Here is a 72,089-nt window from a genome sequence, read left to right as displayed (position 1 = left end):
ATATATTATAACTTAGAAGAGGGATGCCGTAATCTAGGCTAAAACATATTTGAAGGTAGGTGAATGACGATTCACCAATTTCCACCATGAAAAACGAAATATATAAGTATTAGGTTTTATTTGTTTTTTTTAGAAACTCCTAGATTCTTTTGAGATTCATTGAACTTTTCAATGGTATGTTTCAATCTCGAGTGTGCCCTTCATGTTTTGTGACTGGGATACCGAGGATCACAAAACAAGGTGTGAAGTAACCACACAAATTACTTGGTACCCATAATGTTTTTCACTTAATCGATGTGCCGGTTAACCAGACGCGCTCCACCGACCAATGAAAAACCTTAAGTCACCCTTTGCCTACCTTGTTAAGTCCAAGTTAGTATGCCGGTTAGCCACACATGCTCCACCAACGACTTAATCAAAGTGCAAAGTGTAATTTCATGGATTAGCACCTTATTCATTATACTTTTAATGAGAATTTTTAAGTCATTGTCCTACCCATTCGGCTAAATACCTTCCACCAGTCAAGGAAGCGGTGGGTGAGAGTGGACACCCATTAAGCTGCCATTTTATAGGCAACAACCTTATACCCCCTTATAAACCGGCTTCGTGAATGAGGTCTACTAACGGTAAAATGACTTGATCTTATACATATATATATATATATATATATATATATATATATATATATATATATTATTAACTTATAATATTATAAAATATAAGGGTTGAATTTTAACTTTTAAAATTCTAGGGGTTGGAACTAACGTTTACTAGATAACTTTACATGTTCCAAAACTTGAGGGCAAGTTTTGTAACTTTACAAAACCTTTCAATTCATAACTTATGAGTTATTAAACTGAAAAGTCTTCATTTTTGTAACTTATGTGTTCTTTTAATGGAATTAATACAAAGTGACTTTTGGTTATCCATAACTTGAGGACAAGTTATGGACTCCATTAAAACACAAAAAGATCATGAATTAAGCATTAAACAAGTAATTCCTATGATCTATCAAGAACTCATAAGAACATGAATAGTCATATCAAAATTTCAAGAACATATGAACACATATAATCATGTAATTTTGATATTAGCCATTGTAAATGGATTAGCACAAACATTACACCATCTGAAATAAGTTTTAAAACACCAAAACAGTTTAGGGTAATGTTTCTAGTCCATTTCCAGCATCAAAACTCGAAAAACTGCACTCACGGGCTCTTACTCGTCGAGTGCAAGAACCTACTCGACGAGTAGGATCAGTTTACTCATGGACTCGGCGAGTTCATGCTTCAGAGTGTTGAATCATGAAAAGTGACCCTCTTGAACTTCAGCTACCGCAGCCAACAAGCTGCCACAGTCAAACTCCCTCATCAGCAACCGCATCCGAAGTCATCTAGTCAACCGCAGTCATTCTTACTTCACTTAGTCTATTTTGTCTTTCTGTAATATTCTCTATTGTCCAGTATGCCTTGCATGGCTACTCTTAGAGAGTGATTCAAATGTAACTTCTTGAGTCTCTATAAATAGAGCTCATTCTCACGTATCAAATAGGAGTATCAATCAATGAATCTGAATACACATCTCTGAAGTTATCTTCTCTATTTCTCTCTCTACGCATCACTTCTTACTCTTAAATCTTACTAGAATATAACTGATTATAACCTCTCTTCGGAGCAAGTCCTTTGTGACTTAATCACTAATTTTGATCTTCCTTATTAACTTGGTTTGAGTGCATTCCTTGTTATGAATCAACTTATGTGTATTCTTGATATAACAATTGTTGTCATTTCCATTTCTTTACATTTCCGCAACTAACTCTCTAACTATCTAACTCTAACTTATTAATATTATTGTTGAGCTTTTAGATCCTTCGAGATTAACTATTCTGCAATATACTTGTTCTAACGTTTATTCAAGTGTGTCTCAATGTTTTTCTCTCAACAATTGGTATCAGAGCCATAGTGGTTGCTTTTTGAAAAACAGAACTCTGATTTTCAAAGGGCCTTCTATACCACTGAAGCTCATTTCTTAAAAACAAAAAACTTGAAAAATATGGCACAATCGTTATCTCTGAATGTTTCCAACAATGTTGGTGGTTCTAATCGAGCCCAATACTGGTAGCAAATGAATATCATCACTGGTCCCAAAGAATGGAAAGATACTTAAGGAGACTTGGTAGAGATGTTTGGTGATCCGTAGAAGAAGGACCACATGTCCCAGTTCTTACACCAGTCCAAACTGACGGCGCTACAACCAGACTAGGAGGAGGTCAACCAGTCATGAACCGTCCCACCAAGGATGATCTCGATAAAATTGAAAATGATGATGTTGCTTTTTATGAAATTTCTTGTGGAGTTGCTCCTGACAACTTCGATATTATCATAATATGCAAATCAGCAAAAGAGATCTGGGAAGTTCTCAAGAATTTGTACGAAGGCTCAGAACAAGCACAAGACAAGAAGCTTACAACTGCACTCAATGAGTTCAACAACTTCAAAGCTCACACTGGCGAAAGTTTGGAAGACTCCTTCAAAAGGTTCAACCTGATAGTCACTAAATTATCCAATGCGGGCACCGTCCGCAGTAACCATGAAACAAATCTTCAGTTTCTTAATGGCTTCGGAAGACATTGGACTACGGCCAAGATGATAGTCCAAGGCGATAGAAAGATTCATTCTTTGTCACTCTACAAGCTCTATGGAGAACTGTAAGCACAAGAATCCACCGTACTCAAAGACTGTGCTGACTTCGGAGGACCACTTGCTCTCATAACACAAGCTCCACATAATCAATCTTACTCTCCCTCGTATGACACTCCACCACAGTCATATGAAGCCGATTTAGAGTATGATGATGAAGAAGAATTTCAGAAGGCTATTGCTCTTGTTAGCCAAGAGTTCAATCGACTACCACCTTCTTCCTTTCGCAAGAATCAACAGTTCAACAAACCTCCTTTCAACCGTAGCTTCAACCCACAGAATAATCATTCTCGTTATCCCAAAAGTTCTCATCCAACACCGCAATCTCAAAATACTCAACCAAAGGAGGCACCGCAGTCTACTCAAAACACTGACTCTGGTACCCCCTCAGAAGACAAGACTAATGTTGTGGTTTGCCACAAATGTAACAAAGAAAATCATTTTGCAAGAGATTGTAAGGCCAATGTAGTAAAAGACAGAGCATTCTACCTTAGAATGGCTCAAGAATTGGAAGATAAAGAAAAGGCAAGGGCATACGTAGCCCATGTCAAAAGAGACCATCAAGTCTGGTCATCCGGAGATGAAGATGAAGCCATCAGCAGTGTCAAAGGAAAAGGAAAAATCTGCATGCTGGCTACTGCGGATGATGATGGGTCTACAAAGCTGGAAAAAAACTACTGCTACATGGCAAAGGATGGAACTCTAAGCATCGTCGAACAGGTAAAACTCATGATCCAAACTCTAAACTATAGCATGCATGACTGTCAATCCTACATAGATGATCTTAATGACACTTGTGCTGCCGTCCTTACAGACTATAACAAAGCTTTAGATAAGAAGAACATTGCGTCCCAAGAGATGTTCCATGTGAGAGGACGACTGGATAACAAAAGACTCAAAATGGCTATGTTAGAAAAGGACCTAGAGTTAGAGAAAGATGCAAGAATGTTGAGTGAAACACAATTAGAGATAGCTTTGAACCAGAGAGATTTAGCTCAGAGTGAAATTGTACGCTTAAATCTCTTAATCGAAAAATTGTTCAATGAAAGTGAAGCTATTGAAAATTTGGTAAATAATGGAACCGTGGACAATACATACAATTGGGGTTGGTCAAATGGATATCCTACAGCAATGGATTCCTCACCCCAGTTCAACAAAGACAGACTGTATGTCCCTCCAGACCGAGAATTTCATTTCCCAGTCAATGACAAGACCTTTGCCGAAGATATCAAAACTCACTTCGGTAGACTCCATAATCTAAGCAATAATTGTGTCATTGAGGAAATTGTGCCTGAGGTTTCGGGTCACACAAGTGATCAAATTCATATATGTGGCACCATTTACCCAAATTCTCAAACCTCATCTGTAGTTAATGAAGAAATTGTCATAGAGGGCCCCGAAGTTTCGAAAGACTTTCCACCTTTGTCCTCAGACCGCAGTGTCTCACACTGTAGTCAAAAGTCCCACAAAATTCCCACTGCAGTCCCGACTCAGACTTACTCTGCAGTAGTCAAATCATCACTACCGCAGTCCTCAGTAAAAGGAACTGTGACTCTTCAGCCAATTCATCATGAACTACCCATAGAGAACTTTGAAGTGGGTCAATGCTCTCAGAACCCTGAATCTTCAAGTTCGGATGACTCAAGCCCACGTTTTCAAAATCTCTCTAAGAATTCTAGGCAACCGCAGTTGAACAACAAAGACTGCGGTTCACCAAAATCCTTAGCCAAAAAGGCTTTCAAAGAGGAAATTAGATCCCGAGGCACAAATAGACAAATTTTGTTCGAAAAATAATAAGTATGTCAGAATTCCAAAGTCCAAGAGTCCAGAAAAATTTGTTTTCTCACACTACTTTTCGAAAAACTCTCCCGTCAATAAAACATACAAAAAGGAATGTCCAGCTTCAAAAGTCATTCCTATTTCATCTGACATAACACAAAGGAGTGTAAAGTCTTTTCGAAACAATGGTTTTCAGGTCTATTCCTCAAATGATCCAAAATGGAAGGGTATCTTACCCACTCCAACACTTTTAAAGTCACGTCAAAGTTTCAACAAGTGGCAGGGTATTCTACCAAATCCACCAAAATGGACTCAAAGATCTACACGTGCTAAACTTTTTCAAAAACAAACTTTTTCAAAACCCAACAACACTCATGTCATATTTTACCAACCTCGGACCGGTCACAAGCCCAACTCATCCTTTAGACCGTTGACCAAATCAGGTGTCAGAACAAAAGATAAAATCTCAACCTGTCAATGTCAATGTAGTTGTCAAAAGGAATCATCCTATGTCAAATCTTTTCGGAGTCAGAAACCTCGTAACTTTTCAAAAATATACAACACTCCAAAATTGCACAAACATCCAGGACTAGGATTGAAAGTTGACAAGAAACCCGTCCCTGCAACCTCGGTCCATGCATCATTCAGAAACTCATCTATTGTCCCAGGCTCCAAACTAGTTTGGATGCCTAAATTAACCGTGTAATTCTTAGGCTTTGTGCAAGGAGGAACAAGAAGAAGAATGGTTAATTGACAGTGCCTGCTCCTTGCACATGACCGGAAGGTTAGAATACATTCGGGATTTTAGGCCAATTTGCAACGGTGGAAAGGTTACATTCGGCAACAATGCGAATGGGATCATCCGAGGTTATGGTGTTCTCACTACGGGGAACTTCTCTATTCAAAAGGTTGCTTATGTAGAAAGCCTTAAACACAATCTCATCAGTGTTGGCCAACTATGTAAGGCAGGCCATCAAGTTGAATTTGATGATCAATTTTGCTATGTAATGACAAGTGATAGGAACACATGCTTGATCAAGTCACGATCCGAAGGAACTATGTATCCTTTGGATGTCTCTCTGATCATAGGCAAACCGCAGTTATGTATCCTATCCAAAGCAGTATCCGAAGTCAGCTGGCTATGGCGCCGCAAGCTAGCTCATCTCAACTTCAGATACATCAACAATTTGGTCACTGGAGAACTAGTCAGAGGACTCCCTATTCTCAAGTTCAGCAATGATACTCTCTGTCCGACTTGTGAATGCGGAAAGCAATCCAAAGCAAGTCACCCCATGGTGATTGACTCTTCAATTTCTGAACCAGTAGAGCTCCTTCACATTGATCTCTGCGGTCCATCAACCGTAGTTAGTCTCCATCACAAGAAGTACATATTGGTTATAGTAGATGACTTCACACGCTTCACATGGGTTTTATTCCTCAGACTCAAGTCAGAAACACCGCAGATCCTCATCAATTGCATCAAGGAAATAGAACTTCAGATCAAGCTGCCAGTACGCCGCATCCGCAGTGATAATGGAACCGAGTTTACTAATCATCTTCTCAACAGTTTCTTGGTATCCAAGGGGATCACTCACAACTTCTCACCTCCCTACACACCACAACAAAATGGGGTAGTAGAGAGAAGGAACCGCACTCTAGTAGAAGCAGCCAGATCCATGCTCAACTTCGCACACCTTCCTCTCTACTTCTGGGCTGAAGCAGTAGCAACCGCATGTTTTGTACAAAACTGAAGCATTGTGTGCAAACGCCTCAATAAGACACCATATGAGGGCCTTAACAACTGCAAGCAAAATGTTCGCTTCTTTCATATCTTTGGGTGTAGATGCTTTGTGATCAACAACAGAGATCATCTTAACAAGTTTGCACCGAAGTCTGATGAAGGCATCTTCCTTGGCTATTCCACTAACAAAGTTGCTTACCGAGTTCTCATCAGACGTACCATGCTAATCATTGAAAGCTTCGATGTGAAATTTGATGACTCTCACATCCGCAACGCCCCTCCATCCACTGAAACCACAACAATCATGGAAAGCGATATTCCTGCCTCTTCAGGTCGTTTAAATCTTGTTGAAGTCAATTATGATGATCTTTTCGACCCTGTTGAAACGGCAAAATTATCCGAAGTTCTTGTGTCTCCGGAAGCTCAACAGCAGCACGCTGATGTATCTGGTCCTTCACTATCCGAAGTAGCATCTCTCAATACTTCCACCTCTCCGGTTGAGGGGGAAAGCTCTACTCCGGATCAAGCAACAACCGTCGAGGTTCCAGTACTTGATGTAGCTCAAGTTCCCATCCGCAGAGAATCGTTACCCTCAAACGTCTCTTCGGACTCGGATGATGAAAACATAGAGAACATTGACACAAGAACAGACTCTAGGATTATCACTATTCCATCCGAAGTCCAAGGGGAACCTTCTCAGGTTCCAGAGGAACTCCCATCAGCAATCCAGGGGGAACCTCTTCCAACTGCTCAAGAAAATTCCATTCTCGTTCCAACAAACCGAGATGATTCCGCAGGATGTTCTCAAATATAGGGGGAACTTCCATCTCCAACCGCAGAATCTTATGATATTGAAGACATTCCCTCTACCGCATCTACTGATCATCTGCAACCCCGTCTACACGCATGGACAAAGGACCACCCACCAGGTCAAATCATTGGCAACCCATCCGTAGGTATCCAGACTCGTCTTCCAAGGACTTATCTGATCATTATCACTACGCAGCATTTATGTCCTCAGTCGAGCCCCGAATGATCAAAGAAGCATTACTAGAACCTGATTGGATATCCGCAATGCAAGAAGAGCTAGAAGAATTCAAAAGAAACAAAGTGTGGCAGCTCATCCCGAAGCCACATGGTCACACCATTGTTGGTACTAGATGGGTATTCAAAAACAAGCTGGATGAATCTGGTGCGGTAGTCAGAAACAAGGCAAGGTTAGTTGAAAAGGGATATAGTCAACTTGAAGGTATTGACTATGATGAAACGTATGCTCCGGTGGCACAAATGGAAGCCATCCGAATCTTCTTAGCATACGCAGCCCACAAAAACATCAAGGTACACCAAATGGACGTAAAGAGTGCATTTCTCAATGGGGAATTAAAAGAAGAGGTTTATCTTCAGCAACCTCCAGGTTTTGAAAGTATTGAATTCCCAGACTACTGCTTCAAACTTGAAAAGGCAGTCTATGGTCTGAAGCAAGCCCCAAGAGCGTGGTATGAGACTCTCTCTGAATTTCTTGTCTCATCCGGATACAAAAGAGGAGTGATTGATCCCACTTTATTTAGAAAAGCAAATGGTGATCACCTCATGCTTGTACAAATATATGTGGATGATATCATCTTCGGATCAACTGATCAAGGAATGGTGGATGAATTTGCTAAGCTCATGACCAACAAGTTCCAAATGAGCATGAATATAGAGATTAACTTCTTTCTCGGACTTCAAGTGAAACAAGTTCCGCAAGGGATATTCATTCATCAGGAGAAATACACCACTGAACTGTTAAAGAAATATTCTATGGACAACTGTTCTTCGGCTAAGGTCCCCATAGCCTTCGGATATAAGATCTCTGCTGATCCCTCAGGCGAATCTGTGGATCACAAGACTTATAGAGGTATCATAGGCTCTTTGATGTACCTCACCGCAAGCAGGACATACATTGTCTTTGCTACAGGTGTATGTGCAAGGTATCAGGCTGACCCAAAAGTGTCACATATGACCGCAACCGAACAAATTCTACGATACCTGAAAGGAAGCAAGTCTCTTGGATTATGGTACCCCGCAGGCAATGACTTCAGTCTTCAAGCATTCACAGATGCGGATCACGCAGGATGCAGACTAGATCAAAAAAGCACCTCTGGTGGATGTCAATTTCTGGGTGGAAGACTCGTCAGCTGGTCATCAAGGAAACAGAGTTGTGTATCTCTGTCTACCGCAGAAGCTGAATATGTGGCCGCAGCCATCTGTTGTTCACAAGTACTATTGATGAAAACACAACTTATGGACTACGGATACAGAATGCTACGGATACCGATTTACTGTGACTCTGAAAGTGCCATAGCGATTTCTCACAATCCTATTCAGCACTCCAAGACCAAGCATATTGATCTACCGTATCACTTCATCAAAGACCACATCCTAAAAGGTAACATTGAACTCATCTTTGTCAATACTCATGAAGAAATTGCTGATGTGTTCACAAAGGCACTTGACTCTATAAAGCTCAACACTTTCCTGCAAATGTTAGGAATGATGAATCCGGACCTGCAATTCTTCTTGAATTGATAGGTACCGCAGACCATCCTTGGTCTCAGTTGCGGTCCTAACTGAAGTTACTTATGATAGATGGTTTTGGTATATCCTGTGTACCACAGTCTATGTACCGCAACCATATATCATATTTATCTTCCACTGGTCCTTATTGTTTGTTATTACTAATTTCTTGTACACGTGTTCTCCTCAGTTACTCTCTACATCCGCAATGACATCTGGTCATCCGCAATGACATCCGGTCATCCACAATAACAAAGAGTCATCCGCAATGAAACCTTCATCCGCAACCACCTTGTTATTTTCTCAACTGTTCTATTAATCTTTGAATCATGGTGTGCTATTTAATGATCCTTCATTAAATAAGAAAACAAAAAAAACATTCCTTGGAGAAACTGTCCCCTCACCTTTTGAATAAACCTTGTGTCAGACCCATTTTGGGTATGATGACAAAAAGAACGTTTTTTCCATAAACAAATCCTTAATCTGTCTTTTCCTCTTACCCAACACGTCCAATCTGTTACAACTTCTCTTTGCACAACGGATTAAATCAAACCCATCCACACGATCACCTGACGTGATGATTATACGTCTGACAGTTCATTTAATGGAAACCCCTTTTGGTAAATCTCAAAAACATTTTTAAAACGCTTCATATTATGTGGCTGAGATTTAATCTTCCAAATCAAAAGAACCCCCCCCCCAAACGTCCTTTTACCTTATTTTTTTTACCTAGGGTAAAAAACAGTTACTGTTTAAATTCATCCCTATAAAAACCTTTCTTCTTCCCCAAGATAACTTTATGCTCTCTGAACATTGAATATCTTTCTCCATTTTAGTACTCTGTTTCTTCACTTTCTCTCAAACTGTTACAATGGTGAAATCCGGTGTATCCAAGAAACAATCTAAAGCTTCTGGATCAGTGAACCCTACTGGTTCAGACTCTGCTTCAAGACATCGCACTCCCACGATAGCGTTAAGCAATTTCAGAGCCGTGTTCGAAGACCATTCATCTTACAATGCCCCGATCAAGCTGATGATCAAGTTCTTGAACAATCACCCCCTGTTTGGCCCTTTCGAATCTTTTACAGACGTTGTTCCACTTTCCACCCTATTCAAATGTGCCTTCTCAGCCTATCGACCACTCGAGAACTCACAAGAAGTGCATCTAAACCTAGTTAACGATTCTTTAGTAATTCTGTCTAAAGAAAAGTTTCTTTCTGCCATTAACCTTCTTGTTCATCCTTCCATCAAGATCTTTACTCCATCCATGGCGGACATCACTTCTGCACTTTACCAAATGGGATATCAGAAGAAAATCAAAGGCATTGGAGAATTCAAGAAAAACCAACTGCCTGCGGTCTGGCAATTCGTTTGCCATTTTGTCATCCGTAGTCTATCCGGCAGAACCAGAGGCACGGATAATATGGGACTCAAACTCCTGGAGTTAGTATGGAGTATCTTCACAGGACATGACGTAAACTACGGTCAGGTTCTATGGGATGATTTTCTACAATACATTCCCAAGGAGAGTCCAAGGGAGAACCCTACCTAGCTTAAGTTTGCAAGATTCTGGTCCCTCTACATTTCAGACCTCCATGCGGACGCAGGGATCAGCATGGGCAACGACATCAACTACTTTGTCACCAAGGATCTCAAAAGGTACAATCCCTCATCTGATCAATCTGTCTTTGGACCAATTAAAAGACTTCCAACCCACATTCTCACCACTCTTGGTCTTGAGACTGCTGATGTCTCAGATCATATTGATGCTACGGAAGGTATTGCCCCATACCTTCCTACCCCGCCTTTTCAAAACCCATCCGCAATCATTACCCCTGGAAGTACTGTAGTCCCATCTTCCACTACATTCTCAAATCTTTCTCAAAGAAGAAAGAAATTGGCCTCAACTCATCAAGGCCCCCGCAACGTCTCAAAGAAACAAAGAACCCCAAAGAAAGATGCTCCCAAACCATCCGCACCCTCAAAGAAACGCAAAACCAAACCAACCGCACCTACAGATGACAGTGAATCTGATGAGGATGCACAACCAATTGCCATCCTTAAGAAAAGAAAAACCAATCCCACTGGCCAAATGCGTGACCGGACTGATACCTCAGCCTCTCAAAAGGCTCCGGTAGTCCCTGGGGGGTCGCACACCCATTCAACTCCACAATCGAATACCACTCCGGCTCAGAAAGTGAGTCTGATTCACCGCTTCATGGAGACTCCCCCCCCCCCAGTTCAATCCCAAGAGGATAACACTGGTTCTCGCCCTAAGGTCTCCAGGGCTTCCCGACTGCATTTCTTTTCTCCCAAGGAGTTGAACTCCATCCTCTTAAATGTCACCCATACACTTCAAACACATTCCCAACCACAGGGCACTTCTTCCGCCCTTGTCGGAACTGAGCCGAGGCCAAACTTGACTACGGGTCAAGGAGACCGAGGAAGCTTAGGAAATCCTACTCTGCTTACATCTGTAACATGTGGTTTAGGCACGGTGAGCACAAATGTGCAAGGATCCGTGGACCCGAAGGACACTTCGGTGCGATACCAAGGGTTTGACGGTGACCACTCTAATGATTCATGGTTGAACTACACTCCGGTATCTGAAGCCGACATTCAGAAGTATGCCGCTTTCCGTAGGGCATTCTAGGCACGAAAAGATCAACAAATCAAGCAACATCAGCAAAAGGAACAAGAAATCCAAGCTGTGGCTAAGTATTGGGCAGATGCAATTAACAATGCCAATACCGTAGCCACCATACTGAAAGTTCAAGACTGAATGACAGAGATGGCTGAGACGATCCTTAAAGCTCAATCTACTGCTGAAGGTGCAGGCCCCTCCAAAGTCACTCCAACTCCAACTCCAACTCCAAATCCAATTCCAACTCCCACTGTTTAAGAATCACAAGACGAAGGAACCACAATCGAAGTCAGTTCTGCTCCCACCTTCGGTTTTGATGATGTTGATCTACAAGAGGTAAACAAACCCTCCCCCTCTGATGATGATCTTATGATGTTTGATGAAGAAGAAGAATCCAGTGGCTCTCATCATTCAACTTCTAAGCCCAAAGAGAAGAAGAAAAAGAAGAAGAATGCGGTATCAAGGAAAGAATTTCTAAGTCTTCAAGCAAAGGTAGATCAAATTCTCGCTGCGGTCAAGCGAACTCAACCGCAACCAGAAGACATGCCCGGACCGCCGTCATTGATCAAAAGGATAGAGAGATTGGGAACTCGTGAGAGATTGGCTGCTGAACGAAGTTCTCTCAAAGTTGAAATGGGAATCCGGTCCCTGGACAACAATCGTCAAGCAGATCACAAGGACTTCATGGCCACTGCGGAACGCCTCATCTCTGAGGTGACCGAAATCAAGAAAGATCTACAAGCAGCCATTGTGGATCAAGCCACCCAATCTCAAAAGCTAATAGCTGAGACTCACACTGCCTATGAGTCCACTATCTCCGTCCTTCAAGCTACTATCAACCGCCTGCAACGATCTCTGTCCACCAACTTCCATGGTCCTGAAATCCTTCAACTCACCAAGGAGATTCACAGGCTACTCTTCAACCCCACCATCCCCAACAATCAACAACTGGCAGATACCCTCAAAGCTCAATTTCAAGAAGTCAATGCCAAAGTTGATGGCCTTAAACAATGGCTTGAGGAAGCTCCTGGGTTGCATTCCTCAAGAGGGGGAAGTGAAGAAGAAGTCCATCACTCCATCTCACAACATCAAACTCCCCCCATCATTATAGAAAAAAAATCCTACACCGCAACCCTCACCACCACCATCTCATCAAACTCCCCCCATCATTACAGAAAGAATTCCTACACCGCAACCTTCACCGCAACCATCTCATCATACTCCACCACAAAAAGATATTACTCCTGAGAAACCAGAGACTCCCCCTCACTTCAAAAATCTGGTTGATCACATGTCCTCTCCAAGCTCAAATGACTCTCCTGCCACCACCCAAAAGAAAAAGACTGGAAAGCAGCTAAACTTACTGAGCTTATATGGAGAGAATGCGACTTTGACACTTTCATGGATGAATCCTTGATAAACTCTTGGATCAATCCCCACCGTAGACTGTTGGATGATGACTACAAGTCATATCTCACATATGCTGAACTCCCCTCGGATGGCTACTGGGATGTTCCAATCTCCCCAAACGCTAAATACTTCACAGTGTTTGAGCAGTTCGACCGCAGCCTTCCAGATCACAAAAGACTGCCAATGGAATTCGAGAGACTTAACCATTTTTATGCAAAGCATGCCTCTCCCATTGAGAAAATATGGTCTAACGATAGACCATCCGTAGTCAAAAACTACAAGCTCCGGAAATTCATGAAGGCTGACTTCATCCAATACACTCTCACTAGAAGGGAACACGACTATGTCCGCACCCAAGCTGACTTCCCCTGCATGAATCCTGAAGAAGTCTTTCTCATAGCTAAGGTGTTCCAGAACAAGTCGGAGAAGCATCCGAAGATGAAGATAACTCTTGAAAGGGCTAGTACGTTTATGAAGGAGACTGTCTGTGATTTTGCTAAAATCGATGCAGACATCTACCCCACCATTGCCAAGAAGATCAATCTACCACCGCTCGATCCTGCACCAATGCCTACCGAAGGCTATCAAGAAAGATCCTTAGGTGCAACCAACTTTCCTGAGCTCGGAGTCATTTTTAAAAGGACGACCGATAAAGTCAAATACTTTATTCCTATGACTGCCATAAATCGCCTCACCAGGAAGCAACTTGAAATCTGTCGAATCGCAGTCGAAAGATCAAAGCATACAACAGCCAAGGTCAAGTTCGAGATTTTAAAAAGGATCACTTGGTTGGAAAACATCAGGAAGTTTTGGTGGATCCTGATCAATTTTCTTAAAGTTGATAGCTGAACAAAAGTTAAAGAGGTCACTTAGGGGAAATTGTTGAATCATGAAAAGTGACCCTCTTGAACTTCAGCTACCGCAGCCAACAAGCTACCGCAATCAAACTCCCTCATCAGCAACCGCATCCGAAGTCATCTAGTCAATGTTGGATTAATGTCTAAGTCCATAACTATATTTGGTTTGTACTTGACCCGACCCGGCATGGTCCATTTGGGTTGCACTTCACCGGCACAATTTATATGGATAGTCTTTTGAGAATAGTATATTTATGATTTATATTAATATATTATATGTTCTAATATATTAATATGGAATCATATTATTTAATTAGTATTGATCAATAATTAATTTAGAATTAATTAAGTGATCAAAAAGAACTAATTAAATATGGACTCTTATATATATGGAATGAGCCAAGTTCATTTAGGTTGGGCTAAGCTTTCATGGATGGTCCAGGGAGTTTTTAACCCATGGATCCTATGTAAATGAAAGGTCATGGGTATTAGGGTTTACATGGATGTAACCCTAATCCTCCATAATATATAAAGGGGTCCTTGGCTCACAAAATTGGCACTAGTGTGTGAAAATAAGAGTGGGCCGATTTTAGTGTGCATAAATATTCTCTCAAGTTCTTCCAAGGTGTTTTGGTGATTTGTGATTCCATTTGAGGCTTCCACACTATTGGGGCTAAGCTCTTAAAGCTTGAAGACATCAAGCTACATCAAAATGTATGTCATCTAACTAGAACTTTGTAGTATAGGTGCTTCATAATATGCTAGTTAGGATGAAACCTTGGAATAGTTAATATTTGCATGTATAATAGAGAAAACATAGATCCAAGGTTTATAGGGTTGCATGTACACCATAGGAGTGTTAGAATGCTCAAAACCCAATAGTGGTATCAGAGCCATGGGTTGTTTTCTGTTATATTGATGCAAATGTTTTATTTTCAAGTTGAAAAAAAAGGAAAAAAAAACTAATTATTTGTAAAATTTGAATCATTTGCTATATGAGTTGAATTAGGTCAAATTTAGTAAAAGATAAAATGATATGATTATTTTATTAGTTTTAAAAGTTTGATCTAAATGTTTTAAGGAGTTACATATTTTGTCATAAAATTTTGGAGCTCAAAAGTTTTTTTTTTAAGTTGTGATCTTAAGGGTTTTATAAACTTCCATAAGTTATGGATATGAAAGTTTTTTTTAAAAAAAAAAAAATTTGATTCAAAGTTTTTATGGAGTTACAAAATTTGGTGTTAATGTTTTAAAGAATTCCATAACTTGTTCTTAAGTTATGGAACATGGAAAGTTTCATCATAAAACACCATTAATTCCATAAGTTATGGAATCCAAAGGTTTTCAAGAATTACAAAACTTGCCCTCAAGTTTTGGAATTTGAGAAAAGTTTTTTATGAAAAAAAGAATTGAATTCTAAAACTCTTGGGTTCATAACTTAAACAATTAATTAAATGGTTTTAATTTTGAGTTTAATAATTGGAATTATGATGTTTTGTTGAATAGTTCAAATTAACTCTTATGGACTTTATTAATAGTTAATTAAAGCGTTTAATTAAAAGAGTATTATTAATCCATAAATATATGGTTTGAGTTTAATTAAATTAAAAGTCTAGTTTAATTAATAGATTAAACCACCAAGTATTTTAAATGTCTAAAATACACCCTTATACTATTATAATATTAAAAGTTTAATATATTATATGTATAAGAGCAAGTCGTCTTACCATTAGTAGGCTTCATTCACGAAGCCGGTCTATAAGGGGGTATAAGGTTACTGCCTATAAAATGGCAGTTTAATGGGTGTCCATTCTCACTCACCGCTTCCTTGACCGGTGGAGGGTCGTTAACCGAACAGGTAGGACAAGGACTGTAATTCTCCCTTCATTATAAGTATAATGATAAATACTAAGTAACTAAACACTTATAAATTCCCAATCTTAGTTACTTAGGAAAATGTGAATAAGGTGCTAATCCATGAAATTACACTTTGCACTTTGTTTAAGCTGTTAGTGGAGCGTGTGTGGTTAACCGGCACACTAACCTGGACATAACAAGGTAGGCAAAGGGTAACTTAATGTTTATCATAGTATCGTTGGAGTGTGTGTGGTTAACCGACACATCGATTGAGGGGTAAATATTAAGGGTACCAAGTATATTTGCATGGTTACTTCACACCTTTTTTTGTGATCCTCGGCATCCCAGTCACAAAACCTGAAGGGCACACTCGAGATTGAAACATACCATTGAAAAGTTCAATGAATCTTAAAAGAATCTAGGAGTTTCAAAACCAATTAAAACCTAATAATACATTTCGTTTATCTTGGTGGAAATTGGTGAATCGTCATTCACCTACCTTCAAATATTTTATAGCTTGGATTACGGCATCCCTCTTCCAAGTTATAAAATAGTTTGTTGGGTCCTAGCCTTAATATATCATATTGGGTGTTATATTATGGACTTAAATCAACTTTACGTGAATTTCTCCCATTGTTGATGTCTGGTTTAGACAACAATGATCTTCCCAAACTAAGCTTTCCTAATGAATATGACTTCCCGAGTTTGGCTCATGGAAGTCATACTTCTCTTCCTCCACCTCCTCCAATTATTCTCCTAACCCACAAGTTCAAGGTCACTCAAGCCCTATTGGCAAGCAAGGTCTATGTGTGATCACATCTTAGAGATGAAGTCACATATTGACAAGCCGGGAGAGTTGGGTGTCAAAGTCTTGAGAAAGTTGGATGTTCAATCACTTTCTAAGTCACATAGTGAGTTCCTTTGGGACTACTATGAAACAGACTATGACATTAACCTTAATGATCATATCTATTTGCTTGGTACTACTGAATCAGCAATGATTTGGAACGATAGTAAAGCAAATTTAATTAGAAGATCAACTTCCCAAAAACTTTATGGACAGTGACAATGGTGACACTGGAAATCCAGAAAAAGCATTCTCTTCCCAATGGAAAGGGATTGGCCATAGTCAACCTGGTTGACCAAATGTTAAAGAGAAAGGCTAAGTCTGAGATAGTCCCATTACCAAAGGGTCCATATGTTTATTTTGCCAAAGGAAGGGGCGTTGATTGCAAAGCTGCCAAATTTACCTAAGGATGTTAAAGTCAATAAGTTTGACTCTACATCAGGTAGAGCCCATTATCTAACTCTGTTAAGTTCTATTCTGAGATCCTCATTACATGATGTGACTGGGTCACATGTTGATGTTTTAAGAATCAAAGAATAGAGAGAAATCTTAAAGGAAGTATATGCTGATTCTGATCGCGAAGGTGGATTTCGATCGCATCAGAATTTTAAGCAGTTGCTTAAGAAGTTATGATATATTGCTAAGGAATAGATAACAACAATTTTCCATGTGGAAAGGATAAGTTTTTCCGCAAAGTTTTAAAATAAAAGAAAATTGTTTAATTTTATTTATTTGAAGTATCCTTACAATGGCATTTGTGGAAAATTGTTGCCTATATGATTCCACTGACAACAATATTGGAAAATGGATTTGATTCTTTCATTTGTGGTAGTGTCTAAATTTACCAAATCAGGAAAGCTCCTCATCACCCAAGTTTCAATTGGACCGAAACTTGGAATCATGCAAGTTGAATAGTATGATGAATGAGAACTTTCAAGCATTGGAAAATCAAGACTAATTACTTGTTCACATGGATGTGTGAGTCAAGTGAAGGACTAAAGGGATCGAGTACACATTCTTGTGCACTGGTCATGTCCACCACAAAGCTCGTTAAGACTATTTGATTTACTAAAGTTTAGTAAATATGGTTATACTTACAAGTTTAAGTATAATGCTGAAACATTGGAAAAGTCTCAATGTATGGTAGAAAGAATGGGAAGAATCGAATTAGGCAGAAAGATAAAAGTTTCTCAAATCTGAAAAGATGGGAGAGTACTTTAGTATCATGTTTGTGATCATCTTAATGATTTAGAAATCATATCACAATTAGTCCTCTAAAGTTCATCTTAGTGCATTCTTATGACTAAGAAGAGGAGTAATGAATTGTTGAAATGGTTAGATCAGGAAGATGAGTCATACTTCGTTCCAAAACAATTCTTAGAGTCATACTCCAAGATTGTAACTTGAGTGACATATCTTAAAGAAAGGTTTAAAACACTTGTCAAATGTAAGAGTAAAAGTGTCCTACTCTTTACATTTGAAATTGGTAAGTTGTGATGTTTTGGATAAAACAAAGACCAACTAAGGCCAATTGTGTGAAGTGTTTGTCTTGATAAAGAATCCGCACTATCTCTTGAATATTTGGCAAGATAGTCTTATATGTCAAGAGGATAGTGGGAGTCTTAAAGATCCTAAAAAGAATTTCAAGAACTAATCAAGAATAAAACCTGAGGTTCTTCACTAGCACACGACTTGAGGTTTATAACCTATCGTGTTGACATATTCTGTACCCATTCCAGTTAAGATTGCATAAGTTCAGTCCATATGAGTTTGGATTTGTCATTATCCTTGTCTTGTGACTATGGTTTTGACGATTCACATGGATAAGAACACATACACCATAAAATCTAAGGGTCAAAAGGTTTCTCTCCGATTCATGAAAATGATGGTGAGAAAACACTTCCACCAAGTAGATTTGAAGCAGATGGCAAAAGGTCTAAACAATTGAGACTATGATTACGGCATCCCTTTTCATAGTTCTGAAATTGTTTAGACACACATGCATGCTATCTAAGGAAAGGTGTATGATTTTGATAAAGTTTTATCAAAGCATCTCGTATCAGAAATCTGAACTTTGGTAAGAAAGTCAATAAAGTATTGATTTCTAGAAGTCCAGCTGATTTCTGAGTACATGTCAAAGCTAGTGGGAGCATAAGTGTTATGCTAATAATCATCATGTTAGTGGGAGCATGATAATTATTGTTAGTGTTGCAAGTTAGCAATGTTAATTATAGAAAACAAAAGTTTCAATTCGTGAGGCTGCAGGGATTGAAAAAGTTGTTTTGCTATAATTAAGGGAGAGGATATACTTCATTTCAGTTCTAAAGGCTTAGATTGAGACCTTAATCATCTTTAGTCAAGAATATATATATGAATTTCATGTTGGATTGGTTCAACTTAAGGAAATTCTATATATTGCGTTCTCAAAATTCGATTATGATTACGGCATCCCTCTTCATAGTCAAATTTTGAAAACATGGCAAATAAAAATATTGTAGCAAAAGACTGGTCTAGAATCATGTCTTTATGTGAGACATCATTAATCATGTACCATTTGCTTTGGGTACAGGATCGATTGCATGTGCTATAATATTTGTCATTTCTAAATTTTTCCAAATGCCCAGAGGCATTAAGAAGGGAAAAGGTCTAGAATTGGATATGACTAAAATGATTAAGCAATTGTCGAGGACAATCTGAGGTTTACCAAAGATTGGTTGCTCAGGGACAGTTGGAAGTATAGTGCTAATTTTGGAAGGATCATATTGACATATTCTGAAAAGAGGCATCTCTTATTCAGAAGTGATAGTCAAAATGAGAATATGGAGTTGTCTCCATAGGTGGAAGTTATCTGTGTAAGATTAGAAAACTTAATGCAAGAAGCATGTCTAAAGCAATGTACTTTGAATATGAGACTTAGTTTCCATGGAGTTGATCTCCATTGGAATACCTTATAATGACTGTTGACAAGTCTTTGTGACTTTGTACATATTCATTACAGGAGGGTCAGTGCATATAAATTTAAAATCTAAACAGATTTCGATAAATGATAGGAATTTGAAATTCTCACATTTTTCGATAAGGATTTGGGAGTGTGAAATTAGAATCATTGAAATTATGTTCAATTGGTTTATTTCACAAAGTAAGGATCATAGACAAACATAGAGTGCATACTTGGTGTATGGCAAAGCTATTGTTTAAGAAAAACATAGTGTACATGCTTGGAGCATGGGACAACTAGTGTTTTTAATTCAAGTATAAAGTTGATAAAACTGAAACAATGAATAATGAGTAATCAGTATGGTGATAAATAAAAGTGTTTATTTATATTCATAGGGTTTGATACCATATTTGATTCATTTATTTTTGTGTTTCACTTTGCATGTTTTGACTTCCAGAATAACTAAGTCACTCTTCATGAATGATTAAGTTATTCAAACTATCCACAGTCGGTCATATGTTGGAAGTAGATATGAATCAAGACTGTCATGGGTTGGTTTGTAGAGGTCCAAGTTGGTGGACAAAGTGGTGCTACAACACTTATGAGTGCTCATAAGTTCTGAGTATTGGATTCAACCCGCGATCATTTGAATCACTTCATGGATTTTATCACGAGTGATCATGAGACGATAATATCTAATATTCTTCAAACCTAGAGATATGACTTGTTACTATGAGTTGGTTATACATTGATTGCACGAAAACGCATTTGGTAACTCGATGTTATAAAACGTGCCTTTGTGTATGATTCAACAAGTAGTAGAACAAGCCATATGAGTCGAAGTTTATCCATACCTTTTACCTTCGGGATAAAAGCGATATCTGTGGGCCCCTCGATGATTTAGCGATGATACATGTGAGTGCTTGGCCAAGCCAGGACTGATTTGATTTGTTCAATCAGTCAGTCATCATAAATCGAAAATCGGGAAACAACAAATGGACAGAGAGAATGATTATAATCCATGCCTCAGTCCATATGATATCTATAATGGAGGAATATATGATCCCTTATCTAATGGACAAGTCATTGACAAGGTCAGAGTTCGACAGCGGCTTTAAGAGCTATGATTGCCAGTTAGGTTTTGAAGTCATACTCAATAATAGTTTTAGACTTATCCAAGTGGGAGACTGTTGGATTAATGTCTAAGTCCATAACTATATTTGGTATGTACTTGACCCGACCCGACATGGTCCATTTGGGTTGCACTTCACCGGCACAATTTATATGGATAGTCTTTTGAGAATAGTATATTTATGATTTATATTAATATATTATAAGTTCTAATATATTAATATGGAATCATATTATTTAATTAGTATTGATCAAGAATTAATTTAGAATTAATTAAGTGATCAAAAAGAACTAATTAAATATGGACTCTTATATATATGGAATGGGCCAAGTTCATTTAGGTTGGGCTAAGCTTTCATGGATGGTCCATGGAGTTTTTAACCCATGGATCCTATGTAAATGAAAGGTCATGGGTATTAGGGTTTACATGAATGTAACCCTAATCCTCCATAATATATAAAGGGGTCCTTGGCTCACAAAATTGGCACAAGTGTGTGAAAATAAGAGTGGGCCGATTTTAGTGTGCATACATATTCTCTCAAGTTCTTCCAAGGTTTTTTGGTGATTTGTGATTCCATTTGAGGCTTCCACACTATTGGGGCTAAGCTCTTAAAGCTTGAAGACATCAAGCTACATCAAAAGGTATGTCATCTAACTAGAATTTTGTAGTATAGGTGCTTCATAAAACGCTAGTTAGGATGAAACCTTGGAATAGTTAATATTTGCATGTATAATAGAGAAAACATAGATCCAAGGTTTATAGGGTTGCATGTACACCATAGGAGTGTTAGAATGCTCAAAACCCAACAGTCGACCGTAGTCATTCTTACTTCACTTAGTCTATTTTGACTTTCTATAATATTCTCTATTGTCCAGTATGCCTTGCATGGCTACTCTTAGAGAGTGATTCAAATGTAACTTCTTGAGTCTCTATAAATAGAGCTCATTCTCACGTATCAAATAGGAGTATCAATCAATGAATCTGAATACACATCTCTGAAGTTATCTTCTCTATTTCTCTCTCTACGCATCACTTCTTACACTTAAATCTTACTAGAATATAACTGATTATCACCTCTCTTTGGAGCAAGTCCTTTGTGACTTAATCACTAAGTTTGATCTTCCTTATTAACTTGGTTTGAGTGCATTCCTTGTTATGAATCAACTTATGTGTATTCTTGATATAACAATTGTTGTCATTTCCATTTCTTTACATTTCCGCAACTAACTCTCTAACTATCTAACTCTAACTTATTAATATTATTGTTGAGCTTTTAGATCCTTCGAGATTAACTATTCCGCAATATACTTGTTCTAACATTTGTTCAAGTGTGTCTCAAAGTTTTTCTCTCAACACAGAGTGCATAAAAGCGAGTTTTTTCCACAATTTTGCATCAAGTATCAAACAAACAAGCCTAGGCTCTAATACCACTGATGGGGTTTTGAGCATTCTAACACTCCTAAGGTGTACATGCAACCCTAGAAACCTTGGATCTATGTTTGTCTAAAATACATGCAAAATACTTTTTCCAAGGTTCATAATCCTATCTAGCATACATGGGGAACTTTTAACATAAAAGATGGCTAGAATTACATACCCTGTAGTTGATTTGATTCCTTGAAAAAAACCTTGAGAGCCTAGCACCCCAAGTGTTTCGCACAACACCAAGTTTCGCACAACACCAAGTGCTTTGAAATGACTTTGAGAGAATGTAGAACACTTCTAAATTCGGCTTGCCCTCTCTTGCAACTTCATGTAGCCGATTTTGGTGGATGTCATGTTCTTTATATAGTGTGTTAAACTTAGGGTTACACCATGTAAAACCTAATGTAACATGGCTCTTCATTTCCATGACCCATGGGTTTGTAACTCCCATGGAGCATCCATGGAGCATCATATGGACCTTATGTTGGATAAGGTGTCTAAGTCCATAACTTATTTGGTATATACTTGACCCGACCCGGCATGGTCCATTTGGGTTGCACTTCACCCAAACTGTTTATGGATAATTTTATGAGAATTGTATACTTACGATTTATTAATATATTATAAGTTATAATATATTAATATAAAGTCATGTTATTTAATTAGTTTTAATCTTGAATTAATTATGAATTAATTTAGTGATTAAAAGGAAGACTAATTAAATCGTGGGCTATTATATTTATATGGTGTGGGCTAATACTCATTTGTTAATGGGCTAAGCTTATATGGAAGTCCATGGATGATCCATGGAGCTTTTAACCAATGGATCCTTGGAAAGGAAAAGACATGGGTTATTAGGGTTTCACCCTAACCATGCACACTATATAAACAAGCTCATGTTGCATGAAATAACACCCTAGTGTGTGTGTAAGTGTGGTGGCCAAAATCAAGAGTTAGTATACTCTCTCATACATTTTCCAAGTTTGTGGTGATTTGTGATTTCAATTTGAGGCATTCACATTATTGGTGCTTGGCTCTCAAACTCCAAGAAATCAACAATCAACAAAAGGTATGTAATTCATCTAGTCCTTTTATGTTTAAAAGTACCCCATGCCATGCTAGATAGGTTATAAACCTTGGAAATTAATATTTTGCATGTACCTTAGACAAACATAGATCCAAGGTTTATTAGGGTTGCATGTACACTTAGGAAGTGTTAGAATGCTCAAAACCCAACAGTGGTATCAGAGCCTAGCTTGTTTGTTTAATACTTGATGCAAAATAGTGATAAATAGTCGATTTTTTGCTGTCGGACTGATGAACTCGCCGAGTCCATGGCGGGACTCACCGAGTTCATGTGTAAACTCATCCTACTCGCCGAGTAGGTTCGTGCACTCGACGAGTAGAAGCCTCAGAATGCATATTTTCGACTTTTGCTGCTGGAAATGGACTAGAAACATTACCCTAAACTGTTTTGGTGTTTTAAAACTTGTTTTAGTTGGTGTAATGGTAGTTCTAATCCATTTACAATAGCTTATATCAAAATTTCATGCTTTGTATGTGTTCATATAATTCTTGAAACTTTGATGATCATGTTCATGTTCTTATGAATTTAGAAGATGATAGGAATTATTTGCTGAATTGTTTAGGATTAATTCTTGATCATTTATGTGTTTTAATGGAGTCCATAATTTGTCCTCAAGTTATGGATATCCAAAGGTCACTTCTTTTAAACACACACTTAAAACACATAAGTTACATAAAATGAAGAGTCTTCATTTTTATGAACCTTTAATTCATAAGTTATGAAATGAAAAGTTTTGGATAGTTACAAAACTTGCCCTCAAGTTTTGGAATTTGTAAAGTTTCACACACTTTAATAAACTTTAATTCCAAACCCTTAGAGTTTTAAAAGTTAAAATTCAACCCTTATACTATTTATGACATTAATGGTTAATTATTATATATATGTATAAGATCAAGTCGTTTTACCGTTAGTAGGCCTCATTCACGAAGCCGGTCTATAAGGGGGGTATAAGGTTGTTGCCTATAAAATGGCAACTTAATGGGTGTCCATTCTCACCCACCGCTTCCTTGATCGGTGGAGGGTCGTTAGACGAACGGGTAGGACAATGACTTTAAATTCTCATTAAAAGTATAATGAATATTATAAAGTAACTAAACCTTTTATAAATTCCCAATCTTAGTTACTTTAAGAAAATGTGAATATGGTGCTAACCCATGAAATTCACACTTTGTACCTTACCAAGTCGTTGGTGGAGCGTGTGTGGTTAACCGGCACACTAACTTGGACTAGTAAGGATCACGAATGGTGACTTGATGTTTATCATAGATCGGTGGAGCGTGTGTGGTTAACCGGCACATCGATTAGGTGATAATATTAAGGGTACCAAGTGAGTTTGCATGGTTATTCACACCTTGTTTTGTGATCCTCGGCATCCCAGTCACAAAACCTGAAGGGCACAATCGAGATTGAAACATGCCATTGAAAAGTTCAATGAATCTCAAAAGATCTAGGAGTTTCAAATCCAATTAAAACCTAATAAATTATTTCGTTTTTCATGGTGGAAATTGGTGAATCGTCATTCACCTACCTTCAAATATTTTATAGCTTGGATTACGGAATCCCTCTTCCAAGTTATAAAATATTGTGTTGGGTCCTAGCCTTAATATTTCATATTGGGTGTTATATTAAGGACTTGAATCAACTAACTTGATTTTCTCCCATTGTAGATGTCTGGTTCAGACAAATATGATCTTCCCAAATCGCTTGAAACAAGCTTTCCTCTTGAAGATGATGTCCCTCAACATCATGCTTCACTCCCCCCACCTCCTCCATTTATTCTCCCTGACCCACAAGCCCAAAGACTTGAAAGGTTCAAGATCACTCAAGCTCTACTAGAAATGAAACATAAAGATGGAAGACCTGTGTGCACTCATGTCTTAGGAATGAAGTCACACATAGACAGGTTGAGAATGTTGGGTGCTGTTATTTCAAGGAAGTTCGCTGTTGACTGGGTTCTTCAGTCACTTCCTGAGTCATATAGTGAGTTTATTAAAGACTATCATATAACAGATCCTGACATAAGCCTAATAGATCTTTCTTATTTGCTTGTTGCTGCTGAATCAGCAATGATTTGGCGCAATGGTCAAGCAAATATTGATGGAAAATCTATTTCTCAAACTTCCATGGACATGGACAATGGTAACATTGGAAGTCCAGAAAAGCTTTCTCGTCCCAATGGAAGGGGATCGACCTTGGTCAACCCGGTTGACCAAAAGGTAAAAGGAAAGGCTAAGTCTGTGATTGTCTCGTGTACCATTCCCAAAGAGTCTATATGTTTTTATTGTCATGAGAAGGGACATTGGAAGCGAAGCTGCCCTGAATACCTGAAATATTTGAAAGCAAGTAGAGACAAAATGTTTGACTCGGCTTCAGGTAAGTCCACTATCTAACTTTGTTAAAGTTCCTAATTGTTGATTCTTATTACATGATGTGACTAGGTTGCATCTTGATGTTTAGCAGGATCGAGCAAAAGGAAGGTTAAAAGAAGAGTGTGTTGAATCTGATCACGAAGATGGATTTCTATCGCATGGTTCGAGGATCGGATTTTTGAGCCACTACTTAAAAGTTATGATAGATTGCTAAGAAATATGTAATAGCATAGTTTTCATTTAAAGTTGCATTGTAAGGAATATTTTTCCGCATTTTAATAAAGAAATAAAAGTTTTGTTTAGTTTATTTTATATTATATCCCCTTACAATGACATTTATGGAAAATTGATGTTTGTATGTTTCTAGCAATATTGGAAATATGAGTTTGATTCTCTCATATGTGGTAGTGTCTGAATTTGCCAAATGAGGAAAGGTTCTCATCACCCAAGCTTCAGTTAGACAGAAACTTGGAATCATACAAGTTGTATTGTATGATGAATGAGAATTTTCATCTTTGTAAAATTGAGACTAATTCATTGATCACATGCATATGTGAGTCAATTGAAGGACTAAGGAATTAGGTACACTGGGTGTGTGCTGGTCAAGGTCCACCACAAAGATCAAGTCGTCATGATTTACTAAAGATTAGTAAATATGGTTATAATTATAAGGTTAAGTATAATTCTGTAACATTGGAAAAGTTTCAATGTATGGCAGAACGAATGAGAAGAATCAAATTTGGCAGAAAGATAAAAGTTTCTCAAATCTAAAAAGATGGGAGAGTACTTTAGTATCATGTTTTTATGATCATCTTAATGATTATGAAACCATATCACAAATTCATACTCTAAGGACATCTTAGTGCATTGTTATGACTAAGATGAGGGGTCATGAATTGTTGGAATGGTTAAAATCAAAAAGATGGATCATACATGTTTTTATGATCATCTTAATGATTATGAAACCATATCACAAATTCATACTCTAAGGACATCTTAGTGCATTGTTATGACTAAGATGAGGGGTCATGAATTGTTGGAATGGTTAAAATCAAGAAGATGGATCATACTTCGTTCCAAAACAACTCTTAGAGTCATAATCCAAGATTGTAACATTGAGTGACATAAAGTAAGGTTTAAAACACTTATCAAATGTAGTGTAAAATGTTTTCTACTCCTGTACATTTGAAATTGGTAAGTTGTGATGTCTTGGATAAGACAAAGACCAACTAAGACCAATTGTGTGAAGTGTTTATCTTGGTAAGAATCTGCACTATCCCTTGAATATTTGTTTTGTCAAGGAATGGTTCTTGACTAGGGAAACTTATATGTCAAGAGGACAGTGGGAGTCTTAAAGATCCTGAAAGGATTTCAAGATTTAATCAAGAGTAAAACCTGAGTTCTATCACTAGCACACGACTTAAGGTTTGAAACCTATTAAGTTGACATAATTCTTGTTTCTGTGTCTGTTCCTATTAAGTTGTCTATGCATATGAGTTCTGTTAGTTCTAAACTGTGTGCATAACAGATTGGAAGCATTGGTGGGCCTTGTGCTACCAGATGACAAGAAATTAAGATTGAACAAGTTCAATCCATGTAAGGCTGAATTTGTTACTAACCTTGTCTTGTGATTATGGTTTTGACAAATTCACATGGATAGGAACTCATACACCATAAAATCTAAGTGTCATAAGGTTTCTCTCCGATTCATGAAAATGATGGTGAGGAAATGCTTTCACTAAGAAGATTTTAAGTAGATAGCAATTGTGATGTTTGCATTCTCAAAGTCGTTAGTGGAGCGTGTGTGGTTAACCGGCACACTAACATGGACTTGTGAGAAATGGCAAAGGTCTAAACAATTAAGACTATGATTACGGCATCCCTTTTCATAGTTCTGGAAATTGTTTAGACACACATGTGAGCTATCTAAGAAAGGGTGTACGAATCTAAATTTCAGAAGTCCAGCTGATTTCTGGAAATATGTCAGAGCTAGTGGGAGCATAAGTGTTATGCTGATAATCATCATGTTAGTGGGAGCATGATTATTATGTTTAGTGTTGCAAGTTAGCAATGTTAATTATAGAAAATCAAAAGTTTCAATTCGTAAAGTTGTAGGGGTTGAAAAAGTTGTTTTGCTATAATTAAGGGATAGGAAATTATACTTCATTTCAATTCTAAAAGCTTAGATTGAGTTTTAATCATCTTTAGTCAAGGATATATATATGAATTTTATGTTGGAATGGTTCAACATAAGGAAATTCTATATATATTGTGTTCTCAAATTCAATTATGATCACGACATCTCTCTTCATAGTCGATTTTTGAAAACATGGAAAATAAAAAAATATTGTAGCAAAAGACTGATCCAGTATCAGGTCTTTATGTGAGGCATCGTGAATCGTGTCCCATATGCTTCGGGTATAGGATCGGTCACATGTGCTATAGTATTCATCCTTTCTAAATTTTCCAAATGCTCAGAGCATTAAGAAGGGAAAAGTCTAGAATTGGATAAGACTAAAATGATCAAGCAATTGTCGAGGAGTATCTAAGGCTCACCAAAGATTGGTTGCTCAGGGACAGTTGGAAGTATAGTGTTAAATTTTGGAAGGACCATATGGATATATTCTGAAAAGAGGTAGCTCTTGTTCAGATATGATAATCAAAATAGGAATATGGAAATTTTCCATATTGGGAGTTGGATATTAAGAATCTATGAGAAAGTTAGAAACTTTTATGCAAGAACGATGTTCAAAGCAATGTACTTTGAATATGAGAGTTCGTTTCCATAGAGTTGATCTCCTTTGGAATCCTCTGTAATGACTGATGACAAGGTTTTGGTGACCTTGTGCATAACCATTACGAGAGGATCAGTGCATATAAGTTTAAAATCTAACAGTTTTTTTTGGTAAATGGTAGGAATTAGGAATTCTTACATTTACAATAAGGATTTGGGATTGTGAAATGAGCATCATTGGAATCATGTTCAATTGATCTATTTCACAAAGTAAAGATCATAGACAAACATAGTGTGTATACTTGGAGTATGGCATAACTATTGTTTAGAAAAACAAAGTGTACATGCTAGGAGCATGGGACGACTGTTGTTTTTGTTCAAGTATTAAGTTGATTATTTGAAACATTATACAATGAATAATGTGTAATCAATATGTTGATAAATAAAAGGTGGTTTTATTTATATTCAAAAGGGTTCTGAGACCATATTGGATTCGATTATTATTGTGTTTCACTTTGCATGTTTTGACTTCCAGAATAGCTAGGTTATTCTTTCCGAATGACTAAGTTATTTAAACACTCCACAGTCGTTCAAATGTTGGAAGTAGGTATGAATTAAGACTGTCATGAATCGAGTTTGTAGATGGCTAAACATGTTTAGACATAGCAATGGTTGCTACAACATTCATGAGTACTCATAAGTTATGAGTATTGGAATTAACCCACGCTCACTTGTATCACTTCATGGAATTTATCTCGAGTGATCGTGAGACGGTAATATCATATAAGTCTTCAAACCTAGAGATATGAGTTGTTACCTCTGAGTTGGTTGTGCATTGATTGCACGTAAACGCATCAGTAACTTGATGTTATAAAACATGCCTTCGTGTATAATTCAACAAGTAGTAGAAACAAGTATATGAGTCGAAGTTTATCTGTTCCTTCTAGTCCTTGGAGGATTAGAAGCGATATTTGGGCCCCTCGATGATTTTGTTTTGACCTATGTACCGGGCCCGGTCAGAACCTAATTGATGTGTTCAATTTAGTTCTTTGTCAAACAAATCGGAAATCGGGAAACAAACTGCTGGACAATAAGTACGACGTTGTTCCATGTATTTGTCCGACTGATATCATGAGAACAGAGGATTATATGATCACTTATCTAAAATGGCGCTTCATAGTTCAACAGAGTTTTCGAGAGCTACGATTGCTGGTTGGTTCCTGAAGTAACATACGCAAATACAGTTAGTAGACCCATGGGTTTGTAACTCCCATGGAGCATCCATGGAGCATCATATGGACCTTATGTTGGATAAGGTGTCTAAGTCCATAACTTATTTGGTATATACTTGACCCGACCCGGCATGGTCCATTTGGGTTGCACTTCACCCAAACTGTTTATGGATAATTTTATGAGAATTGTATACTTATGATTTATTAATATATTATAAGTTATAATATATTAATATAAAGTCATGTTATTTAATTAGTTTTAATCTTGAATTAATTATGAATTAATTTAGTGATTAAAAGGAAGACTAATTAAATCATGGGCTATTATATTTATATGGTGTGGGCTAATACTCATTTGTTAATGGGCTAAGCTTATATGGAAGTCCATGGATGATCCATGGAGCTTTTAACCCATGGATCCTTGGAAAGGAAAAGACATGGGTTATTAGGGTTTCACCCTAACCATGCACACTATATAAACAAGCTCATGTTGCATGAAATAACACCCTAGTGTGTGTGTAAGTGTGGTGGCCAAAATCAAGAGTTAGTATACTCTCTCATACATTTTCCAAGTTTGTGGTGATTTGTGATTTCCATTTGAGGCATTCACATTATTGGTGCTTGGCTCTCAAACTCCAAGAAATCAACAATCAACAAAAGGTATGTAATTCATCTAGTCCTTTTATGTTTAAAAGTACCCCATGCCATGCTAGATAGGTTATAAACCTTGGAAATTAATATTTTGCATGTACCTTAGACAAACATAGATCCAAGGTTTATTAGGGTTGCATGTACACTTAGGAAGTGTTAGAATGCTCAAAACCCAACACCTTAGCCGAACTTGATAATCCATGGAGCATCTAGCCCACTATACAAGTATGGATGATTTACACAATCAACCCATATATTTAATTAGTCTCCTTTTGATCACTTAATTAATTCTAGATTAATTCTTGATCAATACTAATTAAATAATATTATTAATATATTAGAACTTATAATATATTAATAAACCATAAGTGTTATTTCTCTCATTTAGTCTATCCAAATGCATGATGCCATGGAACCCAAATGGACCATGCCGGGTCCGTTCAAGTACGTACCAGAAATAGTTATGGACTTAGACACCTTATCCAACAATTTGTATGTCATTAGTTTAAATAATGTTCAACTCATGTCTTTCGTCAGAATTCCCGTACTACTAGCGTTTTTGTGTTCTTTTCAGATAACTCGAGTGGAGCGGTAATTTGGGACCAGCTGGATGTAGGGATGTTATTCGGGCTGGAACCGGACCGAACCGACCCGAACCCGAATAATCCGAAAACCGAATAAGGATAATTGCATGAACCGAAAACCGAACCGGTTAACCACTACGGGTTCGGGTATTAATCGGTTCGGTTTGGGTGTTACCCGAATAACCCGAATAACATGTACAAGATGATTAAGGACCTAATATAACCGAAAAAAAACCGAATAAACCGTATTAGGATTCTATAACCCGAATAACTCGAATAATAGAATAACAATGTACTTTTATACATCAAAATAAAGCACTCAAAGACTAACATAACGCAATAACACATTGAAAGCATAACATTTAATAATAGATTAACATAATTAGAATTAATTTCTTACTTGAGTTTCTTGAGTTGGAGCCCAATTTTCCATGACTAGACATAGTAGGAATTTGTGAATCTTTAAAGACAATAGGAAGGATCGATTTTTGAAAGTTTGAAATAAGAGGAAGGATCGATAGAAGTGAAATCAAGTTTGGAAATAGATAAGAAGATTGGTCGATTTTGAAACAATGAGAACGAGCATAGGGTTTTTTTTCTGTTATGAACGACGAGGACAAAAGTGTGAATCGTGATTTTGATTTCTATTGATCAGAGAAAGGGGATGAGGAATGTTTATTCGGGTCGGGTATTTAGAACCGAATAAGCTCTTATTTGGGTAACCCGAACCGAATAACCCGAGAACCGAATAAGCATAATATAGATACCCGAAACCCGAATCGAATTGCTTATTCTGGCCTAATTCGGTTCAGTTCGGTTCGGGTTTTCGGGCCAAATTCTCATCCCTAGTTGGATGCATATTTGGAGCCTAAATGGATTTGGAATTAAAGAAGGATGCTGAGGAATGACATGGAATGCTTAAATTGAATAATCACGATTGAATCGTACTGAAAAGCCAAAAACGTGATCGCATTTTTTGAACATCAACGATCGCATTTGTTGATCAATGATTGTTCAGGCCAGAAAAGTCATCAGATGGAAAAATCACAAAAAGTGCGATCACATTTCCTTGATTCCGCCCTTGCATTTCCATTACACAACTCAAAAAATGTCAAAAATAACATTTTACTTCATTAACTGATAAATCAGGAGATTTTGAGAAAAAAATGTGATCGCGTTTCTATATATCTACGATCGTGGTTTTGGCTAACTTGCTCCGGAAGCTTCTGACATGCATATATATATATATATATATATATATATATATATATATATATATATATATATATATATATATATATATATATAACCCCTCTGATCAGATTGAGCCATTCCCGATTCCTGAAGCTCTAGACAACGAAAAAATGATTTCTGAGGCGATTTCTCTCTAATTTCAATGATTTGATCTAAAGACTGTAGATCGTGTTCTACGTTTAGTTTAGTACGATCTAGTAGTTTAATGTTTATTTTTACTAGTTTTTATTATATTTTTTCCATATCTGGCTAAAACTTTAGTTTTCAGTTCTGCAATGGACTAGTACTTTTCATGTGATCAGTTATCAGATTTGGTTTTCATTGTGTGTTTCTATATAGTTGTTTCAGTTTTGAGCTTAATAAATGTTTTATTTTCAATTCTTGTTAGTTTGATCACGTAGAGAGGGTTTAATTATTTCAGTTAATCAGTTAATGGAATTCATAGTTGCTCTTGTCAACTGGCAATAAGTAACAACTATCAGATTGGTTATGTGTTGGGATTTAACTTTGATATAAACTGAAAGTTCATATCTTTACGCTTCTGAGCTTGTGAGAAGTATTGGGTATTGCTGGGAATTTTACACAGATCTTAATGCAATTTTTCTGATCTTAATTAAGAGGTTGTTTAATTAGAAAGTAAAAAGTTAGGGTTAATTGAAGAGCTTGTTTTGGTTAATTTAATTAGGTAAAAGAGATTATACTAGAGCTTGTTAGTTTTTCTCAATACCAGCTTAGATAGAACATAATTTGAATAACCAAATATGGGCTGATTGCATGATTATGAAAGTCGCAGCAGAGCTGAATTTGTTTTTATTACTGATTTCATTTAGTTTATTTCACTGTAATTTTTAGTTTTAGATTATAATAATAAATCCCCTTTTTATTATTTTTTGTTAAATAACTAGTATGTGCCTTAAGCAAAGAGGCATTGACCATTAGGTTGTGTCCCTGAGGATTCGACCATGCATTCGTGTGCTATCCTTTAGTGCAACCAAGCAGCGGAAATATTATTTTCTAAAATCATGCGCGACACATTTTACATAGGAGCTTATATGAAGGAGTTATGAATTATTTAAGAAAACGGAAAAAATCCACCCGCAACCACGTGCCCAGACAGAGGGTGTGACGTGCCTCTGACATTCCACTGAAATTACGACACGTGGCACCACGCCATCGATTGACACGTCACCCTGGCCGACCAGATGCACGACGTGCAAGGTACATGGTTCGAGGTGCACATGTTGTTCCAGCCTATATATACCCCGATTTTCAGCACTTTTCTTCACATCCTTCACTCTAATTCTCTTTAGAATACTTTTTAGCCTTTTAGCCCTTTTCTCTTGAGTTCCCAACCCCTTTAGCGAATCCATACGGTGTCAGATAGTCGGTGTATAGAACCACCCAAATCGGAGTTCTACCTGCTTAATTCCCAGTTTTCACCAGAAAGCTGTGTAAGTTAAGCTATACTTATTTTATTCATGTGTAACTATTAATTATAGTCATAGTAGTTAATATGAAGCTATAATTAAGATTTATATGTAATTCCAAGTCTTTATACGGATTAATCTACTTACAAGGATATGGTTTAGGCTAGATTCAGTGAGGTGTTTAAAGTGTGATTTCTAAACAGTGTACTATGTATACCAAACGGACCCTACCTCTGATATAATCCTACCTGGTTGTTCCTTACTTGATAGATCTTGATGTAGACATTAGGATTAGTGAGGAATCTATTGGTCAAAAGGAAAATCCAAGTACCGAAACAAAGCTTTGTCCGACTTTTCAGCCATCCACTTTAACATGTGAATGCATAGTTACTTTCATCTTACACATAGGTATGAAGTATTTAGATAACTAAATGCTATGTGCGCCAATTATCTACAATTTGTGTTGGATGAACCTATATGATATGATTTTACTCGTTTTATTATAAAGGTATTTTCATATACAAATATATATATATATATATATATATATATATATATATATATATATATATATATATATAGGATAGTGATGGGTAATGAGATATTGGAGATGAGAGATGAAAAATGTTTAGGAGATGCCCTGACCCTTAGTTGAATAATTGCGATGAAGTCATCTACCAAAGTATAGATGACGACCACAAACTAATCTGAACAATCCAATGGAACACCAACAGGTTGCAGCTTGTAAGTGATGAATTTAAAAGTTTAGGCGATGTACGAATCGTGTATTCATGCGATGTACTCTACTGACAAATTACGAGTTCATGCTGTGAGAACAAGAAGATCTGATGCGCAGGGACAAGGTTTGAGAACCCAAACCTTGAGTTAATGCTTAAGATCAATGTCTGCTACTAAGGAATGTTCCAGTCAAGTCTGGCAAGATCAGTCAAGTATGAGTTAATGCATTCAACAAAGTATTCAAGATATTAATGAAGAGTGAAGATAATGATCAAAGTAAAGATAATAAATGAGGAACAAGAAGAATGTTTGAGATAATAACTTGAAAGGTGAAGTAGACTAGAATATTACTATATTTGTTTGAACAATCCGTCACTTGACTTATCATAGAAAGCTCCTTTAAATAGGAGAACATATTACATCGTACAAACCAAATACATGCATAGGACCGGATAATAGAGATGTTTCTGAACCTCTGATTATCTAGGTTTGACAAAAGAGACTAAGTCCTATGACATGTTAAATCAAGCTAAATGACAAATACAATTAATTCATATGGACGAAATTACATTCGGATAACATCATTCAAAACACCAACTCCGGAACATATACTTTGTTCCGGACACCATCTTCACTCTAGAACATTGAATGACTTTGGAACTGCATCTGACTTCGGAACAGGCTTACCACGGAACATACAAGGATAATGATTGCTAGAGGTTCACTTTCAGGTTCCAACAATCTCCCCCTAAGTGAACTTAACAATCTAGTAAGTTAGGCTTGAATCTTCCTTGATGAAAACATATTCCGTGTACAGCCATTCTCTAACTGCAATGTACCATTGAGCTGGCTTACAAACTTAGCCTTTACATGCTCTGGAGTGTCGGACTTAGATGCTCGACTGATGAACTTCTGAAGAGCCTTAGTGGGAACCAGGTGCTGGTCTTGAACTCAGAAGAAGTCCTTCTGATTTGTTCTTCTTTTAAGGTAGACAAATCCTAAAACTGGTTCATCGATGGGTCCTTCCGCAAGGATTTCAGCTTCAGGAAGTTTGAAGTCGATTTTGGCCAAATATTTATCTGTTCCGAACAGGTGGGCCAATTCATAATCGCATCGACAGAACTCTGTAACGTAGTCCTTAAGAAAACTTAAGGCTGAATGATAAGCTCCCATGTTGATATCATCTGACTGGATGCTTCGGAAGTGAGCATCAATAGTCAGGATATCATTCAGATTAAGAGCAGGGAAATCAGCATCAGTAATGGTCTTGCATGTTGGTTTGTTCTGGAAGATGTGATACCGGAATAGAATGCAGTTGAGCTCAAACTTTGTCAGAACTTTCCTTCTGAATCCGGAGATCTTAGTGATCCTTTTCTGAGACCACACTTCTTTGAGAGGAAGTGTGTTCTTGTCATAAAAGGTCTTCAGTCTTTCTCGCTCAGTTCGGATGATCATTTGAGGATCATCCTCCGGATGAAGAGGAGCAAATTTGGTGTAGAACTTGCTGAAGGGAGAGAGAGGAAGATCAAGTTGTTCCGAATAATTGTTGGGAATGTCATAGTACATGAAGGGTACTATATCGACATCCTTTAGGATTCCATCTCTGCAAAGTGGAGAGATCCCTAGCATCAGATGCGGATTGTCATCCTTAAAGGATTGAATCTGGATGCTCTCTTCAAGGGATTGAAGGATCTCTTCTTGACACCATCCTGATTTTGGCTTTGGTGGAGGTCCGGAGTAGAGAGCTTGATGGCTTTTAGTGATGGGCTTATTACCCTTGTCTTGCTTCTGAAAAGTGCAGGGAATGTGTTGCATATTTTCATTGATTGTGAACTTTAGAGGAGAGGAAGGCAGAGGCTCTTCCAGAATGTCATCAGGCTTCCAGAGTGGAGAGCCTTCGTCGATTGAAGCGATCTTTGGATCCAAAATAGGAGGCAGCATCGAGGTAGTGGCTCGGAAGGCATCAGCAGTCAGTTTTCTTTTGTCCTTAGCCATTTCGATGCTTTTGTTTAGAACTTCAACCACAGCGGATGGCCATGATACTGCGGACAATATTCGTTGTTCTTCCTCCGTAAGGACCTTGGAAGGGAACTTCCTTGCAGCTTGCAGTCCTAACACTCCTTTTGTTACAAACACATCTTCATCTTCACTGTTATCATGATCATCAACACCTAGGATACCTGAAAGGACTTGAATACTGTCATCAGAATTTTCATTTTCATCTCGGAGTTGATATTCCGAGGCATGTTTCCAGGGTTGACTTGGTCCTTCTCCCCCTCTTGCAACGGTGGGCCTGACAACCGGAGCAAGTACAAGAGACTCCTTCATGTCGATTTGAAGAGTGAGAGCATCGTAGGCTTCAACAGCGGGAGCTTGAGCTTGCAGGTAGTCAGGGCAGCTTCGTAACCAATTCCCCCTCTTTTGGCAGTAGAAACACACAGAGTCTTTGGGAACGGTACAAGGGACTATCTCAGACTTAGCATTTCTCTTGCGTAGAGAAAACTTTTATGGACTTCCAATGTCGCCATTGTCCATAGAAGGTTTGTACATTGATTTACAAGACAAATTTGCTTGACCAGTCCGCCAAATCATTTCTGATTCAGCAGCAACAAGCAAATAAGTCCAATCAATGAGGGTCACGTCTCGGTCCATCATATAGTACTCTCTAATGAACTCACTATATGAGTCAGGAAGTGATTGAAGAACCAAGTCAACAGCCAGCTTCCTAGAGACTTCGACACCCAACATTCCCAATCTGTCAATATGCAACTTCATATCCAAGACATGAGCACATACAGACTTTCCATCATCGTGTTTGTTTGCCAATAGGGCTTCAGTGACCTTGAACTTTTCAAGTCTTCGAACATGTGGGTCAGGGAGAATTATTGGAGGAGGTGGAGGAAGTGAAGTATGATTCTCATTTCCATGATCCAATCGTGGAACATCAACTTCATGTGGAAAGCTTTTTCCAACAGGTTTGGGAAGACCATAGTTAGATTTTGACATCTACAAAACGGGAGAAATTCATGTTAGTTGATAAAATCCTCAATATAGAACCCAAATGAAATATTGAGGCTAGGATCCAACACAATATTCTACGATTTGGAAGAGGGATGCCGTAATCCAAATCGCAGAACATTTGAAGGTAGGTAATGACGATTTACCAATTTCCACCATGAAAAACGAAAATAGAAAATTAGGTTTTAAATGAATTGAAACTCCTAGATCTTTTGAGATTCATTGAACTTTTCAATGGCATGTTTAATCTCGATTATGCTCTTCATGTTTGTGACTGGGATGCCGAGGATCACAAACAAGGTGTGGATAACCATGCAAATATACTTGGTGCCCCCTAATGTTAGCCACACACGCTCCATTGATCTATGACAAACATCGAGTCACCCTTTTCCCCCTTCGCTAGACTCAAATTAGTGTGTCGGTTAACCATACACACTCCACTAACATCTTGGCAAGGGTACAAAGTGTAAATTCATGGAATAGCATCAATTCCACATTCTTCCTAAAGTAACTAAGATTTGGGAATTTATAAAAGGTTTAGTTACTTGCATTACATTATACTTATAATGGAAGGTTATGTCCTATCCTACCCGTTCGGCTAACGACCCTCCACTAGTCAAGAGTGGATACCCATTCAATTGCCATTTTATAGGCAATTTCCTTAAACACCCCTTAGAGACCAGCTTCGTGAATGAGGCCTACTAACGGTAAGACTGACTCTTTACTTATACATATATAATATGTTAAACTCTTAAATGTTATATAGTATAAGGGTGTATTTTATACTTTTAAAATACTAGGTGGTTCAATTTAATAAATTAAACTTTTAATATGATTAATCTTAAACCATATATTTATGATTTATTAATTATCTCTTTTAATTAAACTCTTAATTAAATTAATAAACCATAAGGGTGTAAATTGAACTTTTCAAAACTTTAGGGTCTTGGAATTTAATATTTCAAAATTAATTCCTTTTAATCAAAATTAAATTCCAAAACTTGAGGACAAGTTTTGAAACCTTTCAAAACATTAGGTTTTAACTATTTAAATTTCAAAAACTAAAACTTTTAAGTTCAAATTTAAACTATAAACCCTATAGGGTGCAATTTGAAACTTTTCAAATTTACTAGGTCAAAATACAAAATAATTTAATTAATCAAATAATTGGTAATTATCTAAATTTGACCTAATTCAATTTTATGGCAAGATAATCCAATTAAATAATTCAAATAAATCAAGTTTAATATATAAAGCAATGATTATCTAATTAACTGACAATTATCTTCTATTTTGGCAAGGATAATCACTCCAAATCAATAAAATAACGAATTTTATCAATTAAAAACGTTTTTGGTAATTATCCCACAACAAAATAGGTCAAAATTCCAAAAAATCTGGCATCTGATACTCCGACTCGTCGAGCTAAAATTGGACTCGTCGAGTTACGAGTGAACTCGGTGAGTTCACATATAGACTCGGCGATTCCAGCCTCTAGATCCAAAAAATTTCGATTTCCAGCTTTGAATAATCATGTAAAGCATCAAATACATCAAACAAACAGTCAAGGCTCTGATACCACTGATGGGTTTTGAGCACTGCATCAATCCTATGGTGTACATGCAAACCCTAAAGCTTTGGAACTAGTTTGTCTAATGAACATGCAATAATCATCTAAATCTCATAAACTCTAGATCTAGCCTATGATAAATGATATTAACATAAGAATAGGGTTTAGATCTTACTTTGATTGTTATATAGCAATAACAATCTCAAAACCTTCTTGATCTTGACTTCTGAAAGCTTAGTGCCTCAAATGTTGCACCTCTAATGGAGTCACAAACACCACTAGCAATAAGGATGAAAAAGAAGGAGAAGGAGGATGCACAAAAATGTTCTAGGGTTCTCTCAAAGAGTTGGACACGTTTTTGGAGGCCTAAGGGGTTCTTTTATACTTAGGCTATTAGGGTTTTTAACTAGGAAACCCTAATCTGACTGCTTAGGCCCTAAGCAGCCCATGGACTCCTTTCCTTAGAGCCATGGACGAAAACTTATGGGCTTCCCCATAAATTTCGTCCACTCCAACTCCATGGAGTCCATTAGCCAATTTATGCAACTATCAATGATTTGTATAATTAGTCCCCTTCATTTAATTAATCTCTTTTAGCCACAAAATTAATTCTTAATTAATTCTTGACTAATATTAATTAAACAATATGATTTCTCTTTTAATATATTATTCTTATAATATATTAATAAATCATAATTAATCCTCTTTCTCCTTAATTCATCCTATCAGTTGCTATGGTGAAGGTTACCCAAAAGGACCATGCTCATAATCGGTTCAAGTACATACCAACATAGTTATGGGCTTAGATACCTAATCCAACACATTCAACATATCCTCATGGATCTTCAGCATCTTGGTGATAGTGTCAAGGTAGTAATCAACACTTTCATCATATTTCTTCTCAAGTTCCTCAATAGTGTGCTTGAGTCGTAAGGAAATGAGTTGATCCAGCTGGGCTTCGCATTCTGCAATGGTGGGTCCGGATGTGTTGATGGTGGACAATGAGTTCATGATGGCATTCAGTTTGGAGTCCAATCTGGAAATCTTTACATCGAGCCTGGTGTTGAGTCTGGCCACTAAAGTTTCGATTGTGTTTACCTTCTTCATGGTCTCAGAAACAGAGTCTCGGATTTCATGGAGGGCGAATGGATCAACGTGGTCTCCTGTAAAAGATCCGGTGTCCGAAGTGGAATTCTGAGACTTGCGCTTGTCAGCCTTTGGATTAGGTTGCTTTTGAGGAGAGTCAGGAGGAGTGGGAACAGTGTTGATGTTGTTGGGGGTGGACTCAGTTTCACCTTCAATAGTTTCTTGGACATGATCCTCCATATTTGTTTGTTCATTAGCAGGTTCCTAAGAGGTAAAGGAGTGTCCGAAATCCAAATCTGGCCTGGATGAGGAAGGATTTGAAGGAAATGGAAATGAGGAAAACATCTTGGGAGAAGGGATTGAGGCTCCTTCATCATCAAACATCACTTCAATATAGTGTTCTTCATTGGGATCGGAATGCATTGCATCATGAAGTGGATTTGTGGGAGTTTCTTCGGAAGCAAACTCCAAGTCAGTTGCTTCATCAGTAGGGACAACGAAGGGCATGTTGCTTTGGATTGCCCTATTCCTCATGGAGATGAGGGTTGCTTCCACTTGAGATCTAGTGAGTTCCGGATGTCTAGATTGGGCCCTGTCAACAAAGTCTTCCCAAAGTGGGTCATTAACACCTGGTCGTCCTGTACTCCTTCCGGGTATTAGACCAGCTGAGGCATCAGAAGCAGGAGGGACAGCTCCTGCTTCGGAATGCTTGGGGTACGGAACAGGGGTTTCGGGCCGTGCTTGTGTAGAAGAATGGGGGATAGCAAAAGAGACACGTGGGTTTGTTCCAGGGGGTGCAAGGAACTTTTTTCAACACCGACATCACCTTTTTCGGAAGGTGAGGGTGGATTATGAGCAGACTCCCCGTGAGTGTGTGCTTGTGTTTTTGAAACATCAAGGGGTACCTCGGATGAGTGGGCAGGAGGGGTAGACGGATGGCTAGAGTCAGCCTGAATGTCCTTGACTCCTTTCTGTTGAGAGGAGGAGACCACTTTGGATCTCTTTTTGGCCTTTGGTTTGTGGGTGAAGTCTTTCTTTTAGCGGACTTCTTTTTCTTGCCTCCGGAAGGCACTACTTTGCCCTCGTCCGAAATGGGCTCAATAGAGACATGGGTAGATTGTGTAGGGCTATACACAACCGAAGTCTCTAAATGTTGTTTCAAGTAAATGGAATCGGACGGAATAAAGGCCAATATATGTTTCTGGTAAACGTCTCACAGGTCCGAAAGACCTTTGGTCCGGAAGGCGATAGGTCTTGATAGTTTTAAAAGAGAGAAATACATCTTCCAGAATGACATTGACAGGAATGGGTTCTTGGCGTTCCTTGTAAAGCTGTTGAATAGTAAGTGCCCAAAAGCGAGGACTAGAGATCTCGTGCGGCTTACGGTTGATGGCAAACTTCCGAAAGTCTTGCCATAGCACTTCGGAAAAATCAATGGCATTCGTTCTTCCGGAGTAGATGCTGTAGACCACATACATCCAATCTTTGCTCAATGAATCTATACCGCCATGCTTTCCCGGTAAACCTCGAACGATGAAGTGCGTTAAGAAAGTCCATAACCCGGACACAACTGATTTCTTGAAGTTCTTGGCTTTGTACTCTTCATTATACCCAATGTGATTCAAAAACGACTGAAACTCTTCAGCCGTAGGTTCTTCAACAGTAAAATTTGGTGGGTTTTCTGCAACCCCAATTGCTTTCAAGGACATCGATTTGTGAATGGGCACAATTTGATCACCAGTAATGCGTGTTTCCAGAACTCCGTTTTCAACCTTGATACGATCGAAGGCTAAATGTAGTATAGAAAGAGGAATGTGAGGGTCTGGAACCCTTGAGAGAGGTACTGAAATTGGGTGATGAGCGATGAACTCGATCATCACTTGAATCGATTCATCGTAGTCATTGGGATCGAGAGAGAACAATTGGGTCGTTTCCCTGAGAAACGGTTCAGTGGACATTGTTGATGATGAACCCTTGGAGGACTTCTCCTTCGTGATGGATTTCAAGGTCTAGGTAGCAGTTTGGGATTTCTTGGTTGGAGAAGAAGACGCCATTGATGAAGGTGGGATGATAGTTTGAAGAACACAAAAACACTGAAAGATATGTGAGGGTTTAGAGGGATTTGTGCGCTTAAAGAGACAAATGAGGGTTTAAAGAGGCTTATATAGGTGATGGAAATGGGTCGGGTTAAGAAGTGTAATGATGAGATCCGGAATTGGAAATGGGTCACATTTAATGTTTTATTATTTTGGGGTGATTTGACCTGTAAAGACGAAAGTTCTTATTGGCTCCATGCAATAATTAGAAACCGTCGTTTGAGTGATGGGATGTTTGCTTTTCGGAGACGTGCAAACGTGGTGCGGATTTCGAGGATACAGGATAGGTATCGAAAAAAGTAACCGTTGGAAAACGTTTCACCTTATAACCCTTTGGACTTCACAACGTTTGATTCTGGAACAATGGTGTTTCAGAAGTTTTGAAAGAGATTCTCATAAAATGAGAAGTCCGGGATGAAAGTTTGTGAGTTGTTCCGGAATGAAGCATAAAAGCTTAAAATGGTTCGGAGTTCTTTTGAAAAATTCCGGAGACAAAAGTTTTAAAAGGATTCCGGAGCAAAAAGTTGAAAAGATTCCGGAGAGAAAAATCTGAGATGATTCTGAAATGAGGTTTGAGAAAGATGTCCGGAATGGAAATTTGAAAAAGATTTCCAGAGCAAAGTTTGAAATTCTGAAATGATTATTTAGATGTTCCGGAGTGTATTTGAAAGAATTTCCGAAGCAAGATTTTAAAAACTTCCGGAGTGAGATTTGAACAAATTCCGAAGTTTAGAATACAATACCTTTCCGGATTTGAATTCCGGGATGACTTTATGAAGTAAGTTCCGCGGTGAAAATTTGACCAATGTGACTATGTGGGTTGTGGACATTATATGATAAGATGAATTGCACAACTTAAAACACAAGTGGTGGTTAGAGATAAAGACAAGTAAAATGATCATATGTATTCCGAGAGACAATAGTTCCGAGATGAAAAATAATTTTCAATTCGGAACCAATTTTCTTTCTGATGTTTCCATCAGAGAGTGCAAGTCTCTTGAAAGAACTGAGGATCAGACATCATCATACCCATTTTATTCAGAAAACCATTGAATTTGGTTTCGTCTAATGCCTTAGTAAAGACATCAGCAATTTCATCATCAGATGGAACAAAAATGAGTTCAATGTTGCCATTTAAGACATGATCTTTTATGAAATGGTACCGTATGTCAATGTGCTTCGTCATGGAGTGTTGAATTGGATTATGCGAAATTGCAATGGCACTTTGAGAATCACAATAGATCAGAATGCGTTGAAAACAGTAACCATAATCCAAGAGTTGAGACTTCATCCAGAGAACTTGAGAGGTACAACTGGCAGCATCAATGTATTCTGCTTCGGCTGTAGAGAGTGCAATGCAGTTCTGCTTCTTGGATGACCAACTAACCAATCGACCACTTAAAAAATTGACAGCCACCAGATGTACTTTTTCTATCCAATTGAAGACCACCATCGTTTGAATCTAAATATGCTTGAAATAGGAAACTCTCATTTGCTGGGTACCAGATTCCGAGATTCTTTGTACCTTTGAGGTACCTTAATATTTGCTTAACAGCCAAAAGATGAGACATCTTCGGATTGACTTGAAATCTGGCACACAAACATGTTGAAAACATGATATCTGGACGACTTGATGTGAGATAGAGTAGGGATCCAATCATTCCTCTGTACTTCTTTTCATCAACTGCTACACCTGATGGCTCCGAAAAGATCTTGTGTCCGAAACCCATGGGTACCTTGGCTGAGGCACAAGTGTCAAATGAGTACGTCTTGAGGAGTTCTGAAATATACTTCTATTGGTGAATGAAGATTCCTCTGTTAGTTTGTTTGACTTGGAGGCCAAGAAAGAAGCTTAATTCCCGATTCATACTCATTTGAAATCTACTGACCATTAACTTAGCAAAGTCAGCAACCATTGAAGAATCGATGGATCCGAAAATTATGTCGTCAACATAAATTTGGACCAACATGAGATGATTTCCATTTGACCTTCGGAACAGAGTGGGATCTAGAATTCCTCTTTGAAAGCCTGAACTCGTAAGAAAGTCAGTGAGGGTCTCGTACTATGTGTGAGGAGCTTGCTTAAGGCCATAGACAGCTTTCCGGAGTTTGTAGCAGTAGTTCGGATATAATAAATTAACAAAACTGGGAGGTTGTTGAAGATATACTTCAGTATCAAGTTCACCATTTAGAAAAACACTTTTGACACCCATCTGGTAAACCTTTAAGCCTTTATAACCAACATAAGCAAGAAAGTTTTTGATAGCTTCAAGACGTGCAACAGGAGCAAAGGTCTCATCATAGTGAAGGCCTTCAATATGTGTAAATCCTTTAGCCACCAATCTTGCTTTGTTTCTAATGATAACTCCTGCATCATCTAATTTGTTGCGAAACACCCATCTAGTACCAAAAATGGGATGATTCTAAGAGGGAGGGACGAGAGACCAAACTTCATTTCTATCAAATTCTGCCAATTCTTCTTGCATGGCTGTAATCCAATCAACATGTTCAAGTGCTTTTTTGATGGATTTGGATTCAACCATTGAGATAAATGTCGAGAATTGACATTCATTTTGAATACTTGTGGCGGAGTGGGTTTGTACACCAGCGTTTGGGTTTCATATAACTTGGTTTGGAGGGTGAACCTTGGTCCACACATGTAACCTGGGAAGTTCTTGTGTAGCAGATGATTCAATATCAACAATGGGGTTGAGTTGCTCCCCTTGAATAGTTTGAAAGTGTGGTTGATGCTCCCCCTAAACTTCTGAACCGTGTTGGTTGACGTCATCTTCCGGTGGGAATTCAAAGAAAATTGCATCATCATCATCGATGTTGATAGGATTGGAATCGAATTCAGCAGGTGCATCTTGAAATCCATTCACATTTGATTCGAGGGTAGAGTGACCATTCTCCCCCTCAACCCGAGAAGGTTGAAATGGTTTCGAATCAAATGGTGGAAGACTAGGAGTTGGACCGGAGACATTTTGGGAGACCGGAGCTTCGTACATGGTTGGTCTTGTTCGATATTCCGAATCAAGAGCTCTTTCGGAAGGTCCGAAAAGGGTCTCAAAGTCAACTTCAAAGATGGTTTGTTGCTTCGTACATCCTGGCGATGGAGCATCGGACTCCATGATGTGAGTTGTAACGTGGGTTGGGCCAGAATTCCGAACGAAATTGTCATCAAAGGTAACATCAAAGCTTTCTTCCAGAACACGAGTTCTCCGATGAAGAACTCGATAAACCTTTGATTTAGAAGAGTATCCAAGGAAGATGGCTTCATTAGCTTTGGGTTGGAACTTGGTAAGCTGATCTGTCACACCCCAAAACCGGAACGGCAGAATCGTTCGGGGGTGGAGGACGTCATGTACAGTATCACAACAATGCATAGTAGTAAACAAGCAATAACATTATCCATTGCATTAATAATATAATTTAATACAAGTGAGTTCTGTCAAGTTTAATAGACAACAAAAATATAAATCAGAATAAAATATGAGTCTTGAATGAGCTCCATCTTCTCAAAACCTGGCACCGGTACCTGTCTGTTGGTGACCTGAGAATACAAGTTATTTTGAAAGAGTTGATCAGCTTTAAAGCTGGTGAGATCATAAGTATTTTAGTGTCTGTATATGTATGAAAGTGTTTGTAAGTACTTGATGTATAAGTTTGTAAATGTTTGAACTCTCCTAGAAAACCCTATGTTTTCTACTAAAAGTAGCCTTCTACCAAGGCATCAAATGTTTGTATGTGAGTCTCTTGTAAGAGTATGTATTTTCCAAAAATCTGACTATCATTATCCAAAAATATAGTGTTTACATTACTGTTCATTGTGTGAAGATCACAAAGTGAATGCAATGGGGAAATAAAATAGTACTAGAGTGTTGTATTAAGTAACTACTGCTGTACTAACTACCTTAAACCAATTGTTATTTAAAGTACCATGTGATATGCCTGTACCATACTACCAACTAAAAACACGACGATGAAAGACGTCGGAAGGAATGACGTTTGGCACCCGTAGACTTGCAAGTCCCACTGTAGCGACCAGCAAGGTGTAGGATAGTCAATCCAGTATAGATCTATACACAAACTCAACGCTCTCCACTTAAGGAGATTCTGGATACAAAACGAGCCATGACAGGTGATGCCATGCCCCGTTACGTGGCTCACATAACTGTAGTAGTGTTCTTGTATATAAATTGTGTGTACTAGCTGTATTGTATGTTCCCTCTCTGTCTAGTATGTATGTATGTTCTCTTTGTGTGTTATTGTTTGTTTCTCATCATAGTGCGTTATGTTTGTTTCTCATCATAGTATTCTCTATCTATATGTTATGTTTGTTTCTCATCATAGTATTCTCTATCTGTATGTTATGTTTGTTTCTCATCATAGTATTCTCTATCTGTATGTTATGTTTGTTTCTCATCATAGTATGTATTGACTCATGTATGAACTGACTCATTGTATGTTTCACTGTTCTAGTAATAGTATTAGTAACCTCCTAAACTATACCTATTATAGTTTACTAGCAATGTTGTTTGTATAAATGAACATGTTTGTATACCTTTGCTACCCAAAGGTATTGAGCTGAATGAAGGAACCTTTATATCTATACACATATACATAATATATAACTAAGATTCAAACGACCTTCGGACAAATAACCGACACCCTAAGTCCACAACCAAACAAGGAACAGGAAGTAAGGCAAGCTATCAGTCCTAAGTCCTTTCAATCCTACTTATATAACTATATCTATATAGATATGCATTTGAACAAGTATAAGTTTAAAAGAGTTTGAATAAAAAGTATTTAACATGTAAAAGTATTTGATAACCATTTGAAGTAGTTTTGTTTGTTAAAACAGCTAATTGAATAGCAAATCCTTTGTTTGATACTTATTAATCACATGTCATTGATATAATAACTAAAATGTTTCAACTTGTATTCCCCCCCCCCATAAAAGCATTTAAAATCATTTAAAAGATAGATTAAGGGGTATGAACTCACCTGTAGTGAGTGGTTTGGATGAACGGATGGTATAGGATGCTAAGTGTCAAGTGAAGACTTGAACACACACACGAATCCTATTTAACATATAATGACACATATATGTATCTAATTAGTCAATTAATAACTAATTTATCAAGTAAAGACACCCTAAAACATGGATAACACTTTGTTTCAAGTGTTAGTAGTACCAAAGGGTTGTATCTAATGGAAGTATGGCCTTACATTTGAGCTTATGACCATAATGGTCACAACACTTGAGTTTACGGCCATTGGTCATTTCCCCATGAGTTTACGGCCGTAAACTCATGGTATAATGTACCATTTTATGCTTAAAGGTCTTAAAAGTCATGATTTAGCATCTTATAGTCAAGTCCAAGCCTTAGGAAGTCTTGGTGGCACAATTTCACCACTTAATGGAGTTTACGGCCATGGACATTCCTCCATGAGTTTACGGCCGTAAACTCTATGAGTTCTTGATCTTTTTGATGTTTAAGGTCCTAAACACTTCAAGGAAGTGATCTAGACTAGTATCCAAGGCTTAGGAAGGGACTAGGGCTCACTATGCCCCATATATTTGGGTTTACGGCCCAAGAACATGTCTTGGCCGTAAACACCTTATGATCTTGTGTTTCATGGTGTTTTCTAGTTGAATGACAAGTGTATCAAGCCTATAACAAGCTAAGGTAAGAATACTTACAATATAAGGGCTTGTAAGGGTGTTCACGGCCCAAGAACACTAGTGTGTGTTCTTGGTGTTCTTGGTGAAATGAAGAATGCTTGAAGATCTAAACAAATGGAATGATTTCATGGATGAAATCATGTAAATCACTAGATTAAGGAAGATATCAACTAATCAAGGCAAGAAACACTTACAAAGTTGAAGATCAAGAGGGAAAATCGGATGATACTTGAGCGAGAATGAGTTTCTAGGCTTGAAATGGTAAAAAAATGAGAAAAATGACTAAGTGTCATTTTTATACTCCTTAGAGTTTACGGTCGTAAACTCCATGTTTAGGACGTAAACTCCAAACTCTTGGAGTTTTGGAACTTAAATGTTGCACATTTTACCCTAAAGTATCCTCTCTCCAGTTATCTCTTGAAGTATTAGGCTTTAGAACACTCAAACTGACTCCAAACAGCTTAAAAGTTAGCAGAAACAAATCTGACTTCTATTGAAGTGAATGGTTGTACATAATAGAAATTTCGGGTTGTCACATGATCATGGCTGTTCTTGATGAAGCATCTGTATCCAAAAACATGAAGAAACGAGATGGTTGGCTTTCGACCGTTCATGGCTTCATACGGTTATTTGTTGAGGCATCGATTGATGATACTTCTTTTCTGATTAAAGCATGCAGTAGAAACAGCTTCAGCCCAAAGATAGAGTGGAAGATTTCCAAAATTGAGCATGGATAGAGCAGCTTCAACAAGTGTTCTGTTTCGTCGTTCGACTACACCGTTTTGTTGAGGAGTGTATGGAAAAGAGAAATTGTGATCGATTCCCTTCTCGGTAAGGAAGTTTTCAATGGTGGAGTTGGTGAATTCCGAACCATTGTCACTTCAGATTCTCTTTATAGGGAGTTTGATAAAAACTTCAATTGCTTTGATAAAGTTGATGAGTTCGGAGGCTGTTTCGGATTTCAGCCTTAGGAAGAAGATCCAAGTGAACCTAGTAAAGTCATCCACAATCATAAGAATGTACTTTTTGTGATGTAAACTTTCTACTGTTGATGGTCCACACAGATCAATTTGTAGAAGTTCTACTGGTTCCGAGATTGATTTTTCAATGATGACGGGATGACCCTTCTTTGATTGCTTTCCACACTCACATGCAGCACATAGATGATCATTTTCAAACTTGAGGAGTGGCAAACCTCTAACCATTTCACCTGAAACAAGATCATTCATATATCTAAAGTTCAAGTGAGCAATCCTCCTATGCCATAACCAACTGACGTCGGGAACAGCTTTTGAGAGTAAGCAAAGTTGGGGCTTGCCAATGATCATGTTGATATCAAGAGGATACATGTTCTTGTTACGATTTGAATTGATCAAGCATTCCTTTCCATCTTCGGACATGACATAGCTATGTTTCTTGCAGAATTCAACTCAACGATATACATAAGTGAGTTGAGCCACACTTATTAAATTATGCTTCAAGTCAGCTACATATGCCACGTTTTAAATGGAGAAGTTGCCATTGGTAAGGATTGTGACATCACTTTTTTCACGGCCAGAAAATACCGACTTGTTTATGCTTTGTTTTATAAATCAGAGTTATCTTTTAGAAAAAACAGTTGCGGAATTTGTTCCCAAACAAGATATGATAAAACTTTATCAAAACATTTCTCAAAGAGAATGTACTTTTCATTAAATAAGAAAATCTCGGGATGTCATGTTCCGATACAGACCAAAAGCATAAACAATATAAAATAGACCTTACAACAGTTATTTATAACTACTGATCTATAATCCAAAATCTCTCGTCAAGTCCACCAACTTATACTCTTGTGCCATTACATGTAATGCAAAGAAAACTGAGTGGATCAGGCTTGGGAGCCTGGTGAGCATATAGGGTTTTCAATCCACAATAATATAATTATTATATTCAATCATCAAACAATCAACCCAATTACCCATCCCCATTATCTTCTTTATTTCTTAAGGTTTTACCCTAAGAATCGACTATCCTTCCTTCATTCGTTCCTAAGGATTGAACTAAGGAATTGGCACAAAGTCCATTGTTGCCTGAGGTTCATCTACACAGTACTAAATCCATACCTACCAAGGTTCATCTACACAGTACTAAATCCATAGCTACCAAGGTTCATCTACACAGTACTAAATCCATAGCTACCATGGTTCAACTATACAGTACTAAATCCATAGCCACCGAGGTTCATCTATACAGTACTAAATCCATAGCTACCATTGTATTTATATAAGGCACTAAATCTATAGCTTCCAGGGTTTTTAGAGTACACCGGTGAACACATCGTTCACAACACCTACAGGTTATGAACCTGCCAGCATTCCACTGGACTGTCTAGAATCGTCCGTGGTTGTCATTGTTGGATAAGGTGTCTAAGTCCATAACTATTTCTGGTATGTACTTGACCCGACCCGACATGGTCCATTTGGGTTGCATGGCATCATGCATTTGGATAGACTAAATGAGAGAAATAACACTTGTGGTTTATTAATATATTATAAGTTCTAATATATTAATAGTATTATTTAATTAGTATTGATCAAGAATTAATCTAGGATTAATTAAGTGATCAAAAGATGACTAATTAAATATATGGGTTGATCATGTAAATCGTCCATAACTTGTATAGTGGGCTAAAAGGCTCCATGGATAATCAAGTTGGGTTAAACCCATTGAATGCTCCATGGAGGCTCCATGGGAGTTACAAACCCATGGGTCATGGAAATGAAGAGTCATGCCACATTAGGGTTTACATGGTGTAACCCTAGATGTGACACACTATATAAGCAACATGTTCTTCACCAAAATCGGCGACACATAAGAAACAAGAGGGCTAGAGCCGATTTTGCAAGTGTAAGATTCTCTCAAAGTTTACTCATTTGCATTTGGTGTTGTGTGAAGCATTTGAGGGATCACACTTGGTGTGCTAGGCTCACAAGGTTTCAAGGATCATAATCAACAACAAGGTAAGTTATTCTATCTTTCATTCAAGTTAAAAATGTTCCCCATGTATGCTAGATAGGAATATAACCTTGGAATTCAACTTTGCATGATTATTAGACAAACATAGATCCAAGGTTATTAGGGTTGCATGTACACTTAGGAAGTGTTAGAATGCTCAAAACCCATCAGTGGACTAGAAACATTACCCTAAACTGTTTTGATGTTTTAAAGCTTGTTTTAGATGGTGTAATGTTTATGCTAATCCATTTACAATGGCAATTATTAAAATTACAAGTTTTTTTAAGTGTAATTTTTTGATTCTTGAAAGTGTTCATATTCATGTTCTTGAACTTATGAAGATTAGATGATCATAGGAATTGTTTGTAACATTCATGGTAGTTTAATTCATGATCATAATGTGTTTTAATGGAGTCCATAACTTGTCCTCAAGTTATGGAAAACCAAAAGTCTCACTTTTATTAAAGCCATTAAAAGAACACAAGAGTTATAAAAATGAAGAGTCTTCATTTTTATTACTCAATTAATTCATAAGTTATAAGAAATGAAAAGTTTTGGAAGTTTACAAAACTTGCCCTCAAGTTTTGGAACATGTAAAGTCTTGATTAAAACTTTAGTTCCAATCCTTAGAATTTTAAAAGTTAAAATTCAACCCTTATACTTTATAATATTATAAGTTACTAATATATATATGTATAACGTCAAGTCGTCTTACCGCTAGTACGCCTCATTCACGAAGCCGGTCTATAAGGGGGGTATAAGGTTGTTGCCTATAAAATGCCAACTTAATTGGTGTCCACTCTCACCCACCGCTTCCTTGATCGGTGGAGGGTCGTTAGCCGAACGGGTAGGACAAGGACTTATAAATTCTCATTAAAAGTATGATGAATATTATAAAGTAACTAAATGCTTTTATTAAATTCCCAATCTTAGTTACTTTAGGAAAATGTGAATAAGGTGCTAATCCATGAAATTACACTTTACACTTTGTTTAAGTCGTTAGTGGAGCTCGTGTGGTTAACCGGCACACTAACTTGGACTTAACAAGGTAGGTAAAGGGTGACTTAAAGTTTATTATAGGTCGGTGGAGCTCGTGTGGTTAACCGGCACATCGATTGAGTAATAAACATTGAGTGTACCAAGTGATTTGCATGGTTACTTCACACCTCGTTTTGTGATCCTCGGTATCCCAGTTACAAAACTTGGAGGGCACACTCGAGATTGAAACATGCCTTTGAAAAGTTCATTGAATCTCAAAAGAATCTAGGAATTTCTAAGAACCAATTAAAAACCTAATATTTATATTTCGTTTTTCATGGTGGAAATTGGTGAATCGTCATTTACCTACCTTTCAAATATGTTATAGCTTGGATTACGGCATACCTCTTCTAAGTTATAATATATTGTGATTGGATCCTAGCCTTAATATTACATTTGGGTGTTTTATTAAGGACTCTCTTAATATCTAAACTAATCTTATTCTCTTCTTTCAGATGTCTTCAAACAATTTTGCTTCTGGATCTAATCCTAATGGCTCCTTTACCCTTATGAACTTGTGTGGGAAAGTCACTTTTGATGGATCCAACTTCAATGAATGGATCAGAAACATCAGGATGATTACCCGCTACGAGGACAAAGAATATGTCCTTGACAAGGAGCTTAAGGAGATTGATGAGACCACTGCAACTCCCCAGGAGATCGCTGACTTCCGGGCACATGAAAGGGATGCTACAAAAGTGGTATGCATCATGTTGGCCACCATGACAGCGGAACTCCAAAAGTCCTATGAGGACTTCTACCCTTTTGAAATGCACCAAGATCTGATGGAAAGATACCATCAAAGTGCACGACAAGAGAGGTATGAAATCATATGCTCTATCATAACAACCATGATGAAGGACGGGGAATCCGTCACGAGCCACATGCACAAAATGCAAATGTATGTGGATCGGTTGCTGAAGCTTAATGTGAACTTCCCTGAGGAGCTTGCAATAGATATCATTTTGCACTCCTTACCATCGTGATATGATCAATTCCGCATGACATATCACATGAATAAGGAAGAGGTCACACTCAGCAAACTTCAGGGACTCCTCAAGACCGCAGAAACAGGTCTTAAGGGTAAGTCGGTTGTTAACACTCCTACTCCAAACTCCGCCCCGGTTTTGGCAATCGGGAAAGGTAGAGGGAAGAAGAGGAAGAGCTCTTCGAAGGGTACCAAGGCTAGGACCCTTGATGGCTCTTCTTCAAGTGGAACCAAGAAAGGTTTTGTCACTCCTTCTTCTGATCCTAAAGAGGCTGAATGCTTCTATTGCCATGAAAAATCACATTGGAAGCGGAACTGCCCAAAGTACCAGCAAGATGTGAATGATGGGAAAGTTAAACCCAACCATGCAGGTATTTACACTATCTTATCTAATAACTCACCCCATTCTAACTCTTGGGTCCTTGATACCGGTTGTGGTATTCATATATGTTCTGATTTGCAGGGACTAAGAAGAAGTGAGAATGTGGAGCATGGAAGAATAAACTTAATCATGGGGAATAGGAAAGCTTTACCTGTCACCAAGATTGGAGTTTATACTTTATCGCTAAGTAGTGGGTTTAGTTTAGATTTGAATAAATGTTGTTATTCTCCAGAAATGGCAAGAAATATTATTTCCTTTCATGCATTGTATAAACAAGGTTTCACCTTTTCATTTGATAATGAAGTTGGTTCGATTAATGCTTTCTTTAATAATGTTCTTTATTTTAAAGCATTACCTTGTGATGGTGTGTATGAAACTGTATCTGTGGTTGATAACTTAGGAAATAATGTATTGTGTATTGATTCTGTTAATGATAATAACTTGGATAAAGCATCATTATGGCATTGTCGTCTTGGACATATAAGCAAGAAACGCATAGGCCAACTCCAAAAGGATGGAGTATTGGAGTCATTTGACCTAAAGTCAGATGATAGTTGCGAATCATGCTTACTTGGAAAAATGACAAAGTCACCCTTCACAGGTTCTTGTGAGAGGGGTGAAGGTTTGTTGGATCTTATACACACGGATGTGTGTGGGCCCTTCAAACATGCCACAAGGGATGCTAATCGTTATTATTTGACTTTTACTGATGATTACAGTAGATATGGATATGTCTACTTAATCAAGCATAAGTCAGAGACTTTTGAGAGGTTTAAAGAGTTTAAACAGGAAGTCGAGAATCAATTGGGCAGGAACATTAAGATGCTTCGATCCGATCGAGGTGGTGAGTATCTTAGTTCAGAGTTCCTCGACTATCTTAGGGAATGTGGGATTGTCTCACAATTGACACCTCCCAGGACACCGCAGTTGAATGGTGTAGCTGAGAGGCGTAATCGAACCTTGTTGGATATGGTTCGTTCCATGATGAGTCGAGCTTCGCTACCAATCTCATTTTGGGGGTATGCCTTAGAGACTGCCGCCCATATCCTTAATCTAGTTCCCACAAAGAAAGTTGCCAAAACTCCTCATGAGATGTGGACTGGTAAAGTACCCAAACTAGACCACATTAAGATTTGGGGTTGCGAGGCTTTCGTGAGACGCGAGACTCATGATAAGCTCGAACCTCGAAGTGAGAGGTGTATTTTCATCGGCTACCACAGAAATCCTTTGGTTACCTCTTCTACAGACCTAGTGAGAATGTGGTCTTTGTAGCTAGGAGGGCTTTCTTTCGAGAGAGAGAGTTCATAAGCCAAGGAGACAGTGGGAGGCAAGTTGACCTTGAAGAAATTCAAGAGTCAAGTGGTGAAGGAACTTCAAACCCTAGCACTCAACTTGAGGAGGAAACTTCTGTTGAGCCAATTTACAAGTCTGTACCTCTGAGGCGTTCCACAAGGGTTAGGAATGCACCTGAGCATTACTATGGATTCCATATTACTGCGGAAGGTGATACACTTATCAGTGTTGAGACACTGATAGGTCTGGATGAACCTAACAGTTACGCGGAAGCCATGGCAGGCCCTGAGTCAGCCAAGTGGAAAGAGGCAATGGACAACAAGATACAGTCCATGTATGACAATCAAGTTTGGAACTTGGTTGAGAATGGACCAGGTCGTAAGACTGTAGGGTGCAAATGGATCTTCAAGAAGAAGACCGACAGGGATGGTAATGTACACACTTATAAGGCACGACTGGTTGTAAAGGGTTTCTCACAAACTCCGGGAGTTGATTATGATGAGACCTTTTCTCCAGTGGCCAAGATTAAGTCTATTAGGGTTCTGTTAGCCATAGCCGCATTTCATGACTATGAAATATGGCAAATAGATTTCAAAACCGCTTTCCTTAATGGAAAGTTGGCTGAGGATGTTTACATGAGTCAGCCAGAGGGTTTTGTCAACACAGAGTACCCTAATAGAGTGTGTAAGCTTGAGAAATCCATTTATGGGTTAAAGCAAGCACCTCGCAGATGGAATCTTTGCTTTGATGAGAAAGTCAAGGAATTTGGCTTTTCTAGGAGTGAAGATGAATCTTGTGTATATGTCAAGGCTAGTGGGAGTATAGTTAGCTTTTTGGTATTGTATGTGGATGACATACTACTCATAGGAAATGACATCCCAACTCTGCAGGAAGTTAAGTCCTGGCTTGGGAAGTGTTTCTCTATGAAGGACCTAGGAGAAGCTGCCTATATTCTAGGGATAAGGATCTTGAGAGACCGGAGTAAAAGACTAATTGGACTTAGTCAGAGTACTTACTTGGATAAGGTGTTGAAGTGATTCGGCATGCAGGACTCCAAGAAAGGAGAGTTACCCATCCAGAGTAATGCCAGATTGAGTAAGACATAAAGCCCTAGTACTGAGGCTGAGACAGCAGAAATGAGTCGAATACCTTATGCTTCGGCTGTAGGATCGATCATGTATGCTATGACGTGTACTCGACCTGATGTAGCCTTTGCTTTGAGCATGGTTAGCAGGTATCAGGGGAACCCTGGCAAGGCACACTGGACTGCGGTAAAGAATATCCTCAAGTACCTACGGAGGACTAAGGACTGGGTCCTTACCCTCGGTGGGAGTGAAGACTTGAGAGTTGTAGGGTATAGTGATGCTAGCTTTCAGACTGATAGGGATAATTTCCACTCTCAGTCAGGCTGGGTCTTTACCTTAAATGGAGGAGCAATTTCTTGGAAGAGTTCCAGGCAAGAGACAGTGGCTGATTCAACTTGCGAATCAGAGTATATAACAGCTAGCGAGGCAGAAAAGGAGGCGATATGGCTGAAGAACTTCATTGGAGACCTTGGAGTTGTACCAGCTATTAAAGAGCCAATGGAAATTTTTTGTGATAGTGAAAGTGCAGTTGCCTTAGCCAAGGAACCAAGGGATCACGGGAGATCCAGACACATCGACAGAACATACCATTTCATCAGACATCGAATAGAAGAAGGACTCCTCGTGGCAAAGAGGGTATCATCGGATGAGAATCCAGCAGATCCCCTCACGAAAGGACTGACTCGGGTTAAGCATCTCCAGCATGCTCGGAGCATAGGGCTGAAGGATGATATTAGATTTAGTAGTTAGATAACCTTGAAATTTGTAAAGTGTAATTGACATTAGATGATGAATAAAAGGTGTTTTATTTATGAGTAAAGTGTTGCTATCTCTTGTCGATCGTTTACTATATTTCTTTTGCATGTTTTGACTTCCAGAATAATTATGTTTGGTATATCATATTATTCAAACCTCAACAGTCGGTCATATGTCGGAAGTAGGTATGAATCAAGACTGTCATGATTGGTTGTAGAGGTCTAAGTTGTTGGACATGGCTACAACACTCATGAGTGGTCATAAGTTCTGAGCATTGGACTCAACCCACGCTCACTGGAATCACTTCATAGAATTTATCTCGAGTGATCGTGAGACGGTAATATCATATAAGTCTTCAAACCTAGATATATGATTTGTTACTTATGAGTTGGTTATGCATTGATTGTACGAAAACGCATTGGTAACTCGATGTTATAAAACGTGCTCTTGTGTATAATTCAATGAGTAGTAGAACAAACATATGAGTCGAAGTTTATCTGTTCCTTCTTGGATTAGAAGCTGATATCTGGGCCCCTCGATGATTTTGTTTTGACCTATGTATCGGGCCCGGTCAGAACTAAGTTGATGTGTTCAATTGAGTTCTATGTCAAACAAATCGGAAATCGGGAAACAAACTGCTGGACATAAAGTAAGACACTGTTCCATGTATTTGTCCGGCTGATATCTAGAACAGAGGATTATATGATCACTTATCTAAAATGGCGTATCATCATCTTCTCAGTTCCGAGAGACCTTGAAAGAGCTACGATTGCTGATCGGTTCCTGAAGTCATACTTGCAGTTATAGTTATTAGACTTATCCAAGTGGGAGACTGTTGGATAAGGTGTCTAAGTCCATAACTATTTCTGGTATGTACTTGACCCGACCCGGCATGGTCCATTTGGGTTGCATGGCATCATGCATTTGGATAGACTAAATGAGAGAAATAACACTTGTGGTTTATTAATATATTATAAGTTCTAATATATTAATAGTATTATTTAATTAGTATTGATCAAGAATTAATCTAGGATTAATTAAGTGATCAAAAGATGACTAATTAAATATATAGGTTGATCATGTAAATCATCCATAACTTGTATAGTGGGCTAAAAGGCTCCATGGATAATCAAGTTGGGTTAAACCCATTGAATGCTCCATGGAGGCTCCATGGGAGTTACAAACCCATGGGTCATAGAAATGAAGATTCATGCCACATTAGGGTTTACATGGTGTAACCCTAGATGTGACACACTATATAAGCAACATGTTCTCCACCACAATCGGCGACACATAAGAAACAAGAGGGCTAGAGCCGATTTTGCAAGTGTAAGATTCTCTCAAAGTTTACTCCTTTGCATTTGGTGTTGTGTGAAGCATTTGAGGCATCACACTTGGGGTGCTAGGCTCACAAGGTTTCAAGGATCATAATCAACAACAAGGTAAGTTATTCTATCTTTCATTCAAGTTAAAAATGTTCCGCATGTATGCTAGATAGGAATATAACCTTGGAATTCAACTTTGCATGATTATTAGACAAACATAGATCCAAGGTTATTAGGGTTGCATGTACACTTAGGAAGTGTTAGAATGCTCAAAACCCATCAGTCATCCCTACATATATAGTTTAAATCATATACAAACCTGTATAAAACATTCATCCAACATCCATCTCAAATAAACAAACAATATATGAACACATAACATGTATTTCATAGCAAATACTTCATATCTATGTGTTAGAAGAAACTAACTACACACTCACTTGATTAGATGATTCTCGGACAGCACTACGGCTCTTCGAGTAGAATTCTCCGATGAAACCGGGATATCTTCACACACCGGGCTTCTCGCGGGCAGGGCTTCAGCGCGGAAACTCTTTTCATCTCGGGATCTTCGGGCTTCGGGACTCGCTTCGGGTCTCGGGATGATGTCGGGGCTTCGGGAGTACTTCAAGACAGCTAGAGAGGGTATCGGGAGTGAGAGAGTGAAGGAATTAGCAACCAAAACCCGACTGCCCTTCGATTCTATTTATAGGGCTGATTTTTCGATTTTCACGTCGTGAACAGTGTTTTCACGTCGTGGGCTTGAACGTCATTGCATGCATCATCTTCCACTTGCTATGTCAAGCTCCAGAAGGCGTCAGAAGTCAGTTCACGTCGTGAACACTGATTTCACGTCGTGGTCTCTGACAGTTTTGGGGTTTCGTGCCCCGAACTTCAGAAATTCATAACTTTCGCATACGAACTCCGTTTTCGACGTTCTTTACATCGACGCGTTCGTAAAAACAAGATCTACAACTTTCATTTAGACTTTGTCGGCTAATTTTGACTTTATTTTTAATATATTAATAATATATTATTTTTAGTAGGTCGGGACAGGAAAACTCCGTTAGAAATTCATAACTTCTTCATCTGACGTCCGTTTTCGAATTTCTTTTCACCGTTGGACTACTATCGATGAGATCTTCGATTCTCGTTTAGATTGTTTCGGCTAAATATCGCTCGATCTCATATTCGAACTTCGGGTTGTATACTGCTAAGCCAAAACTTCGAAAAATCATAACTTTTTCATACGAAGTCAGATTTGGGCGTTCTTTTCATGCACGCTCTCGGTTTAACGTATTCTACAACTGTCGTTTCAATCGCTAAATCTAAATATCGCTCTATCGTAAATTCACGATTTACGTCGCGTTGTGTCGTGCCGGTTCTGTCGCGAAACTTCGACAGGTCATAACTTCTTCGTTATAACTCAGATTTCGGCGTTCTTTATATGTAATCCTTATAACATATATACTAGAACTTAGTTAAGATTAATCCTTCTAAATAATCTTCTATCAAAAATTCATTTTTGATGTTTATCGTCTCTAAATTGACTAGCCCGGATCTACGGGCGTTACAAGGATGCCATAACCTCGGATCTGTGAATTGGAGTTGTTGCCATACGTCACATAGCCAACATTTGGTGCAAGTTTGAGATCACACAGAAAGTCCTTTTACCCCGTCATGTGCATGGAGCAAGCACTATTAATATACCATATTGTATCTTGCTTCGTAGCACAGAGTGACTGCAAAATTAGTGAGTGGTAGAGTTTTTAGGCTCCGAGTTAGGTTTTGGGACAAAGGCACGAGTCTTAGGCTTCGGTAGTGACTTTTAAGCAACTGATGGTTTGGAAGGTTTGTTCCGAGATTCCTTAGGAAACACACAGAATGTCATGGTTCTTTCATCTATCCAGTAGTCATATTCAATGACATGAGAGTTCGGAACAGCTTTCTTCGGACATTTAATTTTGGGGGTAGTGGGAACTACTTTGTCTACCGGAGTGGTTGTTTCATCAATGCGAGTTTGACTTTCCAAACAAGGTTTTGTTTTGAAGATTTTGAAGAATTTGTTTTCTTAACACTTTTTGTTTTCATTGATGGCACACTTGATTTTGAAAGTTGAGGTTTGAAAATTGTGCCATTGGTTTTTTCAATGAAAACAGATGAAACATTCTGAGGGGAGGTGTTTCAGACAGATGTGGTGCTTACACCTGACTTTTTCGAAATGGGACTGACCAATTTCTTTTGTTCTACATGATTGGGAGGATTGGAAGGCCTTTTGAGGATCTTAGTGGGTGTGAAGGAATTTTGACTATGGGATGATGAATGAGAATTCCGAGATATACTCTTTTTGGAGTTCTCAAGGAATCTTGAAATTTGTCTAGTCTTAACTTCCTTTTTGTGTGCATTCCGAGCTTCCACTTTTGGATCTACAATATCCTTCCTATTCAACATTGGCTTTCTTTTGCAATGAGATGAAGATTTTGAAGTTTGTCCTACTGAGGGATTGTTGAACACAGGCTTAATGGGAACTAGATTTGTTTTGGAAATCACTTGAGGTTCATAATCACATGAGATTGATTCATCAACATCACTATCTAAAGATTCATAAACACATTCTGAAGGTTCAGAAGCCGTTGATTCAGGAAAAATTTCCTCAACAACACAGTTGTTAGGAGGGCTGTGCTTTGGATTAGGAACAACAGACTTTAGAATAATAGAGTTGAGTTCCGAGGTCCGATTCAGGTCCAGGTTTATCAGAGGAGGAAATTGTGTGGAATCGGGACTCTTAACAACTATATGCTTAAACTCAGGAATCAAAGATGCAAAATGGTTAGGAGTCTCGTGAAGGGGTGACAAGGGAGAAATAGGTGTATCTGAATGTTTAATGTTCGAAACATCTCCCATAAAATTCAAATTTTGTAACTCCTTCAAGGGACGAACAACTGGTTTCGGAAACTCGCTTCCGAGACCAAAAGCTTTTGACCAAGGATGACGAAAATTGTGAGTCATCCGTTCATTTGCTTCAAGAATGTCTATGGCGTGGTGCATGGCATGAATCTTAGCATTAAGACGTTTGTTATTAGAAATTAAAACATTTCTTTCCGAGTAAGTGATTTCACATTTGTATTTAAGAATGATACATTCATCTTTTGACATTACAAGCTCATGTTCTAAAGACTCTATTTTAACTTCTCATCCTCGAAACGTAACCTCAGACGATTCAATTCACTGTCCTTCTTCTCATTGGCTTCTGTGGCTAACTCATAGGCTTTGTAAATGATGCTTATATCTGATTGGATCTGGGTTAGATATGGTTCATAAATAGACAAATCAAATTTATTATTAGTAATCATAGATTTTACATGTTGAACGATGCTTCTGTCGGGTGGATCGTTGGTAGCCATGTAGCAGTAGTTTGGTTCAGCATCTTCATCATCTCTTTCCGACCCAGAAGACCAGTAGCCTTCATCACATTTAATTTCTTGTCAAGCCATAAGACACATGTTTCTTCCAGTAGTTACGTCATCATCATCTCCAGACGACCAATACCCTTCCCATTCCCTTGACACAGTTGTAACAAAAGCCTTTTCACTTTCAGCCAATTCTTGAGCTCAGCGTGCATAGTAAGTAGAGTCCTTGATCTTCGGTTTTTGTGGGACTTCAGCCAAGCAATCTTTAGCAAAGTGATTTGCATGTCCACATTTGTGACACACAATCTTGGGTTTTTCAGACTTCGGAAGCAGTGGAGGTTCCGAGGTGTGATTCGGAGTAGGAAGATTAGGCCTGTAGGCTGGAGGATTTTCGGAAGGTTTGTTGAATGGTTGATGGTTATTTTGGTGAGGAGCTTGAGAATGATTGTTTTGGTGAGAATTCTGGAATCGATTATTGTAAGGCTTGTTGAAAGGACGGTTGTATTTCATGGATAGAAGGGCAAACTCTTGTTGAAAACGTAGTTCAGAGTCCATTTCATCAGGATTGAAAGTTTTCATAGGCTGATAATTAGAATTTGTAAGAACCGGAACGGTTGGAGGTGAGGTTTGAATAGGAGGAATGTATGGAACAACAGCGGTGAGAGGGTCCGAAATGGTTGGGTTTGAGGTTTGTAGGTCATAGGAACTGACTAAGGCAAGAGGACCTCCCGTGAGTTCGCGTAGAGTTGGAGCAACATTTGACTCATGACCTTGAAGCTCATCAAAAAGTTGATAGAGCTTGAGATTTTTCAAAGATCCATTGCTCTGAAGACATGATTTCACGTTTCCCCATCCCTTTCCAAGATTGTTGATGAACTTGAGATTGTACTCAAGTGGAGTTCAGACTATCCCATGAGATGTCATGTTGTTGACAACAATCCGGTATCTGTTTGAGGCTGAGGCAACAGATTCACCAGGTGTTGTAGTGAAAGTGTCGAACTCATTGACAACCGAAGTCAAATGCTTATCCTTCATGTTCTCTGACCCTCCAAACAAGTCTTGAAGTGTTTCCTAAATCTCTTTTACGGACTTTGCACAGTTTGACGTGCTCAAAGAGAGAATGTGGAACACCAAACACCATTTCTGAAAAGGAAACTTGATCAGCATGCAACTTTTCGAGATCATCAGCAGTAAGAGGTGCCTGTCGTTGTTGATCTTGTCCCAAGAGATTTGCAACAGCATCTCTAACCACGGTTCGAACCGGAACATGAGGACCTTCTTTAACGAATCTCCAGATAGATTCACCTTTCTCTTTTCCAAGTAAAAATATTTCCATTCTAACTTTCCAGTGATCATATTCTTCAACAACTAGCAGTGGGGCACGTGTAGGGCAACCGACGCTATTTGCTATTTGCATTGAGTACATTTGTTGAGTATTAGGAGCAGCCGTTGAACTTAAGATATCTTGAGCAAAAGTGGTATATAGAAGAACTTTTATCCTTAACACAGAAATGATCGAAATACCAAGGTAATCTCGAATCAACTATAATCTGATCTTATGGATTCAAAGGACAACCACTCAATCTCTGATACCAATTGTGAGAACAAGAAGATCTGATATGCAGGGACAAGGTTTGAGAACCCAAACCTTGAGTTAATGCTTAAGATCATTGTCTGCTACTAAGGAATGTTCCAGTCAAGTCTGGAAAGACCAGTCAAGTCTGAGTTAATGCATTCAACAAAGTATTCAAGATATTAATTAAGAGTGAAGATAATGATCAAAGTAAAGATAATAAATGAGGAACAAGAAGAATGTTTGAGATAATAACTTGAAAGGTGAAGTAAACTAGAATATTACTATATTTGTTTGAACAATCTGTCACTTGATTTGTCATTGAAAGCTCCTTTAAATAGGAGAACATATTACATCGTACAAACCAAATACAAGCACAAGACCGGATAATAGAGATGTTTCTGAACCTCTGATTATCTAGGTTTGACAAAAGAGACTAAGTCCTATGACATGTTAAATCAAGCTAAATGACAAATACAATTAATACATACGGACAAAAGTACATTCGGATAACATCATTCAAAACATCAACTACGGAACATAGACTTTGTTCTAGACACCATCTTCACTCCTGAACATTGAATGACTCCGGAACTGCATCTAACTTCAGAAACACCATCTGACTTCGGAACAGGCTTACCACGGAACATACAAGGATAGTGATTGCTAGAGGTTCACTTTCAGGTTCCAACACATGCGATGTAAGAACCGTGTATTTAATGTGATGATTAGGTGATGAACATTAGGAAAAGTACTTAGCAATGGAAATATAAACTGCGATGATACGCGAAGAATATTAGGAGAAGCCTTTAGCGATGAAAATATATAATGCGATGATAGGTGATGATTATATAAGAAATGGCGATGTAGGTGATGATTCTTAGGAGAGGATCTTATAATAAATATAGAAGAAAATGGGATGGGTAATTAGGTTAATTGTTTGATAACTAAACATATTTACTATATTGTTGTGGGTTGAAAACCCTATGTATTTTCCAGGTTTCCCAACCTGACCCACTCAGCTTCTTTGTATCACAGGTAGTAGCACAAAGGGACATGAATGATGAGAGATTCATGAAGATGTGGCCTATTAGTATATTCAAATGTTGTAAGTCTCCGTTTATGCTTATGTTTCTTGTATCATTTATGACATCCCAGGCTTTTAAAATATAAAATCTTCTGAACATGGGGATGTCACAATAATCGAGTACAAGTAGTTATCAACATGATTAGTTAAAAGAAATTAAAAATAAAATGATCGAAACTGGGTATCACTATCTCTCTTCTTTGATCTTAACATCTTAAATAAAGTTACCTGCAAAACATACATCAACAAAAGGATAAGCTACAAAGGGATTAGTGAGTAATCCTTAACGATGACACACATAATAATTATGACATATAAATACACCAATCGCTAGGTGTATAGTTACTCGAAACATGTTTACCGATTAAGGTTCACAGTTCACTCGTCACTCAACTCGTCATACTCTCTTTCTACACTACTCTCTTTCTCTCTTAATCTCTATCTACTCTCTCTATACTTATTCTCTTTAATCTCTCTATACTCCTATCCTTTCTCTTTCTCTCTATATACTTGTATCTCTTTATATTCGTATTTTCTCTTTATAATCATTCACATTTTATCTCTCTCTTCTCTCTCTCTCTCTCTCTCTCTCTCTCTCTCTTTCTATCTCTCCTTCTCTCTATATATACTATTACTCTCGATATCTCTCTTTCTCTGTACTCACACTATCTCATTCTCTCTTTATCTGTATATTCATACTCTCTCTACACTCACTCACTCACTCACTCTCTTTGTCTATCTTGATCTTTACACTCACATTCTCCTTCTCTCTATACATACAATCTCTTTATCTCTTTTACTCACACTCATTCTATCTATCTATCTATCTCTCTCTCTCTCTATATATATATATATATATATATATATATATATATATATATATATATATATATATATATATATATATATATATACTTACATTTTTCTCTTTACACTCATAAACTCTCTTTACTCCCATACTCTCTCTATTTCTTTAATTCTAAATTATACTAACTCATCAGTTCGTATAACAACACTCTAATACATTTCTTAGTAATATTCGCTCCTTAACTCCTATAGTAATATAAAACTATATATCTCGATCATAGTCACTCATTAATGCATCTTTTAATATCTATTTGTATTTTAATAGAGAACTCGCTAAAAGTATTATACTTCACTATGTATCTCAATTATGCCCTGCTGTTTACTCAAATAGTAATAAAATACTATAATTTTCAATTACTGTATTTAATGACTCATATAACATTAGACACCTATCATTCTCAAGTATTACAATTACTCAACTCATACGATATTAAAAATAATAAATTAGATATTATACTCTACTATGAACATACCCAATAATTATAACATATCTAGATAATAGTTATCTAGAGAAAGATAAGTTAGGTTAGTTAGTGAAGACAAACTATTATTCTGGCCTCCAACTCTACGCTGCTTTCCAATTCATCACTTATCCAACCCTATTTGGATAATATGTCAAGTTCATTAGAACTTGTCTAATCTCATTTTTATATCTACCAAAGTTATCACTTACGCAATCACTAACTAGACTCGGTAACCATTTGTCACCAAACTAGTCAAATTTTCAAATACAATCACCAAAAAACTTAACCCCGCAAGTCGTTAACCCAATCAACAAATCTTGGTAAATTAGGGTATTTAACCAATAATGACCAAATTAACATTTATCAATTGGCCGCGTTCTTAATAGCACCATATCATGAAATCCAGTAACACATACTCGGGTGTAGCAACCTTCTACAAAATACCACACAAACGTAACAATGTAATAACAAGATAAAAGATACTTCAACTAATCATATAACTCAACGCTCATATCCCCCGTACACTAGTATACCTCTTCGGTTATAAGCCTATGGGAAGACTTCTCGAGAAGCTCCCGCAACCAAATGTGCTAAAACCCTCAAAATGACACAAATGAAACTTATTTATACACTTGTGACATCACGCCACAACAAGAGGTTGACCGCGTTGCGGTGATAAGGAGGACTCCGATTTTGCCACATGTTTCACTGCTTCACCATGTGTCGCTCTCTACCTGACACATGTCTTTTTGGCTCACGTAACGACGAGCCAATATTAACACTTTGACTTTGACTTCCTCGAAATAGCAACGTACTTTCATCTCAAATTCGAACGGCCATAACTTTCTCATACGAAATCTGTTTTTGACGAACTTTATATCTGTATAATCATCTCAGAGTAAACTATCATTTTTTATCACCAATATTTGGCTAAAAGTTTCTTGTTTTCTAATACCATGCAACAAGTAAAAGAACCTATGTATTGCATCACTGAAGTATCGTCATTTCACTACTTGAGTTCACCTTTAATCATATTTATACAAAATACGTTTTCAGCATACAGTATGAGATTTTTGGGTCATTACGGTTGTATTAAGGTGTCTAAGCTAATAACTAAATTAGTGTATACTTGAATTAAAAGCAAAGTCCTTTTTGGGTCGCCCTCAAAGCTAGTAATTGAGTACAATGACATTTGGAGAGAGAGGTTGATTTAATGATTTATTGATTTATAATGTGATTAATAAACAGCAAATAATTTATTAATATATTATAAGATTAATATATTATTTAGAAATAGTATTATTTCATGAATAATTAATCATAAATTAATTGAATTAATTAAAAGTGCATGGACTTAAGCTGTAATTGTTCAATATTTGAACAAGAGGGATTCCAGAACCTTCCATGGGTCATGGACGATTTAAGAGAGCCTTTTAAGGGTTCTAGATTAATCCTTAAATATAATTAAGGAATTAGATAATTATATAATTTAAAATAATAGTATTATATTAATATTAGGGTTTCAAGGGTTCCATAGTTCAGCTATAAATATGACCCCTTGCTTACTAGTTTTCTTCCACTCCTAATCCAAGAAGGATAGTTGAAAACTTCATCCCCTCTCCTCAAGTCTTCTTGTTACTATGGTTTGGGTACAAACCATTAGAGGCATCAAGTTTTTGTTGCTTGCTTTCCAAGGCATTTGAAGAAAGGAATTCATTTGATTATTTGCTATAATAATCAAAAGGTATGTAAACCCTAATCCCTTGTTATTTTCTATAATAGTAGGTTACCTTAGGGTTCTTGGTATTCATAGATTATTGCTATCATTAGAGAAAACTTAGAGCCAAATAGTTTGCATGTGAACTTACAGGTTAAGTTATTTTTTCCTCATGTATTGATTTATAACCTATAAAACCTATCAGTGGTATTTGAGTCTTAGTCTTCTATTTGATTATGCATAATAATGAATAGATAAAATTTAAGGTTTATAGAAATTAAATTCTAATGGCTTGAATTTTCGTAATAAGCTAGGGTTCTTGAAACCCTAGCCTCCACCCCTTTAGTTTCGAAAAATGACTCTAGGGTTTTCGTAGGGTTTATCTTGTTTCCTTAATTATTATTTAAAATGCCTTAAAATTTGAATAATTAAAACTAGATAACCCTAAAGCCTAATTTTCGAAAATTAGTAGGGTTATGGATTAGGATTAAATCTAAATTGTTTTATTAATTGTTTAATTGAAAATAATTATTTAAACCCTAAATGATTTAAACTAGTTTAATTATAAGATAAAGATTAAATCATAAATGGTTTAAATCTTAATTAATTAAAAGTTTAATTTAGATAATTAACATTTAAACCATGTATTTTGAAAAGTTTTAAAATACACCTTATATATAATATTAAAGTTTAATTACTATATGTAAGAAAAGTCAGCCGAATCGCTAGTAGACCACATTTACAAAGGCATGCTATAAATAGTGTATAAGGAAACAACCTATAAAATGACCGTTGAACGTTTTCCTGTATGGTGGAGGGTTGTTAGCTTAATGGATTTGATATGACACAATCTCATTAAAAGGATAATGCTATAAAAGTACTACAACCTTCTTTAAAAATCTCATTCTAGTTACTTTAGTAAATTGTGAAAAGTATGCTAATCCATGAAAACATACATCATTCTTTATTAGTCGTTAGTGGAGCATACATGGCTAACTGGCACACTAATTTGGGACTATAAATTTGACATGGTGGCACAACTCGAAAATTATCATTGTCAATGGAGCATGTGTGGTTTACCGACATATTAATTTGAGATGACAAATGACATCGAGGTTGTCGAGCGTGTTCGCATGGTTATTCACATCTTGTTTTTGATCCTCGGTATCCTGGTCACAATTAGAAGAGCATAATGTGAGATTAAAAATGCCAATGATAAAATTCGCTGAATCTCAAGAGATCTAGGAATTTCATATTATATTGAAATTAGTGAATTGTTTTACCTACCTTCATAAATTTGCAATAAGATTATTGCATCCCTATTCTTAATTGTGAATTGTATTTTGGATCCTAGCCTTGAATATTTATTTTGGGTTAAAATATTAAGGATATATGTCAACTAACTAAAAGTATCTCTCTTATATAGATGTATACTCCTGGAGATGCTACTGCTGCTCAATCTTCCACAAACAACTCGAACTTCATTCTTCGATTGTTCCTATCGAAAGAGAAATTAGTTGGTCCAATACATGGGCTGGATGCTAAATCTCAAAATGACTCTTCGATACGAGGGAAAAGAATTTGTTCTCGAAAATCCCCTAATCGAAGTCTATGAGTCAACTGCTTCTCCAGAGGAACAAGCCGCCTACAAACAACATTATGAGAGTTATTGGCTATATGAGATGTGATTGGATTTTGCTGAAAAGTTTCACAAGAAAGCACGACAATAGAGGTATGAGGTTGTCAAGGTGTTGATGGAATGCTAGTTGAAGGAGGGAGAGTCTGTCTACAACCATGTGTATAGAATACAAAGATTCGTGGAGCGTCTGGAAAATCTCAATGTGACTTTGGACCATGAGTTCGCCATCGACATGGTCCTTAACTCCTTATCTCCCAGTTATGATCACTTGATCTTAACTTATCATTTGAAAAACATGGAGACCACATTGACCCAACTCCACAACTTGTTGTAGACAGTTGAGTCAGGGATGAAGACAAACCAGGTCCCTTCTACAACAAGTGCTAATGTCCTAACCATTGGGAAAAATAGAAGAAAGAAGACGAAAGCAAATCATCAATCGAACTGTAAGGGCAAGGCCCATGCTGGAGTGTTTGGCAGTGGGTCCAAGTCAAAGCCCACTTCTGATATTCCTGTTGTTAGTGACCCAAAAGAGGCCACTTGTTACTATTACAGTGAAAAAGGCCATTAGAAACGAAGCTGCCCCAAATACTTGCAGGACATCAAGGATGGCAAGGTTAAGCCATTGTTGGCAGGTATGTACACTATTCAAATCAATAATTCACAAATTACTCGTTCTTGGGTCCTTGACACAGGATGTAGTTTTTACATTTATTCTAATTTGCAATGGTTAAGAGAAAGTAAGCAAGTGGAGCATGGAAGAATGAACATGATTATGGGGAATAAGTGATCTTCACCTGTTACCAAGAATGGAGTTTATGGTCTAGTGCTCGGTGATGATATTAGGATATATTTGATAGATTGTTTCTATTTGTCGGAAATGAAAAGAAACATTATTTCATTTCATGCATTGTTTAGACAAGGTTTTCGTTATTCATTTGATACTGATGATGGTTTGATTTCAGCTTATAAAAATGGAGTTTTTATGTTTAAAGCTTTAACTTGTAATGGTGTGTATGAAACTGTGATTTGTGTTGATAGCTTAGGAAATAGTGTATTTCATATTGATCTGTCTATGGTGTAGACAAAGCATGTGTGTGGCATTGTCATCTTGGGCACATCAACAAGAAACACATCACCCAACTCCAAAAGGATGGAGTGTTGGAATCATTTAACTTAAGGTCAGATGATGAATGTCAGTCTTGTCTATTGGGGAAGATGAAAAAATCACCTTTCACTCGAACATCTGAAACAGGTGAAGGATTATTGGATCTTATCCATACTGATCTATGTGGGCCCTTTAGATCTGCTACAAGGGATGAAAATCGATACTACGTGACTTTTACGGATGATTATAGCAGATATGGGTATATCTACTTAATCAAACATGAATCAGAAACCTTTGAAAAGTTCAGAGAGTTTAGACACGAGGTCGAGAATCAATTGGGCAGGAAGATAAAGATGCTCCGATCTGATAGAGGAGGAGAGTATCTTAGTATCGAGTTCTACAGCTATCTTAAGGAATGTGGAATAGTTTCACACTGACTCCTCCTAGGACACCACAACTTAATGATGTGGCTGAGAGGAGAAATCGAACCTGGTTAGACATGGTTCATCCCATGATTAGTCGAGCTTCTCTCCTAATTTCTTTCTGGGGGTATGCCTTAGAAACAGCCACCCATATCCTAGATTTTGTTACTACTAAGAAGGTTGCTAAAACAACTCATGAGATGTGGACAGGGAAAGTAACCTCACTCATACATATCAAGGTTTGGGGTTTTGAGGCTCTCATGAGATGAGAAACTCACGACAAACTAGAAACTAGATCCGAGAGGTGTATTTTCATTGGCTATCCATATAAGTCTTTTGGATACTTGTTCTACAAATCTAGCGAGAACGTGCTCTTTGTTGATCGAAGGGGAGTCTTCAGCGATAGTGAGATCATATTTAAAGAGGACGGTGGGAGTGAAATTTACCTTGAAGAGATTTAGGAGTCAACCAATGAAGGAACCTTAGATAACACTAGCTCTCAACCAGAGGATGAGAATCCTGTTGAGCCCATTGACAATTCACTATCTTTTCGTCGATCCAGTTGGTTTAGCAACCACCGTTGTTATATGGTTTCCATATTATCTCGGATGGTTACACGTTTATCAATGACAGAACACTGGTAAATTTGGATGAGCCAACTAACTACAAGGAAGCGATAACAGGACCTGAGGCTGCTAAGTGGAAAGAGGCAATAGATAGCGAGATCCAGTCGATGTATGATAACCAACTTTGGAATTTTGTTGATCATGTACCAGGTCAAAATATAGTTGGGTACAAATGGATCTTCAAGAAGAAGACCGACATGGATGGAAAGGTGCACACATTCAAGGTACGACTGGTTGCGAAGGGCTTTACTCAAACCCAAGGGGTTGACTATAGTGAGATCTTCTCACTAGTGGATAAGATAAAGTCTATCGGGATAATACGAGCAATAGTAGCATTTCATGATTATGAAATATGGCAAATGGATGTTAAAACCACCTTCCTAAATAGGAAGTTGACTGAGGATGTTTACATGAGTTAGCTAGAGGATTTTATACATGCCAAGTTTCCTGACAGAGTGTGTAAGCTTGAGAAATCCATTGATGGATTGAAACAAGTGTCTCATAGCTGGAATCTTTGCTTCCATGAAAAAGTCAATGAGTTTGGATTCTCTAGGAGTGAGGATAATTCATGTGTGTATGTCAAGGCTAGTGGGAGTATAGTTATTTTACTAGTATTAGATGTTGATAACATACTCATTATAGGAACGACATTCCGACCTTACAATAAGTGAAATCTTGGCTTGGAAAGTGTTTTTCCATGAAGAACCTAGGGGAAGTAGCCTATATTCTTGAAATAAGGATTTTGAGGGATAAAAAGAAAACACTTATTGGTCTTATCCGGAGTACATACTTGGATAAAATACTAAAATGTTTTAGTATGGAGAATTCCAAGAAAGGGGACTTGCCCATCCATCATACTGTTAAGTTGAGTAAGACTTAAATCCCCCGTACTGATGAGGAAATAGTTGACATGAGTCAAGTCCCATATGCTTTAATTATAGGTTCGATCATGTATGTTATGACATGTACTCGCCTTGATGTGTCTTATGCTTTGAGCATGGTTAGGCGATTTCAGAGCAATCCTGTCATAGCTCATTGGACTGCAGCCAAGAATATTCTTAAGTATCTGTAGAGGATGAAGGACATGGTTTAGTCGTTGGTGGTAGTGATACATTAAGAGTGAGCGGATATAGTGATGCCAACTTTCAGAAAGATCGATATAACTTTTGTTCTCATTCGGGATGGGTATTTGTGATGGGTTTTACATGTAATAATGCAAAAAATCCTTATACTCTTAAGGGTACATGCAACCTAATTTGATCTATGTCCTAACATTAATGCAGCAACATTCTACTGAACAAATAAACTTTTATACTCTAATGGATATTGAAATTCACATAGAATTACATACCTCTGATTTGTTATTGTAAACAAACCTTTGATTCCAACAAGTCAATCCACAAGTCTCTTTGAAAACAAGCTCTAATTGTGTGCGAGCTTCTAATGGTTTACACCCACAACAAAGGAACCCTAGAAAGATTAGGAGAGATAGGAGAAATGATGAATTTTCGGGTCCTCTATTAAGGGATAGAGTGGCCAAATATTTTTAGGTATAAGGTCGTATTTATAGCTGATTATGAAACATCTAGAAACCCTAATTTGAACATAAAATAATATTATCTTAAATAAGGTAGTTATCTAGTTCCTTGATTAACTAAATGGAGGCTTCCAAAAACCCTTTTAGGGTCTCCAAAACCGTCCATATGAGGAAGGTTCTGGAACCTCTCCTCTACTCGACTTTTGAGCAATTACAACTTTAGTCCTTCAACCTTTAATTAATTCTAATTAACCCAAAATTATTTTCAAATTAATTCTAAATTAATTATAACCATTTCTAAATAATATATTAATCATATAATATATTAATAAATCATTTATCTCTCTCTAAT

The sequence above is a fragment of the Lactuca virosa genome, chromosome 3, assembly GCF_052849685.1.
Source record: "Lactuca virosa cultivar CGN04683 chromosome 3, Lactuca_virosa_CGN04683_v6, whole genome shotgun sequence".
NCBI lineage: Eukaryota > Viridiplantae > Streptophyta > Magnoliopsida > Asterales > Asteraceae > Lactuca > Lactuca virosa.
This window is presented reverse-complemented; position numbering follows the sequence as displayed.